Source organism: Gossypium hirsutum, chromosome A05 (genome assembly GCF_007990345.1).
Source record: "Gossypium hirsutum isolate 1008001.06 chromosome A05, Gossypium_hirsutum_v2.1, whole genome shotgun sequence".
Taxonomy (NCBI): Eukaryota; Viridiplantae; Streptophyta; class Magnoliopsida; order Malvales; family Malvaceae; genus Gossypium; species Gossypium hirsutum.
Window position 1 is genome coordinate 107,732,938 of NC_053428.1, and position 72,089 is coordinate 107,805,026.

Genomic DNA, 72,089 nt, shown 5'->3' on the forward strand with positions numbered 1-72,089 from the left:
TCTTCGTGGGAACGATATCTGTACTCACCGTAGCTATACTATTAATTGATAGGTGCACTTGACTTTGTCGAATTTTTAGTTGGTTTATGACAACATCATAGTACGTAATATATTAATTATTATCATATATTATTGTTTATTATTATAATTGTTGAAATATGCTCTATGTCCCTATACTTTTTCTTATATTTGAAAGTTAGTCCTCCTATTATATTATATAATGCTATATCATATCATACAATATATTAATAATTTATATATATGCATCAATGATTGAATATTATAATATCATGTAAAACTATATCTATTATTATAATATATATTGTAATATATATATATAATAGTAGTAAATTACATATTATTATTTATTATTATACTAGTTGAATAAAGAACTATAAAAGCTCAAAACCTAAGCACAACTTCAGCCTTTTCTTTTTTTTTTTCACGTCCTTGACGGCCAACCACCTGCCGTCAGTGGTTGGTCGTCCTTCTCCCTGTTTTTGCTCTATTTTTTATGCCATTCTCTCGGTTTAATAACCTCTTTTGGGGCCTTGTTTGAGCTCTTTTCTCTTCTCCGGAGCAGAACTTTGTTGAGGAAAGTCCCGTGTGATGTTCCGACGTCGGTGGTCGATGAGAGTTTTGTTGTAGCTCTTGGTTGGTAGATGGGTCTATTTTCTTTTTCTTTTTATTATAATGAGTCTAAAGATCATGGTAATTCTTGAATATTATTTAAATAAATAGTGAAAGCCTCGTTAACTTGTGTCTCAAAATAAATAAAGGGGTGTTTATTTTTGAAGGTGGTATTTTGTGGGCAATTATTAAAGCCATCAATTTATTGTAGTAATTGTACAAGATAACAGTAGGATACAAGCTTATTTCAAACAAAATTTACATGTTTGCTTTTTCTATTCTATTCTTCAGTTAAGGATTCCAGAAACCGTCTAATCTTAATCCGTTCTTCTTTGGTAAGATCAGGATCGTCACTAGTCAACCTCTTCCGAACTTCTCCATTTGCGCTGTTTGGGTCACCGTTCACAACCTGCACCCATCACAAATATTAACTTCCACCTCACAAATTTATTCACAACTGATTCAGCTTTGTGAACAATCTTCTTTCAAACTATCTAATAATGGTCCATTGGAGGTACCTCTGGAACTAATTTACACAATGTTGGGGCAGTTAAGTGTGCTCCATGTGGCTCTGACTCTTTATTTATCTCCAAATATCCATGTCTAACATTATGTCTAACACATGGGTAAATAAATCCATGATATATATGTTACTCCTAATTCTTTTTCTGGAAGTACCCTTGTCTGACATTCCTGTCTGGCAAATGGGTAACCTCCAAGAAAACTTAAAAAATCGTACTCGTACTCATACCCATACCCAATACTCACTCCCAAGTCTGATTAACATAAATGGTACATACATAATGGATAATACAAGATTGAGCTCCTCACTTGACAACCAAACTAGAAAGTAGAAACTTACATGAAGAAAATTGTTGACATGGCCATCTTTGTTAGGGGTTGTTACCAGTTCAAACTCATTGTAGGTCCATTCACCATCAACTATATATTTGTACTCATAGCGTCCTTCCTGTGAAAGAAACAAAAAACGAACCATTATCTTGTAATGTAGTCTACATATGTTATTGCTAAGAAAAACTATACTAATAATTTAGACCTGTACCAATCGTTTCGTTCCTAACACTAAAGTGAGAGTAAGAATTCTATGATATTTTCTATGAGCGTTAGACGCATGAATGAATGAAGCATTTAAATAGCTTAAATAAGAACTAGGATAGAAGTTCTGGTCCTGAAGACAAATGCATGCAAATTGGGAGACTTGATATAACTGAAACATAAATGCACAGGGATCTTAATCTTAAATCCATGAGTGGTCACTAGGCGAAATTTTTGTCCCAATAGGATACTCAGAATGAACATGGATAAGAGAAACATTAAAAGAAAACAGGGCAAGAAAGCAATAAGTTGTAACAGGGAAAATGTAAGATACTGAATATATTTTTCAGCATCGAACAAATTAAAGACAAATTAAACACAGTCCAGCGAACAAAATATGATTACCGGAAGTTCTCTCTGAAGTGTCCATGAACCATTCTCTTTGTCAAACTTCAAAGGCATTCTCTGGATAAATAAGACAATATAGGTAGAATAATAAAAAAGCAGAAAGTGAATGAATTAATTAGTATTTCATCTTAACAAGAATGAATAATCCATTGAAATCTTCTCAAAACTTATTTCAACTTTGCATGTAAAGGGAATAAAAGCAAAAGAATTAACCACAATCTGCCTCATATGTAGAACACACTTCTGAATCCAATATAGAGGAAACAAAGAACTCTCTATATGCACAAAATCAGTTGGATATGACATGCAAGATTTAGGTTCAAAGCTACCATGAGGAATAGAGGCCTCACTTTGGATACCACATAATCCACTTGCTCTTTAAGAAAAGAGTGCTTGATTCAACTTATCTTGCCTACTGTAAACGAAGCTAACTATTTGTATCCTTTAGAAAAGAAAATCAACCAATCTTACTTTCTATAAATATAATAAGGTTATCTTTTTCAACATATAAAATAGCAACTATCTTGTAGTTATGCTATCCTTCATCATAACTGAAAGGAACAACTGTCTAGATTTAGAGAGAATACTATCCCTAAAAGCATATGATACATCTATTTAGAAAACAGCTGGAATATGCAAAGAGTGGTGAATATGTTTTCCTGGAGTCAATATTATTCAACTGAGAACTGTAAAAATATTTGTTTCCAACAGTCAAGTATCTTCACAGCTATGTTACTTGGGCTCGGGTGGCAGTGTTGGATATAAATGTCACCGACACGGTTATGTTCAGATTTTTCCGAATTTTTCTATGTATTTGAAGGATTGGCATTTTTTGCATCCTTGAACGAAGTCCGTGGCTTCTATAATTCTCAAGAACTAGAGTAGCTCAAATGTGCTAATAATGAATAGTGGATCATTACCTGGCCCCAACCTATATCAAGTCCAGAAACTTCCACTGTAGAGCACTTTCTGTCTTCCCATGACAAAGTGACAAGCTCCTTCTTGAGATCAGTGAGCTGTACATTGAGAAAATATGATAAATGAGTTTGTAAAAACTTCTCATTCAATATATAATGCTTGTCTAGGAAATTTTAAATATAATAATAACAACATCATGAAGCTTGTCTTCCAGTGACTACTGCAATGAACATTATATATATTACACACCAAATAATAAATAAATGTTTTTCAATGACTGCATGAGCTTATTCTTTAGAGAATGCTGCAATAAACATATTGTATTGAACACCAAAAGAGAGAATGCTTTACAATTTCATGAACTCAATGAAGCAGATAATAGAATAGCTTTTCTACATTTCTAACCTTCATATTAATCAATAACAATGCTGCTAAAGGGGAGAGAGAGAGAGAGGGAAGGGGAAAGATAAACCGAGAAAGTGCAATGCAAGTCCCATGGATTTATAGTTACCTCATTAGTTTTATTTGTCACTATCTTTAGCATGTACAGAGAAACAAAACAAATAAAATCATCAAGAATTCAATTACCCTTATAATCCTTAGATATATTTATTTCAACTGAAGTCACCAAAAAAATGCTCCATTGAAGAGCTAAGGCAAGAAAAATATTATATAGAAGCCAATCATTTGCAACCATATTCAATTTCAAGAATATGAATGACTTAAACCATACAAGAAAGCAAACGGATTAATGCCAAACAAGGACAAGAATTCTAACCAAATATTCAGGAGAAGGGCTTGCATGCTTCACATATTAAATATATATTAGCACTACCAAAATAAAAAGGAAACTAAAAATGTTTTCTGCACAATCAAGCAGCATTTATATGAAACTTGTAGCAAATAACAAGATCTACTCTTCATACAATAAACAAACAAATTCAAACATCCAAAATGAAAATAAAAACTTTTGGGTTCATGAATGATTATGCCTATCGTAATAGAAGGAAAACAACTCACAATATCAGCAGTAGCACTTTTGATGGCCTCCAATTTAGGGAAGCATGAGCGTTTGCTCTGAAAGAGGAGAAATGAAAAAATATATCAGAGATGTTATAAGATAACCTGCACACAGTTGCACACTATAACAATGCAAAACCCTCTTTAATCTTTAACAAAGAAAAAGAGAGAGGGAAAAAAGGAATAAGTCTAGAGGGGAAAAAAGGAATAAGTCTAGAGGTTACTATCCCACCAGTTTAATGTCTTCCAAAATTATTTCCAGAATTGACATAAACTAACTTCTAACCTGAAATTACTTCTATGATAGGGATCAGATTGGTGCCTGTTTCTTTGAAAGGAGGGACAAAAAATGAAGGGAGTGCTTATTGTTATAACGGTAAAGCAAGCTGTTCAGACACCAAAACTTAGATCCTAGAATCTAGATTGGTGCCACTTAAATCAAGGAACTCTCAACCAAATGGCTGCCATTGCAAAAACAATCACAGTAATCACTGAATGTACTAGTTGATTGAGAAGCATCATTCTTATGAATATTTATTCAAGGATAAAGTCAACCCTAAAATGGTAGAAACAAATCCAGGCACCCAAAATTGAATTGACCCGAAAAGAAAAGCATGGAAACAAAGGCAAAGATACCAGCAGTTCTCTGTGAGCTTCGCTAAGTTTATAGCCTTGAACCCAGAACATGTATGCCAACTGTAATTAGTAACAACAAAAATGTACAGATCAGTATTAAGATAAATTAGAGGAACAAAAACACAGCTCATTTCATCAAGGTTTAGCTATAAAATCTGTATGGAAAGACATTTCAGACAAATAAAAATAAGTTCAATACCGCAACAGCAGGAGCTCTTCCAAGTCCAGCGGTACAATGGATATATGTTACACCTCCATTCCGATTTACGGCCTTATGCAATATACTAACCACAGCCGGAAGCCTCATCCGTAAATCAAATGCATCGAAGTCCCTGCTTCATCCAATATCAACCCAACTAGATTAACAACAAAAAGGACTCCAAATCACTCGTTAATGTATTAGTGACACATAAAAATTGCTATGAAAACAAAATACTAATCACTAGTTTCACAAATAACTTTACAGATGTTGTTCACAGTGAAAACTTAATATAGTGTATCAGTCAATTTTGATGTCTGACCTTATTTGAGCACGTATGTGTTCAATATCACCACATTTCTTGGCATAATCTCGAATGGTGCCAATATCGACCCCAAAATATCTGGAAATTCTAGTAAAGGAAATACAGCACTTAATTCCTCAACCTTCTTGTCAATTACATGTTCAAATGTTACCAACAAATAATCATGCATGTGAAAATATGTAAGAGAAATTAGTTACTTTTGTTCTTCAAATCATAAATTTAGATAGAACTTCAATGACAATAGTGTCTAGGATACTCCAAATCTGGGTCTTGCTGCAAGCAAAATATCGTTTTAACTCCGATCTTTCGTAACTTGTCAACGTCTTCAGGAGTCTGTTGATTTAAAGAGAAAGAAAAATTTTAACTTTGGGTGACCATTTAAGGGGAAATTTTCTACTATTATTCACTTAGAAATGAGAATTACCTGCAGACATGAGCCCACAATTAGGTCTGGACGGATAAAGTTGTAGTTCATTCCCAATTCATGCCTATAGGTCAAAACTGCAGAAAACCACATGAAGAAATGATTAAAAATGACTAAACAAAGAAAGCAACCAAACTATATAATACAGTGACCACCAAAGCAAGAATACCACTACACCAGAATATTGAGTTTTCATGTTGAGACTTCATATGAAGATCTGCCTGCTATTATGAGACATTACAGTAAGGTTTAGCTTATTTTTTGAATCTCGCATCAAAAGACATGAGTCTGAGCCCTGGACACGAAAAATGCACCTAAAAGCCATCCTCAAACTTAAAGCAAAAGCAACACACAAGTGAACTTACCAGCGCCCATAGCTTCTGTCATATCATGACTATATGTCTCAGATTTTTTCCCCTCTGAGTCAGAGTTACTCGTTTTCTCACTTGATGTGGAACCAGGAATTGCCTGTCAAAAAATAAATTAGCCAACAAATCTAGGTTCAAAGTCAATCAAGCAGCATGTTAAGCCGCATGCAGAGACACCTTTTTCATCATAATACCAATAATTCAATCATGTATGAACTACCAAAAAGTTATTGAACTTCCTGGTACATTTCGGTGCAACTGTCAAATGCTATACATGTTTTTAGAAAGAGTGTAGATCATTTTGGTTTAACGTGGTATATGATAAATGCAAATAAAAATTACTACATCCCCTGGTTTAAAATTTAATGCAGGTCAGTCTCAAGTTGCAACATTGGCATCGACATTTTATCATTTATGATTATGATTATGAAAAGAATCTCAAACATATACAGCAGCTTAATCAATTATTTTTACTTAAAAAGATCTTTCCGTAAACTTCGTATTTCCTACCATAAAAAGTTTCTAATAATGACTTGTAAGTGAAACATGTTATTTACCTTGTTCCAATGGAAGAATACCATCCATCCATCCATCCACAAATACTAAAGAGTAAAGTATCAAAACGCAAAAAACACATAATATCTTAATCCAAGAAGAAAAGTTAAGGAACTGTCTCTTTAGAAAACTACAACAAATAGAGCAAAACAACGAAAAGAAATATTAGAATCTACCGCAAAACAACAAATCCCTGATGCTAATACTAAAATTCTAACGAAAGCCCAGGAAACGAATCCGAAATTCACAGATAATTAAGTTACCTTAACTACCATACTCCGCGGTACATTACTCGAGTTCATCCCACCCTACATTAAATCACAAAATTCAACAAGCAAAGAACGAAAAGATAAATCCAGTGGATATCGCTAATATGGAATGATAAAACTATACAACAAATTCAGGGATAAAGAGGTAAAACCTGGAAATGTACCATCATGTTAAGGGAACAAGAAAGTAGTTTTCTTGGATTGCACTTGAAACCTTGAAATGGCAAGGCATAGGATCTGAAACTATTCCAAACAACAAACTTTTAGCAAGCTTTTTAGATTAGATTCTGAGACAAATAAAGATTGGATATTAAAAAGAATTGAAAAGAAAAGATTTTGATCAGACCTCGGAAGATTCTGAAGACAATTCATTGTGATGATCAGACGAGAAGAAAAAAGATCTTTGGAGATGACACCAAGAAAAAAATCTTAGTTACAGTTGTGATTTAGTTTTATTCAATTATTCATTTATTTTTGGTGGCTTTTATAGACAGTTTGTTGGTTTGGGAAATTTTAAAAAGAGTAATGATTTTTTAAAGAATCTCAAGTATGCCATTCGGACCGATCGGTCGGGTCCACATTCCTAGAATCGTAGATCTCCATCATTTATTTATGTGATAATGATTTGTTTTTTAATTTTTATAAAAAAAAATATTTTAATTTTTCATTTAATTTTTTATCTTTTTAAAATTTTTTTAATTTGTATTTTTTTGTCAAATCACTCAAAATGGAGAAAAAAATTTACGTTTTTTTAACTTTGTTGATGTGACATATAAGTGAATTATTAGGTGGATGACATGTTAATATTTAATTAATTTTAAAAATTAATTAAATTTTGGTGTGACAGTCCACGTGTCTTCTATGTCAGTAAAGTTAACTTTTCTATCTATTTTAAGGTAATTTAACATAATAAAAAAAACACAAATGGAAGGCTAAAATGACTTTTGTAAAGTTTGAGGGCCAAAAACTCTCATTATGCCTTTATTTATTATTGAGTTAAAGACGTTGCAATTTCATCCTCTAAGGTTACAAGTTTAGATAAAACGGGTTTGGTTCGATTTGAGTTAAGTTATGTTCCATACAGTCAAGTCTTTTCTATAAGAGTCGCAATATAGCTAAGTTTATTGTAAAATTCAGTTTTTTTTTAAAAATATTTTTCGTAGCCTTTCTATAAGATTCAGTATATGAAGACTTTGTTAAGTAAGTCTATATCTATTAACCGCAGTGTTGTCTAAAGGGGTTTGTCGAGGCTAAAAACACGATCCCTGATATGAATATTGAAAGAAAAGCCATGACCATTCCACCCTCTGAAGAGGAACTAAAGGAAGGTTATTACCCAGTGGGGTTCCCTGCATGTCCCACGATGATGATGGGCAAACCTCACATAACGTAAGTTAGGCAAATCTATATCGTAAACATGTTATGAAAGAAAAGCCTTTGTGGCGTAATATGAAAAAAAAAGTCTTTATGGCATTGTAATAGTCCAAATCTACCCGGGCCTTAAAACCAAAAAAATAATAAATGAATAAATAAATATTTATTTTAAAAGTCCATTAAATAGTCCGTGTACAAAAAAAACACTTAACCCCATAACCCATTATAGAGCCCAAACAGTTGCGGCCCAAACATTTAAGCTTCAAACCCGACAACCCATTACACCCAAGCCCAGATTTAAACACTCAGACCCATCTACGCCGGATGATCCAATATCCTTGACCTAAGGATACACGGGGCCCAAAAGGCCCAAAGCAGTAAACGGATCAGGAAACCCTAGGGTTTCCTGAGAAGTTAGGCGCCGCAAAGGGGGATTCTAGATGCTTTGAGGTTCCAAATGTCACGACTTTTCAGGTCCAATGGCCCAATCGTCGCCTTCATCAGTGCGCTGTGACTCCTCGACTTCGCCACCATGCATCGCGCCACCATCGGCGCCCGAATCACGCCAGAATTGTCATGCGCTACAATCCAACACTGGCCCCATCAGCGCGCAGTCATTGGTGCTCGAACGAAATCCTTGCGATTCGCCTGCAAGAAAAGGAAAGAAAATCACAACAGACATGCGAAGCGAATACGGAAAGAAATCAGAGATTTCTTTCCAAAACTTGTAGTGGTTTATCGAGGCTACAAAGCCTTCTTTTCAATCTGTAGAAAGGACTTACACAAGAAAAACTTACACACGCATAGAGAAAAAAAACACCAGAGAGATATACCAAAAATACTGTACACAGAATATTTTTGCAATAATACACCAGAGATTTTTACAGGAAACGAAGGTGATATATATATTTTTTATTTCTGTTTCATTCTCTTTATCACAAGTTCATGCATATAATACATTGAAAAATAGAGGAGAAAGATGTACCTTTAGATTCGTCGCAAAAAGCGAAGCTTTTCGGATCCCGACCACCGTGTGTGGCGGAGTTGGTGATGCGCATGGGGCTGAACACGGAGGTCCGATGAACGAAGCGGATCGGCCCAGGGCCGGAGCTCAGAGGTCTGGGAAATTTCAGAGGGTTTTTTTTGCTTTTTTACAGGGGGTTAAAATGATTTTTTTGAAGTTGAAGTTCGGATCATATAGGAGAAGGATGCGACGTCGTTTTGGGGTGACCGTTCAGTGACCAAAACGGTGTCGTTTCAATGCCTAAGATCCGCGCGTTGAACCGTGACCCGGGAAGGATCCGCGTGTTTCTGACAAAAGGGTTATTTGTGCAATTGATCCCTTCGTATTTTCAACATTTGCAATTTCATTTTATCGTATTTATAATTTGCTCCTAATATTTTATGCTTGTTTCAATTTATTCCTAAGAGCTTCTTTAAGGTTTATCCCAGGAACGACGTCGTTTTAAATAGGATGGTTTAATTACCCTATGAGTCCCTCACATTTTGCGTGCGTTTCTTTGGGGTCCCTAATTTATTTTATTTTTTTAAATTTTGCCCCTGTAGATTCTAAAAAATTTAAAATTAGCCCTATGTTTTATTTTTATAATGATTTATTTTATTTTCTTATATTATATGTTATAATTATTTTATTACATGTTATTTATTTTATATATTATTATTACATATTATGTATTATACATTTTATATATTTTTTTTATTATTTTATATTATTATTTATATACATATATTATTATCCTTAACTATTATATTTTATTAATTAATTACTTATATACTATATATTGTAATTTTAAACCTATATACTTTTATATTATATATTATATAATTATTTTATTTACTATGTATATTATTTATTTTATATATTTTTTAAAAATATTATATTTGTATTATATGTTTATTATATTATTAATTACTTATTTTTTATGCATTATTTTATTCTAAATTATTTTTTAAAATTACTTTATTATATATTAATTCTTTTATATTTTTTATTATTTAAATACCAAAGGTTGATTTAAAATTATTATTAAGTGACGTTTTTATTTTAGAGTTGATATATACATATTGCTATTATTACTATTTTTTTATCATGATTTTTGTATGTACGTTTATATATTAAATTGTATATCATGCATCATTTTTGTTCAATAAATTTGTTTAAATATATGTTGAATCACCATTTTGTATGATTATTTTGCTTATTTATTTTTCATGCAAATTATATATTTTTGTATATATGTTTTATGTTTAAGATTTGCCATGTCTATTAATTAATATATGATTCATGTATATCATTATGTTGTGTGTGTTTATGCTCTTATTTGCCTATTATTTGCTTTAGCTTAATTATTTTATTACATGCATAATTATTATGTTATTTATTCTTCTTCTTATATATTGTTCATGTTAAGCATGGAAATGTTAGATTTTTTTTTTGCATATTGCCTTAGTATTAATGTTCCATAATATTAAATATGACATGTCATCCTCATACATCGATTTAAAACAATATTCAAAAGTTTTATAAAAATAAAGGCAATACTTGATGTTCGGAAGCTTCGAGAAAGGTAGTGCCCTAACTTACTGGGTTGCGACTTTTCTCGTTGAGTTCAAATAGTCAAGCAACCTCCTAAGTGTTTTTTGAAGTTTTCAAAATACAAACAACTATTTTGGGATTTCAAAGCGTTGTGTCCTAACTTACTAGATATAACGTTTTGTTGATTCAAGATAGAAATTTCCGAAAGACGTAGTTTCGAAGGTTTTAAAATGTTGTGTTCTAACTTATTGGATGTGACGTTTTAACTCGTTTGAAATAAGTGAGCCTTAATTTTCAAAATTAAGACATTCTAATTAAAAGAGGATTACATCTTAAAACTTTCTAATTTCCGACATTTAAGACACTTGATAATCAATTAGGTACCAATTTTTGGGCGTTACGAGGGTGCTAACCCTTTCTCGTACGTAACCGACTCCGAACCCGTTTTTTTTAACTTTCGTAGACCAAAATTAATGTTTTTAAAACAAAACATTTTATAAGGTGATCCAATCACACCTAAAAAGATTGGTGGCGACTCCCGTTTTCGTTTTTCTTAAAGTCGATTCCCATTTTCCAACACCCCGATTTAAAAAAAGGGTTTCGACAGGCATAATATAAAGAAAGAAAGCCTAAAGAAAAGCATTTGTGGCTTAATAAGAAAGAAAAGTCATTGCGACGTAATATGAAAGAAAGCCTTTGTGGCGTAATATGAAAGAAAGCCTTTGTGGCGTAATATGAAAGAATGTCATTGTGGCAAACTTCGTAAGGAACGCCTTCGTGCTGCACTCTTAAGAACCGCCTTTGTGGCAAATAATGAATTAATAGCCTGTGTGGTAGTTCTGACATGAAAGCTTTTGTGGAGAAAACCTGAAAGAACGACGTACATGGAGAAATTTGAAAGCATGCCCTTGTGACGTATCCTAATAAGGCTCGTAATGGCATAACATAAAGGAATGATTCTTGGCGAGTTCTGTATTAAATTGCTTTGGAGCATTCAGCATGGCTTGTAAATGTGATTAGAAAGATTAGTAAGGCACAATGTCTCTATAGACTACGGTAAAGTGTTTTATGAGACCATGATTCAACTGTGAATAATGAAGTGATGGGATATAAAAAAGATGTTGGGTAAACATAAAATAAACGTATTCTGAATAAGGATTTTTCTAACTAAATATCAGAAGGAATGTACCTATTATCTATATATGTGATCAAACATAGATTGTGGAATGATGGCTTAAAGTTACATATACAAGAGTAACAATGTTTCGGTCTTATGGACCTCTGTAAAAGAAATGGGTAAAGAATTATGAAAGATCAAATTGAGAGAGGTAAGTGTCATATCGAAGATGTCGATGGGTAAGAAATGAGCTTTGAGTAAGGTATGGTATCTGACATGTAAATGAGAATAGAAATTAAGAGAGTATTCGCCGATGACTGAATTGAAGGTTCAAAATGATATGATCATCTAAATAAGTTACTTGTTGAGTTGTGTAGAAATGACATAGGTAAACGATGTTTTCCTCACTAAGTTCTTATGAACTTATATGGGTGTGTGTTTTGTTACAGGCGAATTGATATGATTTTGCTTCAAGAGGATGATGCTAGGGCTACGCCTAAGGAGTGGCATATTAGGCTATTATGCATATAGAGTAAGTTGGCGGCATATTAGGATCTAACATCCTTGATCCAAGGGATTTGTTACAATCAATTCTGTAACACCCATCGCCCGACCCGATTGTTGGGTCCGAGCTATAAGTTACTACATTTGCTGTCGGAGCAACTACAATCAATCAAACATCGAACAATCATTTATAAATGCAATCTAACTCCAAACACATTCAATTCATGTTAACCAATCAAATCTGAGACTTAATCGAGCTTAAAAAAGTTTTTTTTTCAACTCGAGCACGAAATAGGACCAAATTGTAAAGTTAAAACTTCAAGGGCAATGTTGTGACATCATCTCTTCCATGTCGTGACATCGCCAAACAATTTATCACGTTACGACATCAAGCCACTCAACATCACGACGTCACATATTGTTGGCTAGCGTTACAATGAGGAAAAATTATCGTCGAGACAAGAACTCTGCTTTTGGAAAAAATGAACCATTTGGTACCAATTTCAATGCTCCAACAATAACCATTCAAGGATCAATTACATACCATTTCCAAATGACTTAAAACTACCCTAAAACATATCAAATAGGTTCAAACATACCATTTCAACTCATATTATCATTTCATCAATTATGTTTAAACATTTCAATATCATAAACCAAAACCAAGAAAATCATTCTAATACCTATCTTTACCTATGATATGCCATATTGAATCATACCATTTCACCTTAGTTTCAAACACATATGTTCATTTTACAACTTAATGGCTTTTAGGCTTTGAACATGAATGAAATTAACCAATACATATCTCAAACATATAGTCAAACTTACCATTTTAACTAGGCATCATTTTAGCCATTCAACTTACCTCATCTTACCAATGTAACATACTAAGTTAAATTATGTTCATATTCCAACTACTCTCGTGTATCAAACATTGGCAAATCATGCTCTAACCAACTCACTTACCATGTACAACATCTGAATCATTACGTGCCAATTTTATTACCATATTCAACTCATCGAGACTTTTAAACATTAAAATATGTACCAAGCCACCTATATACATGTCACAACCCTAGGTTCAAAATGATAAAACATCTACCAATTCAATGATAGAATAGTGTGAGCTTCGAGTCGATCCAACTTGACGCATTCCGCAAGGTAACGATCTACAAGGGAAAGGGAAAACAAATAGGGTAAACATATAGCATGCTTAGTAAGTTCATGAGCATTAAATAAAAAATTTACCTTAGCTTTCAGTTAAATACATTAGGCTACCACAATGTTGGCATAGTTTAGCTAAACATGACAATTCACAACATTAACAAAGTGAGTATTATACCACAATCAAACCATATGATGCTATAAGTGATTAATATGCTAGTTCATGACATATTAGATAACAATTTCAAATTTATACTTATTCAGGGGATAATTCCATCACATACATTTCAACTTTTATTTTTCTAATTGACATTATGTTCTTTTATTCTCAATTCAATTTCTCGTCTCGTATACTCTGTTTCGCCCAATGAACCTTAGTAAACGGACTCGGATACACAAGTATCTACATCACACTAGTTGCACGTCTAAGCTAAGTACGTTCGTGTCAGGTTACTCGTTCAGGCTAAAACTTTAAAAAGACACTTCCAATTGCTTGTCCAAGCTGAGTATATATACATATAAGGTTACTCATCTAGACTAAACATTAAAAATGACAGTAGATTACTTGTTTGAGCTAAATTTGTGTCACATGTATCTTTGAGTCCGCAACAAATGTTGGACCTCAGTAATCATCTGTGATCAAACTCGTACTAGTGCGCACAAAACCTATTGACATGTCAATCATATCCTAACCTTTACTAAGTTCAAAGGGGCTTCTATTACACAAATTAACATTTCTTTACAATTTAGTCCAAATATCACCTTTGAATCAATTCACAATTAATCATATATAATTACAAACCAAGTATACAACTATCTATATAAGTAAATATTATATGAACTTAACTTGTCAAAACAACAAACAAGTTGAATCTTCAAGGACTAATCGATAATTTTGGCTTTTCTTTGATTATCTCTGATTTGATCCAATTCTCAATCTATACAATTATTTTAAACAATTCATCAATACCAAACATTTTCATTTTATGCCATGATATGTATGAACCCATATAATTTTTTTGATACCGCTAATTTTTTACATTTTATTCAATTTAGTCACTAAAATTGAAATAGTCAAAACTTTTAGTTTTGAGCTTCGATTTGAAAATCGGCCTTAATTAAAATCATTATAGACCCTTTAATATTTGTTTTTACTAAAATTTCTCCTCAATTTCACAATTTATACATTTTAGTCCTTATGTTTAAAACTAACAATTAAACTTTACAATCTAGTCCTTTTTCATAATCTAAGCTTAAAATCTATCAATTTAACACCAATTTCTTTAAGAAATCAACAATGGAACTTTCAAAAACTTTAAAAATTTTACAAATTGGTACATGTGCTAGCTAAATCAAGCTCTCATGACCTCAAAAACATAAAAATCACAAGAAAAGGACTTGATTGGGCTTACCAATTTGAGGACCAATTGAAAAACTTCAAAAAGGGTTTTTCTTTCTTTAACATATGACATGAAGAAAGAATGAAAGAAGAAAGATGACAAAAATCCACTAATTCAACCTTTTATACTTTAATTAAAACTTAATTAACCTTAATCAAAATTATTCAAAATTAGTGGATTTTAACATCATTCCCCACTAATTGATGAAACAAAATGGTTTATTTACCATTTTGAACCTTTAGATATTTAAAAATCTATAGTGATAAGATTTTTACAATTTAGTCCCTGGACCTAAATTAAGCAATTAATAGACAAAATTGAAAGGCCAAACTTTAATATATTTAATATTTACGGACCCGGTTTACAAAAATGGGGTTCCGAAACCACCTTTTCTATCACCACTAAAATCAAGCTATTATAGATTCGATCTGATCCAATCCTTAAGTTATGTTTCTCCAAGTGAATTGATCTTCTTTGATTGGCTTAAATCATTCGACTATATCAATAAGGCTCAAATATTTATTTCAATAAATTATCAATCTTTCAAATAAGACAAATTGCTCTCTATTGTAGTGATGACGAAAGTGAGAACTTTCGTTCGCACGTTACATTTGCCTCAATATTGCAAAAAAGGGGAATCATGTCTTCTGATAATGTGCATTTGAGATAAATGGTCCATATCTAGTATCCATATGCATTGTACTAGGCAAGTGCTATGTTATTAGCATTTATCCAAACTCGATGAGTATAAGACAAGCTTGTTTTTATCTTTTTTAAAAATATATTTGGTGGATTATACATTTCTATCGTATAAAAATATTTTAACCTTTAGGAACTTGGATATTTTGAAAAAAAAAAGTTAAATGGAGGAGTTTAGCACTAAACTTTAGTTGGGAATTGAAATGTGTTTGATTAATCTTTGTTATTTCAATTTTTATTATGCTTCAATTTAATTTTGAATTTTGTTACTTTTGTTTGGTTACATTTGTCACTAAAAACTGTTTTTAATTGAATATTTCCAATTAATTTTTATTTTGAAAATTTTGAAATAAAATTGAATTTTATTTTTGAAGTTATAATAATTCCAAGTGTTAATATGTAATTTGTCCTTTAAACTTGTTCAGAATTATTTAATTAGCACCTAAACTTATATTCCGTCACCAAAGTTGGTACCTAGCACTAACACCATTAGTTTGTACTAACGTGACACTAATGACCAATTAAATGGTAACACATAACAGCATCTCAATGTGACACATGTCAAACATAAAATTAAAAATTAAAAAATCTTTTAAAATGTATAAATTAATAAAAAAAGTATATTTCTTATTCACATCAAGAATGGTCCTAGACATATGTTGTCCAAATACATTTGAATCTAGACATCCTTTTGTCCTTATTAATTCTAGAATTATTTTTAGTAAGTTTCTATTTTTTTATAAATAAAATATAAGTTTTAGGTTATTTTTATTTTCAAATATATAAAATATAAAATATATACAATTAAAAATATATAGAAAACAAATAATATTTTAAAAATATAAAAAATTACGAAATATAATATATATAAATAAAAAAATCTAAAATTTTATAAATCTATAAAAATGTATAAATATATAAAAGAACTAAAAATTTATAAATTTATAAAAAAATATATAAATATATAAAATAACTAAAAAATACATCTATAATGCATCTAGACAATGGTTGTCTAGATGCATTTGATTTTGGACAACCATCTAACTAGGTTCATTTTTTTATGTAAAAGCTTTTTTATTTTTTTATTAATATATATTTTTAAATTTGAAAACAACAACATTGATATTTTATAATAAAAAAAACTTATAAACTTACTAAAAATACATCTAGAATGAATCTAGACACATGGGTGTCCAAATTAAAATACATTTTTAAAGTGGAAAAATATTTTTTATTAATTTATATATTTTAAAGGTTTTTATTTTATTTTATTTATATCCGCAACATATCATATTAAGGGGCTACCATGTGCCACCATCAGATTGGCCATCATTGCCATATCAGCACAAACTAACAATGTTAGCGTGAAGGTATCAACTTGGATGACAAAATACAAATTCAAGTACCAACTAAGTCAAAAAAAAATACCAATTAGGTACTTTTGGACAAGTTCATGGATCAAGCTAATATTAACTTTAACTTTAGTAGGTTAATTGTTACAAAGATTGAATTAAATAATTAATTCAATTCAAATTATTAACTCATACATTTATATTGGGTGAGACTCAAACTCAGGTTCTCAAAGTTAACATCTCATTGATTTCAAAGATCTAGTTTTAATAATTAAAAAAAATTAATCTACTACATAAAATATTAAAAACTAATAATAAAGTAATACGAGCAACCCAACCCAATTCAAAGTCTATGAGGGAGATGGGCTTAGTTTCCCAAGGTCCAATCATGAGATCCAAATCCAAGCAGTTGAAGTCAAAACTCAACTTATTCCATCAAGACTTTATCATGAAGAAATTTCGAGAATAAGAGTTGAAACTTCAAGGTGATGGACTTCGGAGTTTAATACAGAGAGAGGATGAATTAGGAGAGAACAATTTTATTTGTGGGCTGAAAATCTCAATCCATGATGACAAGCCCATTTGGAAGATGTTAACAAGCTTAGGTGTTACACTTGAAGGACCCTAATCAAGCCCACTCGCCTAGCCATGTTACAATCAGTCAACTTGCAGTGCATTTTTGGAAGGGATGTAGACGTTTTTGAGTTGAGATGTCTTCATAGCGTTCGAAGATCTATCTCTTAGCTTTGAAACATATTTTGAATCACTCAATTTCGAGGTCGGGAGCTTACGTTAGGATTGTTTTAGTGAAGACTATGCAAGAAGAATTTTTGGACGGGATTGTTACGGAAATTACAAATTTCGGACTTTTCATTCGAGTTTAAATCATATTGGATTCGATTTTTAAACTTAATTTATATTACATATGATCTAGATATTGTATTTATTAGGTATTATTATTTAATTATTCTTTTCAAGTTAAATCCGAATCTTCCTTTTTCGAGTTAAATAACTTAAATACGATCTAATATTTTGATTATTTATGTCATCATGATATTAGGTTGTGTTTGTTCTAGGGAAATTGGTAAGAGTGGTTTTATGTTTTCACAAGTTGTGTTTGTTCTAGGGAAATTGGTAAGAGTGGTTTTATGTTTTCACAAGTTTAAAGAGTAGTTAGATGTGATTTCTGGTGTAGGCAGGCTGTTGGATTTTAAGTGTGATGTTGCCGCTGTTGGGGAATTAGGGTGTTTGTGTCGGTTTATAGGTTGATGGAACCATCTACAGCAAATATAAAATTAAGCGCATAAATGATGCAACCATTTGAAGACTCCGTTAAACTCGCCATGATATTACTTTATAGTACGCGTCTGTTTCTTTCCCACCAAATAAGCCATGTGTTCCTTCATATTCTCCAACCCTCTGTTTTATTTCACCAAATATCAACACACTTTGGATTCCACAATAATGTTTCTTAATTATTACCAAATGGAATAGCAAAGCGTCAAACATTTGAAAGTCAACATATCTAGGCTTTTTTTAATAATTTCAATATAGACCCTGTCTTTTTTCGACATATTACTAAAAATTATTTATAGAAAAATAATACGTTTCAATATACTTAAACTTATGCATTCTTATAATACTCATATCAATTATACTAAAATTTAATCAACAAATAAATAAACTTATCTAGTTGTTAAACATGAAAATGGAAGAATTTAATAACGTGGAAGGAAGTAAACTTTTATAGAAGTCAAAACTATAAAGGTTCGCGTACCCCGTTTCCCTTTGGCTTTTTTTTGTTTAGTCAAACAAAATGGCAATGGAGTAGGTGGCTAATACGTAGTGCTAATTAGAATCTTCAAATCCATACCACACCTTCTTTGAATTCCAGTCCTTCCCCCAAAAAAAAGTAATTAAATCAAATCAAACAACACATTTAAAAAAAAAATCACATAAATCAAATATCCTAAACTTTGCTCAACTGGTAACATATTTCTTCATTAATGACTTAGTTACCATAGGTTATAGAGTCGAGTGGAGTTAAGCCATGTACAAACTCTTTCGTTTGTTCGGACATTATACGGTACTCTCACTCTATAAATCGAACAACGCGGAAACCATCGTCCAACTCCGAGTTGTGATCATGTCTGGCAGATGGTGACAGGCACAGTTGGCTTCTGATCATCGTCGGAAACAGAAGAGCGTTTGATGAATTCCAAGCAATCTGAAATGGCCTCGGAATAAAAAGAATTAGAGTGGCCCAACGATGATCTCAAGCTGCAGCTGTTGGTCAAAGGTACATGGTTGGTCCTGCTACGCCAGCTGCGGCTGCTGTTATTTTTGATAGCCATGATATCGCCACCCATTTTCTTAATTATGGATCGCAAAGCTCGGCCGTATGATGATCTCCATCTACTTATTTGGTTGAACAAATAAAGGAATCTTGCCCTTAGACCTTGAACCGAGAATCTTCTAAGCCTCAAACCTTTGCTTCTCTTCCCAACCCTGGTGTAGCCCATATGACGAAAGCTCATGTTTCTGATCAAGCTATTTAGAACTATTTACACCAACAAAAAATCGAAACCCCTTTAGTGGGGAAGCTTTATATAGAATGTAAAGGTGGGCAGAAGAAGAGGTAGTGTTTTCCAAGGGAAAACAATGGTAGCTTTAGACTTTTAGAGCTTTGGGGGTATTACAATTATATCATGAGGAACATTTGTTTTGTAATTGAAAAGTAATTGGGTAGGTAAGTAGGGTCGTTTAGAAGAAAATAGAATTAAAAACCAAAAGAAAAGAATGCATTACAGGTGTCTGTCATTGAATTGGCCATTTGCATTTAATTTATATATATGTTAAGCTTATTATTCCCTGGCGAAAACTGAAAAACAAAATGAGCATTAGACTTTTCATGGTGAGGACAAGAGAAATTTCTGTACACAAATCAGCTACACCTCAATGCCCTTTTCTTTACCATATCTCATCCTACTCTTCATAGGTTTTTTAAAAATTTCTATCTCCATCAACCACCGCCTTCCATTTTGGATGCCTCACTTCCTCAATCTCCTAGGTTTATGCTAAACCCACTTTCCAGTGCTTCACTATTTCATGGGTCAAATTCCATTTTTCATTAATGTTTATGGGTCAAAATCTCGAAGTTTATCATTTTTTGTTAAAAAATAGACCGAGGATCTTATAACACGTCTCTAGAGAGGATAATAATTATACTAACTGCTTAATTAAAATGACCTTTAAGAAAGAAGATCTACAAGCATACGAAATTCCTCCAAAGAGATTTCTCTTAGTTTAATTTAATCTTCCTATTTGTTTATTTCTAAAAAAAATACACCACAAAAATTTAATAAAATTACAAGTTCTCAATCACAAGAATTAATAAACAAACAAATAATAAAATTTCCCCAGGTCTAGTTCAAACTAAGTCCAAACAATTCACTAATCACTATATTTTTTCTTGCCAAAAACAAATCCCTATTATTTATAAAATATTAAAATAGTTCAAAGGTCGGTTTTAGACTAACATATATGCATTTTATAAGTAAATTCAAACAAACATATTTTTATTAAATAATAATTCGAAGTTGATATGCTTGTTGTTTGAATCATACTAGACCAGCTGAGATATTAGTTTCGAGAGAGTTATTACATCGGTTGACCCACAAACCGGTATAAACTAATTAAATAGGGTTAAAATTTTTAATAATTTATTTAATCAAATTATAAGCGGTTGAATTGACCAATCGATAGTTTTACCAATTCAACTGTTGGTCCAGTTCTGAAAACCTTGGTTTTCTTAACGTCTCATGTTGCAATGGAAACACACACTGCAATCACCCCAAGTTCTCAATTATTGTAAGAACAATAATTAATTGGATATTCTCCTATTCAATGGTTGGGGATGTTGGTACGTAGGGATAAAAAATAAACTTATGAGAAATTAACTAGTTTTTGAGAATCATAATGCTAAAGTGTTAAAAGTCCCTTCACTAGTTGTGAAAGATTTTTATTTATAGATTTTAGAAAATGGGAATTAAAAAACTAAAGATGGGTTTTGGATAGGCGGTAGGGTACGGTACAGTGCGTTTAGCTTACTTTTTGTCTCACATTACAATATAGCTACAGTATCTAATCTCACAGTTATCGCTATTTTCACACTAACAACAAGTAAACACACTGTGCATCCAAACCCACCCTAAGTAGTTAATGTGAGTAATAAAATTAATTTTTGTTACAATGACATTAGAAGTTAAATTTTTAGTAAAAGGATTTGTTTGTTAATGGTGAATAGTGAAGAAGAATTCACTATGTTTTTCAAAGAAGAGGAAAACACTCAATGTTACTGTAACACCCTCACCTGGTCCGGTTGTCGAACCTGAGTTATCGGATGTTACTACTGTTATCGAAGTAAAACATATAAAATTCATAACCAGTAATTCATTTAAACTCCAATTCACTTATAATTCCATACATAATATGATTTGTAAACAAAACCAAAACTTAATTGAGCTTACGAAAGCTCTAAAATTGACCCGAGTATGAAAAATGATCAAAATGCAAAGTTTTCAAAGTCTAAGTAAAGGTATTGATACTAAGATTCAGAATTGATACCATCTTGGCATTCTGTCAATTTTCAAAATCTAAAACAATTCACTTATTATCAATACCATTATAAAATTATCGATACCCATCCTCAAGGATCAATACTTTATACTGGTATTGATACCAAATTTACATTTTGTCATTTTAAAATACTATTCATTTGGTCATGTACTGATACTTTTATTCTAGGTATCGATACTTTATGCCAAAAAGGTCAAAATCATCACATTTTAGTACTTATTTATGCTCAAACCAAATGATGCCTAAAATGGTGTCTTAGACACAATCAAACATGAATAAAATCATTTATAACATAATACATATACTCATCAAATTATCCTAAATTCGACTAACCAATATGTCATCATTTGGCACCATTTCACAACAATATTTCAAGCAAATCATTCAACCAAATCATACCATTTATACCATTCATATGACTTGATAATTTATAAGCATATACATATAGCATAATACTAATTATAAACATGATCAAGTTGTCATTACTAAAGGTGCTCAGCAACGAGTGAATTTCCAAAACAAACTAGATGTTTCCAAGTAATATGATAAACTCTAGTTACATGCCACATAAAACGATTGAAAATCTACAAATCTGAGTTGAATAGTGTGAGCTTCTTGAAGATCTGATTGGCACGTTTCGAAAATCAAAATCTAAAGGAAAGGAAAACATTGAGTAAGCATTGCGGAACGCTTAGTAAGCTCATGTGTAAATAACAATTAACTTACCTTAATTAACAAGTATGTATGTAAAACTAATATGAATATTCAAGTTTACCTAATTCATCAAAACATAATACAACAAGGTGAGTTATACTCATATTCAAACTAATCCCAAATCATACTTAAGTATACATATAATCAAAATTGTCAAATGATCTTTCACCACGGTATCTTTAAGCATAAACACAATACATCTCATTATGTTTCACTTTTCATATTACTGTATTACCCAATGAAACTCAATAAACAACTCGATTACACAAGTATTAATTCCATCAGAGGTTTAACTGAGCTAAGTATACAATCGTGTCAAGTTACCCGTCCAGGCTAAATCTTTTTATCGACATATCAAATAGCTTGACTAGAGCATGCAAGGTTACCAATCTAGGCTAAACTTTTAAAACAACAATAGATTACCAATATAGGCTAAATTTGTGTCACATGTATCTTCAAGTCCGCAAAAAAAAAAAATTGGAGCTCGGTATAATCGGAAATCAAACAATAGTCATGTGTAAGATACATTTACGAAGTTTCATCAAGGTAATTTCCATCACTCAAGATCATAGATTTTCCATTTTCTATTGATTCCAAGTCTCACCCCTTTTGTACTAAATAGTAAATAAATCAAAGTTCATTAATATAATAGATATTCACATTAAAATATGAAAAAAGGTTCAAAACATAAATATATCATATGAACCTACCTGTAAAAATTGCTAACGAGTTGAAGTGTAGGGACTAATCAATAATTTGAGTCAAATCCCAATCTATATAGTAATTAATTTCAAACTATTAATTCTAAACATTCCAAAAAAACATACTATTATCATATATCAGTTCAATTTCATTTATCGAATATTCCTTCAATTTTTACATTTTATTCATTTTAGCCCCTAAAACCAAAAATGTCATAACTTTCAAAATTGAGCTTGAATTTTGAAATTGATCTTAATTTCATCCTTCTACGGCCTTCTAATATCTAAAATTTCATGTCAAATTCAAAATTATTACACTTTAGTCCCTAGGTTCAAAACTAATAATTTTCACTTTACAAATAAGTCATTTTTCATACTTAAGCTCGAAATCTATCAATTTAACACCAAAAGCTTCAAGATTCACTAATGGCAACTTTTGTAAACTTTAACAATTTTATAAACTAATCCCTAGGCTAGTTAAATCAAGCTCTCGAAATCTCAAATACATAAAAATCACAAAAAAAAAACCTTAAACTTTCAGGATCAAAATGTTGAAATCCTAAAACTTTTCTTCCTCCTCGTGGAGCTTATGAATTTTCGGTGAAAGAAAGTTTAAGAAGATGCTGCTTTTTTCTTTCTCTCCACTTCCAAATATTGATTTATATTTTATACCTTAATTTTAAATTTTAACTTTAATTTACTTAAACTTTTGACAACATTAATATATAATTCACATGTTTACCGTCCACTATACAACCAAATGGTATTTTTCCCATTTTGGTCCTTTAACAATTTAAAAATCTATATTAATAAATTTTTATCACTTTTATTATTTAGTCCTTATACCAAAATTAACTATCTAATTAACAAAATTAAAGGACAAAGTTCTAATTAAACTTTATATTGACCTCATAAACATTGAATAATACTACTTACGAATTAACTCGTCAGAAATGGAGTTCTGAAATCACCGTTTTCGACACCAATGAAAAACGAGTTATTACAATTTACATGAAAATGTTAAGAGGAAACATCCCAAAAGTAACCCAAGAATCTTGTCATATTTCGAGGTTACTTCCACTTCTATTTTAGTGAAATTATACCATGTGAAATATATTTTGCGAAACATCTCTTAAAATGCAAAGTGAGAGTTGATCCTGAATAAGAATTGTTCGTTTTTTCTTTGCTTGACCAAAATAAAAACTTTAATAAACCCCCAAATGAGAGACTAACCGAAAGGTTAGTAAAACAGAAGCCAATAGCCTGAAGCCTCAACTACACTGCTGCAAAACACAATCACACACCTTACAAAACTAAAGACAACATAAACGAAAGAGAGACACCCAAACCAAGAAACACCCTAATAGTTCCTCTCGAAAACCCAAAGCAATCGACAATAAAACATAGAAAAGGAAATTTTCAGCAAAAAAAACTCCTAAAAAACCAACATTAGACCAATGCAAAAAAAATGCGAACTCGCACACTATAAATATACATGCTCCACCATAACCAGTAAATGCAAAGATCTTCTGCCATTTAGCCTCAACTACATGAAGAGCACAATTCTCAATTGCATCAAAGGAGGCTTCCATAATTCCTTGTTTCCATTCCAACAACATATATGACACCTAACAATTAGAAACCACCAACAAGCGTTCAACACATATGAGTCTTGCATAACCTTGTCCTCACTGCCAAAACTAAACCAAACACCATCATTAGATATCCATAATCTCAAATTATCCAAAAAAAAAAAAATCATCATCTAAAGTTAAATCCATAACATATACCACAAACAAAATTTTAAGAGTCAAAAGAACTTCATCCATCACCTAATCCAAAACCATCATCACCTTACAAGCAAATAATGCAAAAACAAAAATAATAACACCTTTCATGTCGTGACTTCCACCATGAGAAAACTTTCAAATCATTAGCCACTTTAGAGGATCAAAATAATTTCCATGAATACTATGAGCTTTTATAACGTGAGAGTTGTTCTATCTTATTTCAAACAGAAGTTGCTCTCAATGTAGAAGTGTTCTAATTATAAATTGTTTTGTAGTGATGCTTTTGTTGTAAGAGCTTGTTTTAAGTAATGACTCTTCGTAAAAACACAATTGTTCTAAATAGAAATTATTCCAAACAATGATTATCTTGAATATAACTATTCTAAATAAAATTTGTTTCGAATTTTAACTATTTTCAACAGTAATTATTCTCAAATGGCAATGATTATTTTGTTACCTTGCATGAAAAATTCTTTGACAAAAAAACATTTTATGTACAAAATCTAGTGCATATAAAAACATATTAGTTTTCTCATATATATAATAAAATATAATAGAGCAGCAGGAGATTACTTTCTCAAGAATAAAAAGAAAGGAAAAGGTTTTAAAAAAACAAGATATTAAAGGGTAATTTTGTCCCTCAACTCATATTTTTACCCAAAATTTTAAAAATGACTCAAAAAAGCTTTTTCATTATTTCCAAACATCCCAAAAATTATTAATTCTATCAAAACTGAAATTTTCTCATCGGATATACGAATAAAATTATCAAAAAAGTCCTGTAAAGAGAACTAAAAATTTTTGAGGCTATATATCTTAAATGCCTACTAAATTTTCTAAATTAACTCATTCTACTCATATTGATTAAATACTAATTTTAATTACATTACATTATTAAACATTCATAAAAAAAATGATTTTGCATTATAAAATAACACATCATATTCTTTTATAGTTCAAGTAGACGATATCGGTACGAAAGCCCTTCCACTATTTTATGTTGGTTACTAATTTGCTGGTATCGGTACATAGGCAGTCCCAAAACAGGTCTTACTCACTCTTAAGACTTTCCATTTTAAACAATTTTTAAACAGCAAAAGAGGGTATTAACCAAAGATTGACTCGGCAAGGTAATGAAGCAACCGATGGCAAATTCAAGAGTAGAAGGTAGCAGCTCTAAAGGGCTGCAAATGATCTTCAAAATCATAACATCAGCCTTTCTAATGGTAACTAATGAAGCAGCTGCCTTGATAACCAAGTAGCTTGAACAGTCGATGACAATAGCAAGTCCAACTAAATATGAATTCAGAGCTGATCCAACCTTGACTTAATTTCATACCCTTACTCTTACATAAATAAACAAGAAATTAATTTGAGTGTGCATAAGCATCTTTCTCATTTTGGTTTTAGTTAAACATTATTTTTAAAAAGTTTAATTTAAAATTTAAATATTTAATATTATTGTCAAATATACTTTTAAATAAAAAATAAGTTTTTAAAGCGGATGGAACTCGATTGGCATGTGCATTGTTACCAATGCAGGAGGAAGTGAGTTCATTATACTAAAACGTATTATTGGGTGGAGGAGGAGGAGCTACAAGTAATTATAACCATTATGTCAAAAAGAACAAAAATGATATCAATCTAAAATAACAGTGAATTAACTCGACTTCCATGGCATTCATACATCATAGACTTTGACATCTTATAACGGGGCATATTAGTTGTCCAAATTTGACTTCAACTCCCCAAGTAAAGAGTCACATCCCATGTTTCGTCCGTCACCAGCTTTGATCCTTCCTTCAATCTGTTATTACAATAATATCTTTTAGTAGTGTACCCTTCAACCTTGATACTCCGTTAGGAAAGACGAATGGCAACTGCTGATCCAAACTTCATCCACTTATCCTCACCTCAAAAGGAAAATGGTGTCTCAGAGTCTCCAGGACAGCTTGATGCAGGAGCTCTTTTCGTCCTCAAATCACGAGGTCACTTTTTACTTTATTACCCTGAATTTCGATTCCCATGCTCATCTAAAACATCATGTTTTGGTTGTAGGTTCTTGGTTGCACTCTGGGTATCACTTGACCACCTCAATTGTTGGCCCTGTTATTTTTAGTTTCCCCTTTGCTCTGTCCTTACTAGGCTGGGCACCTGGACTTCTCATCACTACTCTTCAAGCTCTCATCACTTTTTACTCCTACAACCTTCTCTCTGTGATATTGGACCATCATGCTCAGCTTGGGAAGCGACAACTTCGTTTTAGGGACATGACCAGAGACATTCTTGGTGAGTCGTCTTTGACTGAATTCAAGATTAAATGGTACCAGTTTCGTGATAAGGACCCCTATATGTAGCATGTCCTCGATTCAGATCTGGCAAGGCACACCTAGTGACAAAGCCTTGAGGGGTCAGTAGGTACCCCAACCCCAAGAAAATAATATCCATGAAAATATAGAGTATCTTGCATTGCCGCTCGTCTGGTGGAGGGATTAAATCTCTTCTTCTATATTATTACTTGAAAAACCAGATTTTTTCCTGCTGCTTTGCATGCACAGATACACCATGTTGCCTAGGCGTGTCTTTTTCTGAACCTTCTGTCTGGGGCAATATATATATGTATATAATGGTTTTAGTAGCTATACGTTTAGTGCCCTCGGCAACACCGGGACAAACCGTTGTTATTAACCAATTGAGTGAGTTGGCAGGACCTAGATGGGGCAAATACTTTGTTGGTCCACTTCAAATTGCAATATGCTATGGTGCTGTTATTGGTTGTATTCTTCTTGGAGGACAAAGTCTTAAAGTCAGTTTCTCCATTCTGCCTCACTAACCATTAATTTGTGCCTTATCACTTATGTATTCTAGTGTGATATCTGCAGTTCATTTACTTGCTCTACAATCCAAGTGGGAAAATGCAGCTATACCAGTTTATAACTATCTTTGGAACCGTACCACTATTCTTGGCACAGATACCATCCTTTCATTCGCTAAGACATATCAACCTTGCCTCTCTACTCCTTGTTCTTGCTTACAGCGCATGCATCGTTGCTGGTTCAATACACATAGGTCAGAAATCCGTATAATTAATCGGATGCAATGAGTCTCCATCTAATCGATCTATTGTGTTTACAGTGGTCTATGTTGACAGGTAATTCCAGGAATGCACCTAACAAGGACTATTCAATAAAGGGATCAAAAGAAAACAGCATTCTTGGTGCCATCAATGGTATTTCAATCATCGCCACCACCTATGGTTGTGGAATTATCCCAGAAATACAGGTACTGTTCCATTCACTTTGCAAATTGTTATATATGCTTTATGTTGAGTTTTAATAATAAAATGTTTGTTGTAGGCAACTATAGCTCCCCCAGTGAAGGGGAAGATGTTCAAAGGTTTATGTGTGTGTTTTGGTGTGATAGTTAGCACATATTTCAGTGTGGCAATCTCTGGGTATTGGGCATTTGGCAATCAATCTCAACCATCAATTCTTTCAAATTTTATGGATGAAAACAGACCATTACTGCCTTCTTGGTTTCTATTGCTCACCAACATCTTCACTCTTATGCAACTGGTTACAATCACTGTGGTAAGAACTCTTCATTTGTGGAACTCTGGAATTGGTCTACTCAATACTTACTAAAATCATTCTAAGGATTTCATTTTGGTCTATTGGTAGAGTGTTTAGTTCTAATAGATGTCAAGGATCAAACTTTGACCTACTAAGAATCAAAGGATGCCTTTTAAGCTCTGAAATTCGTTGCCCATTTACAGATGGTTAAAAACCTTCCATCTATGAACCATGCCCCTCCCTCAATAATGTCCCAGTTTAACCAAGAAGAAATCATGTCCCAGGTCTATAGGCTGCCAGATTTGACTTAGCTTGAAGGAAAGAAATTTGAAGCCTGTTATTTTCCCCAACACCTTAATGATTAAAGTGTTTCTTTACTTGCCTCTTATTGCTTCTTTTTCCTCCTTGGAAAGTTGGATGTTGATCATTCCTCATTTTCCATATCTTCTGTTTCCTTATCGAAACTGCTGTGTGATGAGTGACCATGTCCTGTTCCCAGGAGTGGTTCTCGGTCAGGGAGGCACCGGAACATGTCCCTTGTTTAGTTTGGTTACATCAGCCTATTTGAACAAATATTCATGCATTTTCTTGACCATTGTCCATTGCAGATTTACTTGCAACCCACAAATGAAGTATTTGAAAAATGGTTTGCAAACCCAAAGATGGATCAGTTCTCTGCACGTAACGTGATGCCAAGATTGATTTTAAGATCGCTGTCAGTGATAATTGGCACTACATTGGCTGCAATGTTCCCTTTCTTTGGTGATATTATGGCATTGTTTGGAGCATTTGGGGTTATCCCTCTAGACTTTATTTTGCCCATGGTTTTATATAATCTCACTTTCAAGCCATCAAGACAGAGCATCGTATTCTGGGCAAACACATTGATAGCAGTAGCATCATCAGCATTAGTGGCAATGGGAGCTTTAGCTTCAGTTAGACAGATAATTCTTGATGCCAAGACATATAATTTGTTTGCTAACGTGTAACAATAGTAGATAATAAACTAGCCACATTACCTGCTACTACACCTTATATTGCTAAAAAACAAGAAGATCAATCTTGAAATCCCAAATGTATTTTTGATATGATGTGTAACGTGATGCCAAGTCCTTGCTTCTTGGCTGCTATTTGTGGGTATTTTGACCTTATCTTGGACCTCTTCTTCCATAGCCAAAGTCATGAATCTGAAATGTTCTTTGTATGCTAAGTGTCATGTATTGAGCATATCTCAGCAATCTTGAATGGTTTGTCCTTTGATTTTGAGTCTATTGCTGCACCCATATGATGTTGATACTATGGCATCCATGCTCATTGACATGGGAACAAGGCAAAAATCAGTGATGATGTCAAATGTAATCAATGATAATATGGCAGCCAAGTTATATGTTCCTGGTGGTCAGTCAGCCAATTTGATCATGCACAGCCATAATCAATTTTAGACAAGTGGAGGCTGAGGAGGATTTGGATCTAACATAAGACTACTGTAACATCCCCTGCTCGGTTTGGAGACTTGACCAGGTGGGGGATGCTACATTTGCTGGTGGAGAGCTACAGACAAATTAGAGAGTCAAACTAATCAAAACTGGGTCTCAAACTCTATCCGAATCCACCCGAAGCTTGAGAGTCAGCATAAGCCTATATCAAACATTTTCGACTCAAGTTTATACTTATAGGAACAACACATTTGGGTATCTAAGCTACATATAACGAGGCGTGTGATGTTGGTGCTCTTAAGCCTGCGGTCAGATCGGGTGTCCAATGAGTTCCACCAGTAGGTAACAACGTTAAATTCAGTGTTGACGGATCGGCTCAGGGTAAACCGGGTCCAGCAGGTTGTGTAGGAGTCCTAAGAGATGCTAAGGGCCATGTCAAAGGTGTTTTTTCAGGATCAGCCGGTATTGGTTGCTTTTTGCTTCTTCTCAATGGCTGCATTCTATTTTGCTGGTGATTGAATGAGATTCAATCAGAGTTGTAAACAAATATGATACACACACTAAACATATTATATTAATCTTGGTATTCATGTTCAAAGGTATCAATTTTTATCAATACAATAACTAGAATTTATGTCATAAAATCTGGGTAGCCAACATAATGATATTCAAGTAAAAAGACACCCTGTATTTATTGATGATATAAATAAGAAAACATGTTTATGAGATAGATTATGGAGGTGGAAGGTGGGAAAGATCAGCAAAGCCGGAGACAATCGTCTTTTTGATACCAACATTGCTTTTTGGGGTCGCCCAAGCAGCACCAACAGGCAACATTGGGGGTGCATTCAGGGTGCAGGATACATGGTCCTAGCTTTATGCCCGTTTCAACCATACTACGGCCTGTGTTTTAAACACCAATATTAATAATTAAATAGAATAAATCATGGTAAAGATTGGTTTAGTTGACTTACATTCATGTACAACTACCAAGGAAGTAAATAAAATGAAAATAAGAGCCATGAACTTGAGATTTCTCGTCATATTTTTTTCAATATACAACTACAAGGAAGGATCAATTCATTTATAGTGATATGGACTAGAATGGTAAGATTACAAAATCCCATAAATATGTGCAAAAAATCCTTTATTACCATAATTCACACTCACTACCACATACTTGTTAATAAATTGGATTATATCATCAAATCAAGGTGATTGTTTCTAGGTTGGTTTAGTTTTTGAAATTTTTAAATTGATTTTTTATTTTTTTGAAAAAAAAGTTATTGAAAAAAAATATATTTTGCATTTATATGAGTTTGAAACAAAGTCAATTATTTTAAGATTTAAAATTTCTTGTCGATTGAGACTTAACTCGATTAACATGGATATTGTTGTCGATGCAAGAGAACGTGGGCTTGAGTACACTAAAGCATATTATTCTCCTATTTATGAGTTAAGGAGGGGCTATAGATAATTTAAGCATTATGTTAAAAAGAGTAGATACGATCAAAATTTCCTTTTTTTTATTACAATTATCTAATATAGTAATCTTTTTTGTTATTTGTATATTTATGGTCCCAAAGTATAATATCTTGAGTTGCGCATATATTGGATTGGACCGAGTTAAGTTAAAAAAGGGTTAAACTATTTCAAAAACAAAAACTAGTCAATGATAACCCTCCATGAATTCACCTATATAAGCCGCAACTAAAGTTGCAAAAATAAGAGCTTGAATCCCACTTGTAAATAATCCAAGCAACACGACAGGTATAGAGACGATTGAAGGTACTAAAGAAACAATAACAACAACTGCTAATTCGTCAGCTAATATATTCTTGAAAAGCCGAAAACTAAATGATAAGGGTTTTGTGAAATCCTCTAAAATGTTAATAGGTAAAAGAATTGAAGTGGGTTGAATTTATAACGAAATTGTTCAAAAAAAATTATTTAAAAACTCTTATTTTCAACTTTTCCGATCACGTATTTTTATTTTTCAAAAATCATTTTCGTGACTTTTGTTTCATGAAACCAAACGAATACATTTACTTTCTAGACATATTATTTCCTTTATTTTTTTAATTGTTTTTACTTTGGTAGCAAAGCTTACATTGATCTCGCTAATTTTAACAAGGGATAAAGTTTTTTTTTTTTTAAAAAAGAAAGATATATATCAACTTTAGTTAATTTGTAATTTGATATATAGATTATATTTTTGGTGTAATTATACATATATATATATGAAATTTTAATTTTGATTTAATTATACACATTTTAAAAAAAATGAATGCATGCATTTATTTTCATGTTGGATTAATATAATTGTTTGTGTATACAATACATCAACGTAAAATGATATTAACTCAATAATTTTGTTAGTGATTTGTGAAAATTGAATCAAAATCATAATTTCATGTATAAAATGATACAAAATCAAAGTTCATATATGACATTACATATTAAATCAAAATTCATGTATAGTTTTTATATTTATCTATTTTTAACCCTTAATATTTTTTCCAAGTTAACACCTTGTGTTTTTTTTTTGTCCGAATTAATATTTGAACTTGTTTTCTATTTCACAAATATATCCAAAAACATTAACTTGATTTATATTTTAATGAGACCGCCACTAACCTCTTATAAATTGACATATGTCTTATTTATTATATTAAAAATAAGAATTCATTAAATATAAAAAAATGTAAAAAATATTTTATAATACAAGAAGAAATGATAAAATTACACTATTTTTCTCCTTAAACCTCATCTCTTGTAAAAAAAAAAAAGCCAAAACCCTTTGATCAATAGCTCTCATATGCTACAATTTAAAAAGTATATATAGAGAATTCGGTGTCAGGGTATTTATCACCTCAAATGTGATTTGAGTTCAAGTTGTCTTAATCGCGTTGCTGTTAAAACTTTACATTCTTATTATAATTGAATCAAAAAAAATATATAAGGAGACCTATAAGTCCCTTAGTTTGAAACCCTCAAAAATCAACTAATTAGTTTATGATGGTAATTAGAGGGTTGGTGAAACAGAATCCATAACTAGTGTCGACTAAATTTGAGGTTTTACAAAAGTGAAGAAGTAGAAAAAAAAATCTAATAAAAATTTTAATTTTCTTTTTAGTCCTTCAATTCTAGATATGATCATGGGTTGAGTTAAGTTTGGGTTAGGTCACTGTAAAATTTTACATCTATTTTTTAGGTTTAGTTTAAAAAATAAGCCTAAAATTTTGCCTAAGTCTAGGTCAGATTAAAAATGCTAAACCTAAGTCTGACCCAGCTTGTCCATATTAAATTTTTTAGATTATTATTTTTTATATAAAAACTAATTTAATATATATAATATATCAAGTATACTAAAATATTAAAATAAATGTTTCTAAAAATTTTAAAATACATTAAAAAATTTATACTTAAATAACATTAATATAATTGCAATAGTAACAAAATTAACAATAAAGTAAGAGTTATATAATATTCAAACAATAACAATAAAAAAAAGTAGCAATATAATAGCCAAATGACATATAAACAACTGATTTAGGCTAGGCCAAGCCCAAGCCAAAAAAATCTTACCCGACGCTCGGTCTGTTTTGAAAATGAGCATTATTTTTTATCCAAACTCATTTTTTCAGCTTATAATTTTGCTCAAACCCTCTTACTTTTCAGGCAGACTAGTTCTTAAAAAAATTTAAAAATCAATTGAGCCCTTAAAGAAAAATTGTATCCAAATTGAGCTCTTATTACACACAATAGAGAAATCAATTAAGTCCTTCTATTAACAGTTTTTGTTGTTGACTAATTTGATCGTTAACGGATGTAACATGGTTGACGGAAGCGACGAGAAACTAATATGTGACATCCATGTGGACAAGTGTGTTGACGTGACATACCATCTCAACATATATTTAAAAATAAAAAATCTAAAAAATAAATATAAATTTACCCTCATTTATATTAACTATAAATTAAAATTTACAAATAATTTATATTAATTATTTAAAAAATATTTAAATTTTATATTCTATATATCATAATATTTTTTTTTATTATATGTGTACTATAATAAGTTGTACTATAATAAGTTGAATATTTGGTAATACCAAAATAACAATAGCATGACATAATAATAATAATAATAATAATAATAATAATAATAACTAGAAATTTTATCACATGCATATGGGTATGGAAACTATAGATTTAAAACACATATGTGTGTTTAAAAATAACATACAATAAATAATAAGCAGTCAGGTTTGAAACTAATTAATCATAATAGCACATGAAATATTTATAATATTAAAATAAAAAATTAAATTGTGAGTTAAACAAAATTTAAACACATAAATACATCATATTAATAATACTAAATGTATTACAATTCTTTATAAAGTATATTAAATAAAAGTTTTAGTTTAGTAGTAAATTAAATATTTTCTCAATCCAATTTACACGGGTTCAAAATTTCACCATATGCATATTTTTATTTATTTTTATTAAAATAAAAAATTAAAATACCATCGAATAATATAACTTATTTTAATTACGAAAAGACATTTCCATAATTTTTCTAAATGAATTGGTGACCCGATTGAGGGTGACACTAACTCAGTAAAACACTTAATAATAATAATAATAATAATAATAACGACACGACTACATGTGAAAATAAAGATTGTGAAAATAAAAATACTTTACATCTAGTCCTATAATTTTTACTATAATTTATGTTTATGTACTTTTTACTCGGTAAACTACTTTAATTTTATAAAAATATATGAAATGGTGCAAAGTTACTTTCATTTTACATCACTACAAGTAAATTCTCTCCACATTTTTTTTATATATTATAATATAAGACTTTGAGTTTATATATTCCATAAATTGCATAATATTAATTACTTAATAATTCAATTTTAATATTTTGAGTTTAAATACATTATTAAAAATCATTAAAAAATAAAACTTATAAAATCTAATTCAACCCTCAACTCAAATCGATTTTTTATCCCAATTCAAAGTGGTTCACAATGTAACCAGTTCAACCCATTTGTCCAAACTAACGGACCAATCGATTCTTGAACCAATTGATCGATTTGATTCGATCCAATTCTAGCATTTATGCTTTTAAGAAACAAGATTTGGTTTACAGTTCAATTGATTCAACCCTTTTATTCATACTAACAACCCTTTTATTCATGCTAACATACCAATCGATTCCCGGTGTAATTGATTGATCTGGTACAATCCGGTTCAAGATTCAAATTACTCCCCAAATTTCCAAACAAAACATGAGAAAATCTAGACAAGATAGGGGGAAATCCGAAATCAGAAATGGTAGATGAAAGACATTTATCCAACTATATATAGGATTGATTTGACACAGTATCAAATATAAACCCCCTAAACAAAATACCATTCAACAAAAAGCAAAACCCAGGCTGCTTAGGGACAATCCAAATTAAGAGTGCCAAATCCAAATTTAAATTTATTCGCAACGATCCAAAATGAAGCTAAGTTTCTAAAAACCATGTTTACGTTTTATCATCAAGCTTGAAAGAGTCAGAGAAGTGAAGGATTATAACCCCCACCAGAAACAACAAATTTAACTTAATATATCCTTAGGGCTATAAGTTTTAAGAAACCTCCATTTTGGCCGCCGGAGATTCTGCACCGGACGTAGAAGCTTCCCTTGCAGAAGGACTAGTAAACCTCCACAGCACAATCTGGAAAACATTCAATACAAATTGTTAATAACTAAATGTTTAATATAGTAATTCCAACAACTTTTATAAGTATGAGTCTTAGTTCAATTGGTATGAGCATTATTGTCAATACAAGAGGATGTAGGTTTAAGTACGCTAAAATATATTATCCTCTTATTTATAGGTTGAGGAAGGATTATAAATAGTTCCAGGCATTATGTCAAAAAAAGAGTAGATATAATCAGAATGTATAATGAGATTATTCAAATATATATATATATAAAACTTAGATTATGTATTACACTTTCATCATTAATACTTCTCAACAATCAAGACTTCACTCCAACTTTACAGCAATCGTCTATGTTCACATTTGTACAATATTATATTAAGGATTTAGGATTGAAGGTATTTTTAATAATAGAAATAAAATAAATAATATTCTTACATCTATATGAATTTGAACTAGGGTAACAAATTTACTATTTAAAACTTTTTTTTTCAATTTTACAAAATATTTTTAGTGAAAACAATGAATTTTTTTCATTGTTTTTTAAATTGTCACATATTTTCATTTTCTAAAAAATCATTTTTAAAATTTTTAACTATACGCTCTTTTTCAATATTTTCCATTTTCTAAAAAAATGTAAACCAAATGGAACCTAAAATTTCCTCTGAAGGGAACAAAATTTCTCTTTGGACGTAATAAAAGCTCATATTGGACAACCTAACATATAATGCTACACTAAATAAAGAGGATTTTCTTTTTTCCTTCTGTTATGCTTAAACTACAATAATGTTACTAAATTTCTATATTAACCAAATTAATCCTTCTCAAAAAAAAATTGAAGCAATTTAATCTCTACCTATTTAAAAAATGAGCAACTAAAGACAACTAATCAAGACAGTTAATGTTTTCAGTCAAATGTACATAAATTTAATTGATATAATAAAAACTAAGCTCTAAATACTTGCATATTTAGTCAATTTGATCCTAATCTAAAAAAATTATCTGAAAAAATTGTATAAAATTTTTAAAAATATAAAAATTTTAAAAAGAATATATAAAAAAATTTAGCTTCAAGAACATATAAGATATACAAAATGAGTAAACTTTTAGAGCTAAATTTATTATTATAGCAATCAAAACTATGTGAAATTTGACTAAAAACATTAATCATGTGATTAGTTGTCCTTGTATGCTCAATTTTGAAATTGTCAAAGATTAAATTACTATATTTTTTAAAGTAACCAATTTGCTCAATATCGAAATTGGAATGGATCAGAGAGATTTTTTTACCAATAATCTAAGATCTACTTAAACTTAGGCAACATTTATAAATTTTGTCAATTTAACCCTTATTCTTTTTTTAGCTAAATTTAACCATTAACCTTTAAAGAAAGAGTCAAATCACTTCACTTTAATAGAAAAGTTGATTAAACATTAATTTTTTACCATGTTGGTATGACAACCCATATGAAAGTCCACGCGTATTTCATGTTGACATGACACCATTTATCTCGTATGCCCAACAATTAAAAAGTCTAAATGTCCAATACATATATATAAAGTTCATAAAAGTTCAAAAAAAATAATATAAAGTACAAGTAGATTATCATGCAGGTTGTCATGTTTAAAAATTTAACCTTTTAGTATATAAATCTATTAAAAAACAGCAATTTAACTCTTTTTAAAACGTTGGTTAAATTTTGACTCTTTTTAAAAGGTTGATGGCTTAATTTAGCTAAAAATAATAATAAATAGCCAATTTGACAAAAAGATATAAACATTGAATTCTAAATTTATCACTATACCTTAAATTTATTCACACAAGACTGAATTTCCTACGGCTGATATAATAAACCGACAGGGAAATCAAGTCCTTACTTGAACATTAGTTTTTGCTATCAAAGGGCCAGAAACATAGCCCCCGAACACAGAATCATTTTTGGATGCCAAAGTGATCAGAATTCCATAACCATTACTGCGACCAAGGTTTAAGGGCATGGAGACATGCCCTGTCAGGGATACTATTTCATATGATCCCTGCAAGGGAAATGAAGAAATTGTCAGCGCCAGCAGTCATCAGATAAGCGACACGGTGCTTTGAGGGAGAAAGCAAAACTGTGAGTATGAGAATTTAGAAGCCTCGCTATCTCCAACAAAGATTGTGTAAGCAAGTCTAGAAGATGATAAAGATTAAAACAGAACTGAAAAAAATAAATAAAGAAGTGGAATCATATCTATCATTTCTCTCATAATCTGTAACATTAGTTCAAAAAAGGCCATGAAAATAATAGGAAGTAATTTGGTCTATGAAAAGGAAAAGGAAAAAAAAAAAAAGAGGAAACAGTTAAATTAAAACATTTTCCTATGAAGAGTAAGAAAGACAAAGATGAAGTGCAAGAATAAAGGCCTACTTAAATACCACTGCCAACTAATGTGCAGTTACATTATGTTTGTTAGCGAGAAGCATTAGTATTAATACTGGTAGAAGCCATTGCATTGTATCATTTACCGGAGAAAATGACATATGACAAGTGGATCCTGAACTAGTTATCAGCAAAAAAATACACACAACTTAGCTCTTTCCAGACCAAGAAAGACAAGCAATTTCTCATGTCTCAAGTTTAATGCTATGCCACTGCAAGTCAACTGCATTGTTCTGGCTGACTAGTCTAAAGGAGTATTACAAGTGCATCATGATAAAAAGAAATCCTGGGTACTCGTTAAAAATAAGATAATCCAATGTGCTAGCCAATCACTTGTTATATCAAGAACACTTGCAAACATAAAGATACAACATTTTATCACAAAATGCTCTGCTAGAAGCATGGTCTAAGCACCATAAAATAAGGCAGGCCAACAGAACGCCTATAGTAAACAAACGGTAACTCGATTGACAAATATCACTTTCTATAATTTCTTCTCACACCCTTCCCGCATACATTAATTTTTTTTTTCTTTACTCCATTTGTCAGCTAGATATAATTGGCTTCAGTAGAAAGAAGAAATTTTGAAATATTTCTAATATTGGTTTTAAATAGTGTTGCCTTCATCATGGCATATAAAAATGTAAGAAGCTGCAGTCGCAAAAAACAATTCAAAATGTGCAAGGATTTTGAAGTGAATAGGCAACATTCTCAAAAGCAGTTAAATGCACAAAACTTGTAGTGAAACATAGCTCATTTTTAGGGCTTGTTTAAACAAAAAAATTATTACATAAATATCACAAAGAGACAGAAAACAAAATGCCAGATATGACTCACACAAGAAGATAGTTCAAATAATACCCTATTAAACCCTTAAAAATGCCTTAATGTGCTTAGTATTAGGGTTACCCTTAGCCAGGCTAGTGGCACCAAATAAACACACTTATGAACAGTTTAAAATAAAATACCTCACTTTAAAAAAAAAAAAAAACTCACCAATAATACTACTTTAATAACAGCATAAGTTTGAAATCAAGTGTTTCGAATCTAGGCTACATTCCTTACATTATTCTTTCTACCCCTCCCTATTACAATGTTAGGTTTTCCTTTCTCTCTCCCCATTCAATATGACTAGAGAGCATCTATGAATTCTTATATGCAGGTGTTTCCCTATAAGAGAGAAAAAATAGCACTTTGTAATGCCTAACATACTACATGCCCTGTCATGAAATCAAGCAAAAGATGGAGTTAAAACAGTGTAGAAACATTACAAATGTTACAATATCTGAACCACAAAATCCAATCAAGACTAGTTGATGGTTTCTAATTAGCCCTCATCAATATTAAACTAGATGGGAAGGTGCCAGTGAGCTTAGTTCCTAAATTCTTTGGTGGCTTACCAAAGAACTGAAATTGAATCCTGCTTTATCAGCGATAGATAGGTTTCCTAAAATGTATAGCCCAACAATTGTACCAAACGAACATTACAACTGGCATGGGAACCCCAAATACACGTGCACTAACCATAGGGCTTTAGGCTTGATGGTCAATCACCCAGCCCAAAAGGAGTGGGCAGCTGCAAATTTAGACTCAATGCACCTTCCTTAGATGATGCATAGCATCGAAAAGAGAGAAAAATTAAATTAAATAAGAGGAAGAAAAAAAGTAACAGAAATTTGTATTGAAATACCAGTCAAATTAAAAATAGAGAGCAAGGGAAAAAGAAAAGGTTGAAAAATTATAGGAAAATAGTTTTAAACATACAAAACTTTTGGTTATGGTGAAGCGAGTAAACAAGATGGGGGTAGAACAGCAAAACCAAGTTGGTGAGCAACTCTTTTTTTTTTTTGGGGGGGGGGGAGACTAACTAGTTAGCAAGAAAATTATTGAAATCCTGCAAGTAATCCAAACCGGCATCAATCTAATACTTTGCCTCAATAGACTAGCATAGACACAAATCACCATCCAATTATCTTAAGTTTAAAACAATAACATAATTGAAACTTATCGCCAAGGAAAGCCTATTGATTAATTCAATCAAACAATAAATACACAAACAAAAAATTTACTTGGCCGGAATTCATTCATTTACACCTCCACTTACCACTAACTAGTGATACACATAAAAGAAGACAACTACAGTATCGCATAAGAAAAATATAAAGCACTTGATGAAAGACCTTGGCGAAAGAAATTAGTTGTTAATGTGCATAAACTCAAATGCATATATACAGTACTAGTACGAGAATCTACAGTGAAATGGTATGATTTGAGATCTCACCTCATGTGTAGAAGCCGTACCACATTCAAGAATGCTAGCACGAGCAACACATCCGGCAGCAGAAGCAATGTAACAGTTACAAGAACAACTCTCAACAAATGAAGTTATTTTTGAGATTATGTCCTGCAAGCATAAAAAATTGTCATCATTTTCGTAAATAACCTTGATCTAATAGAAAATTACATACAAAATTACCATAAATCTTAATAAGTAAAAAAATTTCTTAATATGATAGCGTTAAAAGTAAAGTAGCCTTATACATGACTTACCTCCCAAGAACAGACAATCAATGAACAAGGAACAAAATCTCCCCCAATTTTGTTCAGATCGAAACACTCTGCAAATATGATAATCCATGTGTGAAAATAACAATTAGACCATGTTAATCGTAACTTAAAAAGTCAAAATTAACAATATGTATGCCAGTAATTCTAACATCTGAATCTTTTTATTTTCTTAGTATAGTCCAAGAAATGGATTAAATTTGTAGTGGTTCATGTTAATCCTTATCTAAATAAATATGCTTAGTCTAAGCCAGAATCTAATTTACCTTCATTTGAAAAGTATTCAGTGGGGCTGCGATGGAAAGATTCAGAGGTTGATAACTTTTCATTACAAAGAACAAGTTTCCTCGGGATTCCCTTTCTCTTCCTTTTCCTAGAAATCAACCTCTCTTGCTCCTTTTCCCTTTGGTCCTCATCCATGCCAAAAAGTGCAGCCAACATACTCTCCCTATCCTCCATAAAAATCTATGCTTCTGTAATACACAGATAAACTATATGGTTAAGAGAAAAGAAAAGAAAGAACAAACAGAAGACAAAAAAGTTATCACATTTACCAATAAAGAAAACCAGAGAATATCTTAAACACCTGATTCTTTTAGGTTAAAATACTTGTGAATGTACTTATAGGTGGGCGTATCCAATAGCACCACTACAGTCAGACATACAGAAATGGCATATCTGGCAATGCTTGTTTCCGAAAAACCAGTAACATTCCAGATTGCATTTTTATTGAACATCTACTGATGTATAAGACAGTGAAATTAGAAATTTCTGTTTCTGATATGTCTCATTATTTAAAATACAAAAGGACTTATTAAGCATATCTTACCTATAATGTCAAGATAAGCATGTAATCTATCTTGAATTTTTCAATTGGAAAATGTCTTAATGTTTTTTTTTCTGCATCAACTTTATTCATTTTAAATTCGATAAACTGAAAATAATCATAGAAATAAAACTTGAACATGTTCACGGAAGACATAATAACTCAGCAACAGCAAATATATGGTAACATATTGAGATAAAAGGTTTAAAAGGGAGAATTCTTTACCAGCCCCATATCCGTTACGTTTTGGATTCAGGTGCTTTATAGTTAGCAAAAACAACTATTCGTCCAATCAGTGTCAAGAAAGGCATTACAAATCAATGTGCAAACTTTCCACCATTCATATTGCTCAACGTGGACAAGTTGAGTAATTACAGTGTCACCTAAATTAGGTAAAATGTTAGCAAATGAGTCAGTGCCAATCAGACATCTTAATGGTAAACAAAATCTGCAATTGCGACTTATATCTCTGCATACGTAGTGATAAATATTCTGATACCTTCCAATATAGGAAGAAAAATAAAATGATTAAAAAATATATTAAGCTACACAACAAGAAAAGAAATGGAAGGGCAAGATACAAAACTATTTAGTACTGTTTATGCAGATGGATGTTCTTTTCCTGCAAATTTTACCTTGGAATTAGGACTTCACTATCAATTTTCTAAATTTTGATGTCAGGAGTCCTATTGGACATTGTTAAATAGAGTCAAGGGGCAGAGACAAAACTTCACAAAAGTAAACTGGCATAATTTAACATTACTAACCAAATCAACTCAACTAAGCTCAACCTAACATGAATCCTTTCCATTCACTCCATCCCGGATTCTCTAAAAGGTATTGAGAAATTCAGTCCTTCCTAGTTACATAATACCATGTACTATGCTCTTCTTCCCTTCAAAATGTATCAAATAATCCTCCATCCAAACCATCTTTTAACATTTTCACCCCAAATGTCCATATGTTAACTTCTTCATTTTTGCTTTGCTGCCCCCTCCCCCCCGACACCAACACCATCAGCATCACCACTACCATGTGTCCACATGTGCATGCATATAGAAGCACAAAAATGCATTTGAATAATGGCACAAAATGTTTAAATTTCTTTTCTAGTCTCTCACTATTTACTCCATAAAATGCTTCAATTTCACTACAAAAGGAGAAGCATTTTAGTTTGAGTTTCTGATATCCCAAATTCCACTGAACTGTCATTTTAATTGTATCCCCAATTGAAAATATCTTTAAATAGCTAGAAATAATCAAAAAATGATGAGGTCGGAAGAACGGTTGATTAAATCCAAGTCCCAGCAGTGTTCATACCTTGAAGTAATCCACCAGGATAATTTTGTAGGACTATAGGAATAAAATTTCCCATTTCATGATAATTCAAATTAGAAGTTATGAATAGGAACTGCACTTAGTTCATTTTTCCCCTTGTCTATAGCTACACAATTATCACTACAATAAATAAGACAATTACACACATTGCGGTACAAATGTCACCATAATTACCTATTTGCCTATCGTAGTCATGAAGAAGTAATGAAGATACTATCAGAGAACACTCACATTCTGAATTGAAAATATTCAATTAGAGAACTTAGGGCTTAGTCTAAATGGTTCACCAACATCCTTTAGGAGATGGACTCAGTAAGTCAGAAGTTCGATCCCTGGCATTTACAAATTCCCCTTTCCTAGTTCCTCCTAGGCCTTGGCATCCTTTTGTGCCAAAAGAAAATATGTGGATTTTAACCAAACATAATCAGCATTTCTAACAAATGGGTAGAAGATAACTAAAATAACAATATACTATATGATTTTCTTTATAGAAATGCACATTCAATTGTGAAAATAGGTTTCTACCTGCTTTTGTAATTGACAGCAAGCTCACTATAATCAGAATCTATTGCCCTCCAATATACTTATATAACCATTCATATGTCCAAAATTTATGACTTTGGGTTCCATGACTGCGAATTATAGAGATAAAGGTTGTGCAGAAAAGTAATAGTAAAACTACACACACACACACACACAAAGCTTGCAAGCAGCTTTTTCTTTTTCTTTTTTTTTTTAAACATTCAATGGAATTTACAAGTTCATAAGAAGTATTCTTCTTCAAATAATAGGTTTGAAGAAAAGTAAATTAATAGTGCCCAATTTTTAACTATTATTTTTCTTTTAAGTAACTTTTGCCACAAAGTTGGTAGGCATTTAAAAGCAATTCAGCAGCATCTTTCTTCGTTATATTAGCACAAATGATCGAAATTCAAAGAGAAAAGAAAACCTAAGATTAAAAAAAAAAAACGTAATTCCTGACTAACAGTTTCAATGAGAATTCAAGCTGGCATTTTAAAAGAAAAACTAATATATTTATTTCGAAGTGAATTACCGTAAAAATGCAGAGAAAAATGGGAGATTCAGACTGGAATCCTTCATTTTAACTGAGCAGAAAAGATTTTTGTTTTTCTTGCTCTTTTTGCCCCAGTTGTACCAGGAATATATTTACGCTTAAATAAACTACTCTTATGCACGCCATTAATAAAAAACTAAGGCTAAACACTTTTATTAAGTATTGATTACCATTAAGGATATTACGTTAAACACGAGTCACAAGTTAATTCATTATTTTAAATGAAAATTTTAAGTTAAATTATACAATTGATTTTTATTTTTTTATTTTGAGTAATTTAAATTTTTTTTATGTTCTTTTAACCTAAATTATCTTAAATTTTTTAATATTACAACATGTTAATGTAAGTGATTAAAATATAATATAAAAAAAAAACAAAATTCATCATTTTAATAATTTATCCAATAACTAATTATGCCACACAAAAGTTCAAAATGAACCTTAGCCAAGAATTTGACACAAAAAAAAACTCTCCAAACTTTTTTGAAATTGAATAAGTTTAAATGATTTAAAGAAAATATTTTTTTAAGTATATATATTAAAATATAAAATAAGTCAACCAATTTTACATCTCCTGACAATTATTTAATTCGATATAGATAATATTAATTTAAATGGGTAAATTACCAATAAAAGTCCCTTTTTTTTTAAATTTACCGAAATGGGCCAGGTCAGAAATTATTTACCGGAATGGGCTAGTTTTTACAAAACGCGTCCACGTCAGCGCGTTGTCAGGGGAAAAAGCAGGAAAACGCTTCCTCAAGGAAGCGCTTTGCCTACGTGGACAGAAAACGCTTCCTTGAGGGCGCGCTTTCTGTCCACGTAGGCAAAATGCTTCCTTGAGGAAGCGTTTTCCCCGATGGCTACTTTTTTGACCGTTGATAACCCCCCAACGGTCCAAAAAAAACTATAAAACCCCCCACCCTTTTCATTTTTTTCACACTTAAATCCTTTCAATCTTCAATCTTTCAATATTCTCTCAATTTCTCTCAAATCTCTCAAATTTCTCTTAAATTCCTCTCAAAACTTTCGTTAATTTTTTCAAAAAAGCTCTAATTTTATTTTTTCTAAATTTATTTTTTAAAATAAAAAAAATTTGATCGTGTTAGTAATGGCCGGAGAATTAATTCGCTTCGATGATAAACACATATCCGTCGAACAAATACAAATGGTAAGTGTTAAATTTAATATTTAAATATTATTTAAGATTTCTGTCATTTATGCAAATTTAAATAATTTTTATTTTATTATTTCTTATAAAAGTCTGTAGATCGGATATTGCAATGCTATATTCGTAACATGACTGGTCTTCCATCACCGTTGATAGAGGATTACCTAAGGGAAGCGGGTTTTTGGCACGTGGCGATGATAGGCCAGGGGTGCAAGTTGGACCCGAAACTTATTAGTGCGTTGATAGAAAGGTGGAGACCCGAGACGCACGCATTTCATCTTCCATGTGGAGAATGCACTATCACTTTGGAATATGTGCATTTGCAATTAGGATTGCCGGTGGACGGGGACGCAGTCACTGGGTCCATTCATTCTGCTGATTGGGGAACGGTATGCTACGAGCTTTTGGGTGCTATTCCGGATAATATTAACTGAGGTCGGATCGAGATGGGCTGGTTACGAGACACATTTCTGGAGCTGGATAATGATTCTACCAAACTAGAAAAAATTCGATATGCTCAAGCATACATTCTTCAGATAATTGGAGGTTATCTGATGCCGGACTTGTCACGAAACCTTGTACATCTGAGATGGCTGCTGAAACTTGTTGATTTTAGAGCAGCTGGTGAATTTAGTTGGGGGTTTGCCGTGTTGGCAACACTGTACCGGGAGATGTGCGGGGCTACGCGACCGAATAAAGCGAAAATCAGAGGTTGCCTATCACTACTGCAATCATGGGCACAGTTTCGCTTTCCATTTTTACGTCCTCGAGTGGACCACCCATATGCATTCCCACTCATAACGAGGTAAATTTTATATTAGATTTTACAATTATTACGTAGATTTAAAATATAATCGTATGCTAAAAATTTATTTAATTAGGTGAAACCATTCGGCAAGTTATGTTCGATTACCTACCTGTCTTGAAGATATACGGCTTCTATTAGAGCAACGGTCGGAAGCACAAGTAAGTATTAAAAATATATATATACATACATAATAAAATAGTGGATTCGTATTTAGTATTTTTTATTTTTTATTTAATTAATATTTCCATCATTTTTATATAGTTTCAATTCCACATGCTTCCTGTCGCGCAATTGTGGCTAGTATTCTGGTGCCCCGATCTGATATGACACAGATATTAGGTTGGGGGCAAACATGCCTCCTTAGCCTAGAAAGAAAGAAATCTCAGTCATCAGCTGACTCCCCTGGTGTTATTGCAAACGCAATTGGAAGGATTCTCCCACTGCCATCATGTGCCACAGCTAGCAATAGCCGATGGGTATATCTACCGTACATAAATGTATCGCCAATTTGTACCAATGGCTTACAATATGCAAATGCGTCTCGGTATTGCTTAAAGCTCCAGAAAAGACGCTTAAATACTTGGCATCCACGGAGCAATCGGTCGTTGTAGTATGCAGGTTCTGTTTGAAGGTCTGTTATGTAACCTGGGACGTATCTCTCTAGCACTTGACACCACTACCATATTTCATTATATGAAGCGTCTCACCCACTATGCATCTTCTCCAAAGCCTTCTGTTTAGCTATCCAAGCCTTGCGGTAAGAGGGAGTGTACCCCATTTGGTTACGAATATTGGCAATTAAGACTGGCACTGAAGTCCTAGGATCTACCTTCACCGTGGGTAGTATTAAGTTATCTAACATAGCTGAATCCATCTTGGGATGATCTTGTGAAATACCTGTCAACGAAGTACGTTAAATAATTTAACATTACATAATAACAGTATTATTCAAAAACCTTAAATACTGTACTTGCAGCACATGTATGTGGACCTTTATACTTTTTTATCTCCCATAACCTTGTCCTTTTCCTCAACGAGGCGTAAATTTTCCATGAACAACTTCCGTCTTGCACTGCACACTTCGCCACAAACTTATTGGATTTAGATTTAACCACATGGTAGTTAACACCGTTATTGATGCTATGTTGTTTCAATGCACCAAGAAAACTATCATTATTGGAAAACTCCTTACCAACTTCAAATTCACTCGAATCCAATAACGAACTTGTATGATCATGCGTTCTGTGTGGTAGATCTGGAAACTCCAATGCATCATCTCCAGATAGATCAACATTATGCATGTGGGCTGGAGGCGAGTATGCCCTGAATCATGGATCTTCTTTTTCATCTGAACCCCCTTCAACATCTTCAGGTTTAGTTGGAATAGGCTCCATTTCAGAAAATAATACAACTTCTGTACCATCACGGCCGGGCTCTCGAGGTGGATCCACATCGGACTCATCATCTAACCCACCATCATCTGCGACGTATGAGGTCCCCTCACCGGTGGACGTCATGGGGAGTACATCATCCCTTCTTCTGGGCGTTTCATAACATCCCCAATTGGATGTAGATTGCCAAGCACTATAAGTTGATGTTGTTCCCCAGTATGTATTTCCAGCATTAAACATCGACCCATCTAGGTGCATGTCTCATCCACTAACAGAGTGTCGTGCAGGGGTTGTGTATTCGATACCACTACCAAAAACCGGTGGTTCCGTGTTATGTAACCCACTAACGGAGTGTCGGGCAGAGGTGGTGTATTCCTCTCGAACACCAGCCGCAAATGTATCATTTAGCGATGCAAATTGTACATATAACTCAATATATGGTGCTCCACTAGCAAGATGAGTCTGCACCATTGCCTCCAAGCTACGAGCACCTTTGATGTCAAACGAGTCATATGTTACTGGATCGATAGAAGCACAAAATCGATACCTAATAGACAACACTTTCATTGGCGTCGTTCCGAATATTTTACGCCTAATCCTTTTACGAAGTTCTGTCAAATCTATGTTCTGTTTAAAAACCAGTCGTATTGTATTCTCCAAAAAAAAACAACACCGTTCTCGGTGTGACGAACCTCACCATCATAGTAAATAACAGCACTAATGCGTTCACTCATCTTTAATTTTTATCCTTCTTAGCCTCTTTATTTTTTTTTTTTGTAAGTTATGCAACCTGAGAACAAAATTTGGCTCATTTATAGCCCAAGTTATTTCAGAAACCACTGTAGCAAAAGAGCGTCCACGTGGGAGCTTTTTTCAGTACTTTTGCTGAAAATGCATCCTGCTTGAAGCGTTTTTGACACTATTTATGCAGACACGTCTTCTCAAAATTATTTTTTCAGAGACCACTGTAGCAAAAGAGCATCCGCGTGGGAGCTTCTTCCAGTAATTTTGCTAAAAATGCATCCTACTTGAAGCGTTTTTACCATTATTTGCGCAGACACGTCTTCTCAAAATTATTTTTTCAGAGACTACTGTAGCAAAATAGTGTCCACGTGGGAGCTTCTTTCAGTACTTTTGCTGACAATACATCCTGCTTGAAGCGTTTTTTACACTATTTGCACAGACACATCTTCTCAAAATTATTTTTTCAGATACTACTGTAGCAAAAGAGGGTCCACGTGGGAGCTTCTTTTGGTACTTTTGCTGACAATGCATCCTGCTTGAAGCGTTTTTGACACTATTTATGCAGACACGTCTTCTCAAATTTATTTTATCAGAGACTACCGTAGCAAAAGAGCGTCCACGTAGAAGCTTTTTTAGATTAACAAATAATTTAATTAAGTTACCCTAAACCCCAAACCCTAATTTATTTGATTCTTTTTCTTAAATACCCTAAAACCCTAAACCCTAAAATCCTAATCTAATTTTTTTAAAATTTATAATTAATTTACTCAAGTAACCCTAAACCTTAATTTATTTGATTTTTTCCTTAAAAACCATAAACACTAAACTATAATCTAATTTTTTAAAATTAGTAATTAATTTAATTAACAAACACTAAACCCTAATTTATTTAATTTTTTTCCTTAAAACCCTAAAATTTAAAAATCCAAAATTCCTAAAACCCTAACCCTAATTGAAGAAAACCCTAATAAAAACACTGGGAAAACGCTTCCTCAAGGAAGCGTTTTGGCTACGTAGACAGAAAGCGCGCCCTCAAGGAAGCGTTTTCTGTCCACGTAGGCAAAGCGCTTCCTTGAGGAAGCGTTTTCCTGCTTTTTCTCCTGACAACGCGCTGACGTGGACGCGTTTTGTAAAAATTGGCCCATTCCGGTAAATAATTTCTAACCTGGCCCATTTCGATAAATTTAAAAAAAAAGTTTTATTGGTAATTTGCCCAATTTAAACATGATTTCATTAAAATATAAAAAAATATTTTTTATAAATGCTTTAATTAGTTTTTAATAAATTAACTATATATAATAAAAGAGTAATTATTTGATTTTTAAGGAAGCCAAAATCTATAAGGTTTAAACTTTTAGGTTATTGGTTATGTCTTCAAATATTAATATATGAAAATATCATGTTTTTTGGAATTTAAAATAATATATTTTTAAATTACATTTTGGTGCAAATATTTTTAAATTATTATTTTTGAGCCCAATTTCTGCCCGGGCCCAATCAAACTAGCCCAAATTAAACACCCTATTAAACCGACCACTAACTCCATCACCTACTAAACCATCCACTACCTCCATCACCCCCACACCCTACTAAACCATCCACTACCTTCATCACCCCTACTAACTCCATCACCCTACTTGTTATAAGTTGTAAAATTTGACTATAAAAGCCATGGAAAAACCATTGTAAGGGGAGGAATTTTTTAGAGAATACACATACGAAATCAAAGAGAATACAAATCAGACTTTTAAGGTAACTTTTTATAATATTCAATTTTGTTTACTTTAGCGTTCACATTTTTTCTTTACACAAACGAAAGAAGGGAAAAGAAAGGGAATTTACCTCTGATTTTATTTCCTTTCTGATTTGGCCCCAAAGTTTTCATTTTTAATTCAATTTAACCCCTTTTTTTATTTTTGTTATTTTACTGTTAAATTAATCAATTTGAGCTTTATTCTCATTATTTTTATATTTGTTTTTTATTATTTTCTATTAATTTAATTAATTTGAGTTATGTTTCATATTATTATATTATTTATTATTATATATTTATTATGTAAATATATATATATTTTAAGCGAAGTTAATTATTTTAAATATTAATTTCTATTATACATAGACTTACTATATTATTTTTTTCTACCATTGTTTATTATCGGTTACCATTTTTATATCAAATTATTATTATTTACTATTTCTCACTATTACTAATTTAACATTGTTATTCCAATTTTTTTTTACTATTATCCCCCATATTTAATGTTATCGTCAACATATTTTTTGTTATTATCATCATGTTTTTAATATTATTATTAATACTATTAGCACAATGTTTATTACATTATTGTATTTATTATTACTGTTTTTTTATTAATTATTTCTATTAATTACTATTATTATTGTAATACCCCGAAAACTTTTACAGTAAGATATTATCCTTGATATAGTAAAATAAGGAAATAAAGTGACAAAAAGGGAAATTTTGAGTTATGTCAAAATTGAGAAGTATATTATGATATATTAATTCAAGAAAGGACTAAATTGTAAAAGTGAGAAAAGTTTTGTTGCACAAGAGTAAATACTCAAAACTTGAGGGGTTAAAGTGTAAATATGAAAAAGTTGAAGGACCAATAGTGTAAATATTTTAAGAGTGGAATGATCTAGAAACTAAGAAAAATTGATGAATTAGGACCAAATTGAATAGGTGAAGAACTATGAGTGACTAAATTGCAATTTTACCAAATTAAATGATGACTCAAGGATGGAATTTTAAAAGATAATAAAGGGTAAAATGGTCAATTGGAAGAGAGAGAAATCTAGAAAGCAATGATGATGTTGGAGATATTTTAGATTAAATAAATAAATAATAGTTTATTAATATTTTAATTTAATTTTTAAATGATATTTTATTATTTTATTATTATTTTATTTAGTATATATAAGGAAAGAAAGATGAAGAATCATCATCTTTTTCCCATGCACCCAACGTATGAAGAGAAAAGGAAGAAAGAAACTTTCTTTTCTTTACAATTTGGTCCTTCTACCAAAAATTCACTATTTTCACCCAAAAATCAAAAGAATTTCCTTAGCTACTAAGAGAGAAAAATGTTAACGAGGCTATGGGAAGTTAAAATATCAAGTTGGATTCAAGAAATGGAGGCTGATGGAGAGAGAAAATCAAGATGAAGGTTGGAATCAATAGAACAAGGTAAGAACATCATGATTTCAATATATTTTTAAGTTTGATATTATTGAAAAAGCTTGGGATTGATGTTAATGTAGAGTTTCCTTACATATGGTCCTATGTTCTTGATATGTTAATGAAGAGAAAATAAGAGAAAGTGAAGAGAAATAGTGTAGAAAAAGAAAATAAGGGTGTTATTAACATGGTAATTAATATATTGCACTAAAACAGTTCTAGACAGCAGCAGTATTCTAACTTAGAAAAATCACCATAAATTGTATAAATTGAATTAGAAGATTAAAAAAATATGGAATTAAAGCTTATTGAGTCTAGGTTCTCATAGAAGAAACAGTATAAGAAATGGATTTGTAAATTTTGAGATATAATGAATTTTGTGAGACAAGGTCAGAATGAATTCGGGTTCCCCTATTCAGACTTTGAAAAATCATAAAAAAATGAATAAAAATAATTAGGGTATTAAATTTATATGTATAGAATCCTGAATGAGTCTAGGTTTATTACAAACAAACTAGAACATCATTTTAATTCTGTACAAGGAGATAATTAATTTTTAGTGAAGAAGGGTCAGAACTGTCAGACAGCAGAACAGGGGTGACTTTAATGAATAAACTGTACTAATTGGATAAACCAAAAATTATGAAAATTTTATGGTAAGAATATATGTGAGTCTAGTTTCAGATAAAATTTACATATCTTAATTTTGACTTCTGTAACTCAAGAAATAAATAATTTAGTGACTATGACTCAAATGGACAGCTTTGAATATACATATAAGTAAATAGTGAAATTATTGATAATGTTACTTATAAGCATATTATATAAATTTAAGGATGTGGAATGGAGAAGAGGAGGAGGAAAATATATATGAATATTCAGCAAGCATGACTAATTTGCATGTTTTAGGCTTAAGGACTAAATTGAATAAAAGTAAAACTTTATGGGTAATTTTGTAAAAATGTCAAAAAATGACCAAATTGCATGAAATGGATTAATTTTATTATTTAAATTACAAAATTGAATGAAATTATTAATTTAGTTCAAGATAGGGGGAAAACATGTTTTAGGGATTAAATTGAAAAGTGTTGAAATTATGGAAAAATTCTGATATTTTATAGAATTCATGGATTGTTATCAATATGTATGAGAATAATAGCTGGAAATAAGGATTAAATTGCAAGAATTTTATTTTCCTGCCCCTAAGAATGAAATCGTCATTAATTAAAAGTTTAGGGGCAAAATGGTAACTTTTCCTAGAGCATTAATTAAATGCATTAGAATATGAAATGAATGAAAATGATGATCAAATTTATTTATAAAGATTCAAACGACTCAAATATGAGACTTGATCGTGGAAAAGAAAAGATATCGGATTAATGAAATTATAAACACAAACAAGCAATGAGGTAAGTTTGTGTAACTTGAATTATATTCTGAAATGCTTGAGATTGTATGTTATTGATGTGAATATGATTTCAGTGTTCATTGTATGAAAATTAATGAAACATTGATATATTTGATAAAATGGGAAGAAATCCCGGTTGAATGAAAGGAAAATTCGATGGATCTCTGAAAAAGAATTGACGATAAAAAGGATCTAGCCCGAACGGGTGATCCTATCTTGATATAGCCCTCCTGAAGAATATGTGTAAAATGGATTTAGCCCGGACGGGTAATCCGAATTAGGGTTTGAATTTAGCCTGGACTGGTAATTCAGATCCAAGCTCATTAGAGTAATTGTCGTTGTAGGAGATTTAGCCTGAACTGGTAATCCCGACAATACTCTATGAGTTTATATTACAGGGGATTTAGTCTGGACTGGTAATCCCACTGTAAGGATGAGGTTCGCGGGAGTGTGCTCTCTGATATGAAATGTGTAAGACCATGGTTGAAAGATATCATGGCAACCTGATATGAAATGTGTAAGACCATGGTTGAAAGATACCATGGCAACGTGATATGAAACGAATAAGACCATGGTTGAAAGATACCATGGCAACATGACGGGAAATGAATAAGACCATGGTTGAAAGATACCATGGCAACGTGACATGAAAAGAATAAGACCATGGTTGAAAGATACCATGGAAACATGACAGAAAATGAGTAAGACCATAGTTGAAAGACACTATGGCATCATGTCAAAGATAAATAAGACCGTGGATGGGAGACGCTATGATATCTATTGAACGATTGATATTCAGGTAATACGTATTAGATGACGAATGGTTACATGAAATGGTTGTGTGAAATGTTTACAAGAACTGGTCATATGGAAATATATGTACAAAATAGTTGTATGAAATAATTATGAAGATAGATAAACAAAATAAGAATAAGTACATGGAATATAATTTATGTTAAGTTTGATATAAACTTTACCGGAATAAATATACTTAAAATATATGGAAATGATGAAACATGAAATATTGATATAATGAAACGATTGATATATACTTATAAAGAAACGGTAATAGAATTAATATGTTTCATGACATGTACATATATGATTATCTTTGATACGTTGATACAAGGAAATTATGTAAGTAAAGACAATTATTAAAGTCAAATGTGACATGTCGAGAAAATAAGTATACCAATGTTGAATTTATATGAAATATATGCAAGTATACTAACAATGATGTGGCTTGACACTTAGACAAAGGACAAGCTATTGATTGAATGGTAATATGTTTAATTACAAGAAGCATTGAAATGGTAAGTACTTAGATAAAAATAAAATTTAAGATTTTGCGAATTTTTTTTTATAATCTCGATTTAATTCCATTTGGTTTCTAGTGTATGTTTGGGGCTTTGAGGGCCCAATAGAGAGACGTTATGATTATTTTAAAAATCTGAATAATAAATGACTCAGAATTATCTGAAAATGCTCAGTAAACTCCGGTAATGCCTCGTACCCTATTCTGGCAATGGATACGGGTAGGGGGTGTTACAATTATTATTTTTTATTATTTATATATGGCTAGCATTATTCTCATATTATTATTTTCATGTTGTCTATATCATCATTTTTAAAAAAAATCTATGTCTTTAATTCATTTATCCATTGATCTTCTCTCAAAATTTTTCAAAATAAAGGCAATGTTCGGTATTAAAAGAATTCGAAGAATCGTGCCCTAATGTACTGGGTTTCGCTTTCTTTGTTTGTCTTGAATATTCGAATATCCTCTTACCAGTTCACTCTCAAAAATTTTCAAAATAAAGGCAATGTTCGATATTTAAAGAATTCGAAAAATCGTGCCCTAACGTACTGGGTTTCGGTTTCTTTGTTTGTTTTGAATATTTGAATATCCTCTTAAGGCTAAAACGCACGTTTTAAAGGCAAGCTTACAATTGAAGGTTAAAAATGATGTATCTTAACGTACTGGATGTAATGTTTTACCTTGAGGTGAGATGGTCTTTAATACACATTTAACTTACCTAAATGTTTTAAATGCCAATAAAAGGAGGATCGCGTTTTAAACTCTGTCCAAATCTTTAATTTTCGACATTAAGACACTAAATAATCAATCAAGTACCAATTTTAGGCGTGTCGAGGGTGCTAATACTTCCTCGTACGTAACTGACTCCCGAATTGGTTTTCTATTTTCGCAGACCAAAATCGTCGTTTTGAAAATTTTATTTATTTATTAAAAACGGTCGTGTTTTGAGGTGATCCAATCACACCCTATTAAAAACGATTGGTGGCGACTCCCAACTTTTCGTTTTCAAAAGTTGATTTCCCGTTTTCAAAAAAATGGTTTCGACAGCTTAGCGACTCCACTAGGGACATCAGAGAGTCAAGCTATAAATTGATTATTTTCTGTCTTCTTGTCAAAAATTGGAAATTTGGTTTTTAAATCTACGATCCTCTCATTGCATTTTCTGTGTCTTTGTTGGTTTTTATCATGTGGGTTTTACTTTATTTTTCGAGTCTTTCGATATATTCTTGCATCATATTGCATGACCGTTGTGGTCGCACCTTTTACGTGGGAGTGAGGAACTATGCCTTCGTGAGGTTTTCACCTCCGCATGGGCTAGGGGATCGCTTTCGAGATACATCTGTACCTATGTCTTCGTGAGGTTTTCACCTCTGCATGGCCATAGGGAAATGTATCTCCCTGAACCGAACTTGGTCCATATGAGCCTATAATGGGTGAAGATTGAGGAATCTGCTGGTTCAGGTACCCCTTTCTTTAGAACTGAACCACATATAGTAAACCCTAGGAGCCTACCCTAGTTAGGGCTACTCCAAACCTTAGTGGTTACCCAGATAGGTGTTCTAGGTTGTTTATTTCTCCAATACTAATGTGTTTCAGTTTGTTTATGTTTGCATCACATTGCATAGCATTTTCATCATAAAAAGGAGGTGTCGATTCACGGTTCAGTTAGTAATAGAAAGTTTTGCCATGGATAGCGAATTCCTTGATAAAGTGGAGGATAATGTGGTTATCCAGAAATGGTCAGAGAGCACACGATCAGAAAAGGACGGCAGAGTTGGAGAAGGCACTACACCAGCATCGTAGCCACAACTCGGTAATGAAATTTAGCGCCAAGCCGTATATGTAATCCACTTTATGTAAAAGATTTTGTTTTCCAATAAAGTTTTCTAAATGGAATTGAATTAGAGTCGACGTCTTCTTTTACATTCATCCCATGCATTTGCATTACATCACATCATGTGCATTAATTCAAAAAAGAACCCTATTAATTAGAGGTTATTTCTAGTTACCCTAGAACATCGCTATTACACTCGAAGAAAGACAATAGCCATGGATCAGAGGTTGGAAAAATTAGAACAGATGCAAAAGGAAATGCAAGAGCAGCTGCATTTACAGATGCAGGAACAGTTGGCCAGGATCCAACAAGAGATAAGGGATAAGATGCTGGAATCCCAGAGAAGCATGCTAGAATCCCAGAACAACATGATAAGTCAGCTGACACAGCTGTTTAGGGGAGGGTCTGACAAAGGAAAAGGCCCAATGGTTGATATTGGGAATGACAACGAAGACTCTGTTTGTCCTACAAGTTTTGCCCCAATGAACATGCAAGCACAGCCACCAAGGGTGTCTGTTAACGGTAAAACCCTATATCAAACCGGTACTTCAGCACTGGTAAATTTCCCAATAGGTTCAAGTTCATACCTTGAAGACCATCCTGTAATCCTCGATGTCCCCGACTTCGATGATGCAGCAGAAGAGGAAAAAGCAAAAGCTGAGCTCCCAAAATAGTTCGAAGATCGATGCAAATGGTTGGAGGAGAAGTTCAAAGCATTGGAAAGCACTGATTACCAATGCGGTGTAGATGCTAAGGAGTTAAGTTTGGTCCCAGATTTGGTACTCCCTCCAAAATTCAAGATGCTAGAGTTCGAAAGATACAACGGGATCAGCTGCCTCTAGGCCTATATTACAATGTTCTGTTGAAGAATGACGGGATATGTCAACAATGACCAATTGTTGATTCACTATTTTCAAGATAGTTTGACTGGGGCCGCGGCTAAATGGTACAATCAGTTGAGTCGGGCTCAAGTCAAATCATGGAAGGACTTAGCACAGGCCTTCATGAAGCAGTATGGTCATGTAACGGATGTAGCGCCCTACAGGATTACACTCTAGAATATGGAGAAGAAGTCAAGCGAAAGTTTTCGGTAGTACGCTCAGAGGTGGAGGGAGGTTGCTACACAAGTCCAACCACCGTTGCTAGAAAAAAAAACCATGCTCTTCATCAATACCTTGAAGGCACCTGTCATCAATCACATGTTGGGGAGCGCAACTAAGAGCTTCGCAGATATAGTGATGTCTGGTGAAATGATTGAGAATGCAATAAGGTGAGGGAAAATAGAAGCTGAAGAAAGTACGAGGGGGTCAGCTCCGAAGAAGAGAGAAAACGAAGTGAGTAATGTGAGCTCAGGATATTCAAAGCCTTTCATTGTTAACCAATCGAGAACGGTAGTCACAGGCCAACAAGTTGCACCAAGGCAGGAGCCCAGCACAAAGAGAAATACGGAGATGGTACAGTTTACCCCTATCCTAGTGATATATAAGGAGCTATACAAAAGATTATTTGATGCACATGTTGTAGCACCGTTCTACTCAAAACCCGTGCAACCTCCATACCCTAAGTGGTACAATGAAAACGCCCAATGCGAATACCATGCGAGAATCACAGGGCAGTCGATAGAAAATTGCATCCCTTTTAAGAAGTTAGTCGAAAGGCTCGTTGAAATGGGTATTGTGAAGTTCGACAACAGGTCTGGCGTAGAAAATTTGTTACCCAACCATGCTGATGATGGGTAAACGTAATAATCAATGATGCGGAGAAAAGAATTTGAAAGGCATACACCTTTGCATACTTGGGAGTGTTTTAAACGATGGGACGGTGGAAGAGATCCCTGTATTTTTTAGGGCTAATCTAGAGTCATATTCAAAACACACTTGTTGCTTTAAGCCTAGAGACAATAAAAATCCTTTTGTGAAATAGGCTTATGTCTAGCGTCTTTATTTCAATGAAATACATTCTTTTGTTTCTTATTTCAAACATCTGTTCTTTACCATTTCATTCATGATCATACCACACGAGTAAATATTCTTGGTTTCTCTTGTTCTTCAAATTTTCTTTCATCCTTATAACAGGTCTCCAGATATCAATGATATGAGTGACACTGTTGTTAACTTAGAATCTCCTTTTGAACGAGATATGTGTTTAGTGGGACCTCAAGACTTTGAAGATGACTAAGATTGTAGCTTATCTCATGATCTATTGATGACGGTGAACAAGATGAGAAGCAAACCTCATGTTGCAAAGAATCAGTGAAACCCATAATCTTCTTCTATATGGGGCATGTGTGCCGTCAGGTTGATTTCACCAAAAGCCTCTGACGAGTATCGATTCTTTTTGTGGTCGTCGATTATGTTGCCAAGTGGACAGAAGCTGCCTCATATGTCAATGATGCGAGGTCAATAGCCAGTATTTTCTATGTTAGTATAGAGTACCGAAAGGGACCATATCTGACGATGTACTAAATTTAAATAGCAGTACGGTATCTGAAGCATCCGGGCTGTTCACTATTAAATACCATATCGCCCGAAAATGAACGGTGCAAAAAAAAAGGATCATGGGAGCCTCTATCAGAACCTCCACCGGGGCAACATTTTTCGTTGATTTATGGAATGAATACAATTTTGGCAAGGTCTCTTCTTCACAAGTTTCGTCACAGTTGAGTAAATCCAATTCCGATGATCAAGTGAACCTGATTGAAAAATAAGGTCGAAAATTATCCGTTACGGTCAAATGATATGAAGTGATGATGGAAAGATCATTCCAGAAAATTTCATCAAAGAAACTTAATTTTGAGAAGGATCCTTCCCATACAAAAGGATCTCAGTGAAAATGGATGTCAAATTGGGAATGACCTTATCCCTGGTGGGGGCATTGATTTTGATTAAGATAAATAGCAAGAACTTGCCTGACTCTGTGAACTTGGATTTAATCGAAGAATATTTCACTTTCAAAAAAAAAGAGAAAAAGGAAAGAGAAAAAAGGAAAAGGAAAAAGAAGAGAAAAACAAAAAAGAGAAAGAAAAGAAAAGCAAATGAGAGGCCAAGGCGAAAACCCGCGAAGGGCGTTTTGAGACCAAATGGGATTTGAGTTGAAAACCCGAAAAGGGCAGCTTAAATTTGAATTGAAAGTGGGGCATGTAGTAGTCTTACTATGCCTGAGTTAACAATGAGGAAGTATGCTACATCTTGGGGCATTGACAAAGTACTTCGGATCACCTAAACACATGTTGAGCTCAAATGGTCATCAAGAAGTTTATGCAGAGAAGCTCAGGCTGCGATATCTGGGGTACTTAATTTTCTATCTTACCCATGTTTTCTATCCTTGGTTGCCTTATTCTTTTCGAGATACGCCCCAATCATTTTTATTTTATTACCTTAGATATCTCCGATTACTTTAATTGTTGCGAGTTATGCTCTTAATTAATTTCATTCTTATCCCTTGCCATGATCTCTTTCAAGCATTTCACATTGAAATATAGATTAAAATATTTCCACAAAGGAGATTCTGCTTATGACTCTAGAAGTTTCTAAATAATACGGGAACCTGAAACAGGACTGTTGTTTAGAATTTACCGAGCCTAAGGGTTGGAATTGTCTGAGGGACTACCCTTTAAGATTTTCTGTCAAATATATCAGAGACAAATATTGCATCGAAGGTACAATCTTGACGAATAGCAAGGAATGTCAACCCAAGCTTTAAAAGGGGATCATTCTCGAGAGAAAGATGGTATTTTGTACCCATGCAAATATTAAGCATATACATCTGGTCATGACACCCAAGGAATGGTGTAGCAGACCAAATTGATGGAAGAAGAGTCAAATCTTGTACCCTTAAAATTGCGGGGGGGATGAATTGAAGAGGAATCAGATTATATTCCCCCGAGTTGCAGTAGGAGAGTTTGAAGATGGTGCAAGCCTTATATCCCATGAAGTATAGTGGACTGGACCTTGAAATTATAGTGGGGAAAACTAGTTGAACAAAATGGATTATTTCTATGAGTTTTCTGTTGGAAAGTAGCAGCTGAACAAGAAAGACTCATGTTAATGAAGCGATAGCCTTAACAGACAGCGAGTAATGGTAGCCCAAGCATTAAAATGGGATTATTTTCATGACATTCTGCATTCGTACAAATGTCATTCATAATACATTTAGTTAGGGGCATTTGATTCATGTTGATCATAGCATCCTAATAATTTAGAATAAGTATAAACCCACAGGAAATCACTTCTACAGATGGATTCCCCAGTGGACAGTGTAGCAAGATTGATTAAAATTACAGATTTCGGCAAGCCTTATCCCACTGAGCAGGAGTGGAACAGGCTAAATATAGCAGATCTCATCCCACTGGCAGGAGTGGAATAGATCAAATTTCGACAGATCTTATCTTCGCTGAGCAGGAGTGGAGCAGATTAAATTTTGGCAAATCTTACCTCCATGTATCGGCAATGGAGCAGATTTCAGCCACCAGCCTTATCTTCACTGAGCAGGAGTGAAGCAGGCTAAATATAGCAGATCTCATCCCATTGGCTGGAGTGGAACAGATCAAATTTCGACAGATCTTATCTTCGCTGAGCAGGAGTGGAGCAGATCAAATTTTGGCGAATCTTATCTCCATGTATCGGCTCTGGAGCAGATTTCAGCCAGAAACCTTATCCCACTGAGCAGGAGTGGAACAGATTACAAATAGCAGATCTCATCCCACTGGCAGGAGTGGAACAGATCAAATTTCAACGGATCTTGTCTCCATGTATCGGCAATGGAGCAGATTTCAGCCACCAGTCTTATCTTCACTGAGCAGGAGTGGAGCAGGCTAAACTCTAGATCTTATCTTCGTTGAGCAGGAGTGGAGCAGATCAAAATTTGACGAATCTTATCTCTATGTATTGGCAATGGAGCAGATTCAAACCATCAGTGTTATCCCACTGAGCAGGAGTGGAACAGGCTAAATATAGCAGATCTCATCCCACTGGCAGGAGTGGAACAGATCAAATTTCAGCCGATCTTATCTCCATGTATTGGCAATGGAACAGATTCAAACCACCAGTCTTAACCCCCTAAGCAGTAGGGTAACAGGCTAAAAACTACAGATCTTGTCTCCTTAAGCAGTAGTGGAGCAGATCGAAGACAGTGAGCCTTAATTCCCTAAGCAGTAGGGTAACAGGCTAAAAATTACAGCAAATCTTATCTTCACGGAGCAAGAGCAGAGCAGAGCCACTAAAACATATCAAAATACCTATTCCTTACTCTGAAGGACGCAATGGATTGGAATAAGGCTACTCGAAGAAGATGAGCGTCAAGGGTCAAGATTCAGCAAGACCGGGCAAAATTGGCCTTTGTAATCTTTGCTTCGTTCCCATTACATGACAACGAGCAAAGAGGGGCAATTGTTGAGCCCAATTTCTACCCGAGCCCAATCAAACCAGCCCAAATTAAACATCCCACTAAACCAACCACTAACTCCATCACCCTACTAAACCATCCACTACCTTCATCACCCCCACACCCTACTAAACCATCCACTACCTCCATCACCCCCACTAACTCCATCACCCTACTTGTTATAAGTTGTAAAATTTGGCTATAAAAGCCATGGAAAAACCATTGTAAGGGGAGGAATTTTTTAGAGAATACACATACGAAATCAAAGAGAATACAAATCAGATTTTTAAGGTAACTTTTTATATTATTCAATTTTGTTTACTTTAGCGTTCACATTTTTTCTTTACACAAACGAAAGAAGGGAAAAGAAAGGGAATTTACCTCTGATTTTATTTCCTTTCTGATTTGGCCCCAAAGTTTTCATTTTTAATTCAATTTAACCCATTTTTTTATTTTTGTTATTTTACTGTTAAATTAATCAATTTGAGCTTTATTCTCATTATTTTTATATTTGTTTTTTTATTATTTTCTATTAATTTAATTAATTTGAGTTATGTTTCATATTATTATATTATTTATTTATTATTATATATTTATTATGTAAATATATATATTTTAAGCGAAGTTAATTATTTTAAATATTAATTTCTATCATACATAGACTTATTATATTATTTTTTTTCTATCATTGTTTATTATCGGTTACCATTTTTATATCAAATTATTATTATTTACTATTTCTCACTATTACTAATTTAACATTGTTATTCCAATTTTTTTTACTATTATCCCCCATATTTAATGTTATCGTCAACATATTTTTTGTTATTATCATCATATTTTTAATATTATTATTAATACTATTAGCACAATGTTTATTACATTATTGTATTTATTATTACTGTTTTTTATTAATTATTTCTATTAATTACTATTATTATTTTTATTATTTATATATGGTTAGCATTATTCTCATATTATTATTTTCATGTTGTCTATTATCATCATTTTTAAAAAAATCTATGTCATTAATTCATTTATCCATTGATCTTCTCTCAAAATTTTTCAAAATAAAGGCAATGTTCGGTATTTAAAGAATTCGAAGAATTGTGCCCTAACGTACTGGGTTTCACTTTCTTTGTTTGTCTTGAATATTCGAATATCCTCTTACCAGTTCACTCTCAAAAATTTTCAAAATAAAGGCAATGTTCGGTATTTAAAGAATTCGAAGATTCGTGCCCTAACGTACTGGGTTTCGCTTTCTTTGTTTGTTTTGAAAATTCGAATATCCTCTTAAGGCTAAAACGCACGTTTTAAAGGCAAGCTCACAATTGAGGGTCAAAAATGTTATGTCCTAACGTACTGGATGTAATGTTTTACCTTGAGGTGAGATGGTCTTTAATACACATTTGACTTACCTAATGTTTTAAAAGCCAATAAAAGGAGGATCGCGTTTTGAACTCTGTCCAAATCTTTAATTTTCGACATTAAGACACTAAATAATCAATCAAGTACCAATTTTGGGCGTGTCAAGGGTGCTAATCCTTCCTCGTACGTAACTGACTCCCGAACCGATTTTCTATTTTCGCAGACCAAAATTGTCGTTTTGAAAAATTTATTTATTTATTAAAAACGACCGTGTTTTGAGGTGATCCAATCACACCCTATTAAAAAAGATTGGTGGCGACTCCCAACTTTTCGTTTTCAAAAGTCGATTTCCTGTTTTCAAAAAAATGGTTTCGACAATTATGTTTTATTATTTAGTATTATATTTTATCAAAATTTCATGTTACTTCAAAATAGACTTGCTATGTATCAGGTTGGGCAAATGCATAATTTTAGGCTCAAAAAATTGGGCTTAAATTTTACCTAAATTTGGCCTAGATAAAATATAATAAATTCGAGATTGATCTGACTCAGCCCACTCATATTAAAAATAATTTATATAAAATAAATTTAAAAAATATACTACATCGTCTACACTAAAAACATTAAAATAAATGTTTCTCAACAAATTAAAAATATATATTATTTTTAAATCTTTATATTTAAATAGCACTAAAATAGTTGCAACTTAACAAGTAAATGTCTCTAGAATAGTAGCAAAATTAATAATAAAATAAGAGTTCTACAATATACAAACAATAATAACAAAATGGTAGCAATATAATAACAAACAATAGTAAACAATAGGTAAATTTGGGTCGAGCAACAAACCTTATTCTTTGTTTAAACCCATTTTTTAACTCTATATTTTTTTAAACCCTTTCACTTTTCAGACAAACTTTCGAGTTTAGACTAATGATCTGACTCATAATCAAGTCTCCTTTAAAGTATAATGATTCTACTAATAAAAATTGAATGTAAGTTATATTTTTTTTCATAAACATAGAATTTTTCCATTATTCAAAAATGTATAGTTGTTTCATTTGATATAAGTTTCTTATTTTATAGTGCATAATTATATAAATGTATAATGACAAAAAAGGCTCTTAGCATTTTCACTTTTGAGCAAACCTACTTTAAGCAATTTTGTTTCAATTTTGAAACAATCTGCTCTTCGATGACAATTTTTTGTCTCGATCATATATGCTAGTCCAACTGTCGTTTCTTCCTTAACTTTGCCAACTCTAGACTGGCTTCTCGGATGGTTTCTTCCAACATCTTTATCTTTGTTTCAACTTTTAATTTTTTATGAGATTTTCTCAATTTTTCCTTCAGCCACGAGAGTTCTAGACCGATGAACTCTGCATCTTTCACCTTCAGTAGCATATCATCTATCTTGGTTAGCTCAAGCTCATAGAGATTACTTTCAAATTTCTGATGAATTTCAGCAACTATATTCATAAAGTTGCTCTGAAACTCTGGATAGTTCAGTAAAAAATTTTCAACAAAATGAGGATAATTTTGAAAAATCTTATTCAATGCCACAACATTCTGTGGATGAACCTCGTTTCCATTATTGACGGCTGTTGTGAGTAGCTTGCAACCATTACTTGGGTATTCTATGGTTGCAGGTGTGAAATTTTTACGGGTAGTCGAAATGAAATTTTAATTTGGCCCGATCGGAATGGCCATTACTTGAAAAGATTTAAGGTCCATCTACAAGTTTGACTCATATGGAAATATAATCTTCAATGATATGCAATCTTAGATGTGATATGCAATCTTAGATATGATACAATCTTAGATATGATTGCAATCTTAGATATAATACAATCCTAGATATGATTGCAATCTTAGATATGATATACAATCTTAAAAGATATGATTTTGTAATTTTGGAGATTTAATTTGTAGATATCCTTTAATCTTAACCGTTGATGTAATTGATCTGTACCGTTAGATTTGGGGAGGCTCAACTATAAATAGAGCCCTCTCCCCTCATTGTAAAACAAATTGACTACACTTGAGTTTTGGGAAGCAATAAGAATTCTTGAGAGCATTCACTCAAATTTCTGTCCCTCTTGCATTCTTATTTTCTACGGTTTGTTCTTATTTCTTCTTTTTTCATCTTCGTTTTCAACCTTTTTTATTTAATCCCTATCTCCTTGATTTTTTAATTCACTTTTATATTTTATTTTTTAATAATTTTAGTATTATATCAAATTATTTTTTTATTAAATTCTATATTAGTCAATGTTTTTAAAAAAATATATTTCATTTAATTGAAAAAGTTTTTTCTTAAATAAGGCAATGTTTGGTGTTTAGAAATTTGGAAAATAGTGCCCTAACAAGCTGGGTTACGATTTTTTCGTTTGACTAAATAACCAAATATCCTTTTAATAAATTTTCAAAATCATGAGATAATTTTAGTTACGAGGATTTAAAACATCGTGTCCTAACATGCTGGATGTGATGTTTGTATACTTTCGGAACAAAGGAATCTTAAGTTTCAACTTTAAATTGTTCAAGTTTTAAAATCTTTTCAAATTTTCTGACATTAAGACAAAAAATTATTCAATTTGGTACCAATTTTGGGAGTTACGAGGGTGCTAATCCTTCCTCGTACGTAACCGACTCCCGAACCTATTTTTCTCATAATTTCGTAAACCAAAATTAATGTTTTAAAACAAAACATTTTATAAGGTGATCCAATCACACCTAAAAAGATTGGTAGCGACTCCCGTTTTCGTGTTTCAAAAGCCGATCCCCGTTTTTCAAACCTCCCTTTAAAAAATGGTTTCGACAGCTTGGCAACTCCGCTGGGGACCTATAAGAGAGTCAAGCCGAAAATTGATTATTTTTTGTCTTAATGTCGGAAATTTGGAAAATTTTTAAAATATGTCATTTTTACATGTGTTAGTTGCATATGTTTGTTATTGTTTACGCACACATTGCATTTGCATGACCGTTGTGGTTACACCCTTAAGTGGGAGTGAGAAGCTATGCTTTCGTGAGGTTTTCACCTTCGCATGGGCTAGTGGATTGATTTCAGGATACATCCGTACCTATGTCTTCGTGAGATTTTCATCTTCGCATGGCCATTGGGAAATGTGTCCCCCTGAACCGAACTTGGTCCATATAAGCCTATAATTGGTGAAGATCGAGGAATCTGCTGGTTCAGGTACCCTTGCTTTAGAACCGAACTACATATAGTGAACTTAAAGTGCTTGCCCCAGGTAGTATGATGATGACCTTTAGTGCCTACCTTTATAAGTTCTTATTTATTATATTTTTTTATATATGTGACACTGACTTGTTTTTCTTATTTTGCTATCATTGCATGTCATTTATCATTAAAAGGTGTCGATTCAAGGTTTGATTTCTGAGTTAGAAAGTTTTGTAATGGGGAACGAATATCTTAATAAAGTGGAGGACAACTCTTTCGTTTGTGCTTGGTCAGAGAAAACCCAGATAGAAAAAGGAAATAGTGTCATCGAAGGATACACATCAGAATTATGGACTACACTCTCATTAGTGTGATGCAAAATAACCTCCAAGAGTTAAAGGAAATATGGGATTAATGGAGTAATGAAGCTAAGTAGTTGTTCTACAACAGTTATGGGGAATTGCAGTATTTGCTTGACATGAAGATAGATGAACAATTCAAGGTGAGCGTGGGGAGTATTGATGAACACTTCTACCATTACAGATGAAGATAGTCACCTCGTGGATAGGAAGGGTTTAAGACTTACAAATTTGAATTGGATGGAAAGAATTTTACTTATGATGATAGAAAGGCTCACTTACTATAGGACCGCTACCAAACAACAAGCTGGAATTTACTGTGGTACTTTAGGATGTTGTACTTATCAAAAATAATGGAAATGCAAGCCCTGATGGCCGGGACAGCCCAAATGAGCATGAAAGAAAGAGATTAAAGAAGATCGTATCGTTTAAAGACCTTTAAAGTGGAGATTAGCTATGCTGCGAAGATACCCATGCAAGCAATTCGAAATGTTCTGTGGAGGCAGAAATTTAAAGACTCTCAAGAAGTACCGAGGATGTTTGATATCATTTTAAGGCAGTATGCTGCGAAGCTGGAATGCCTACTTGTTCACCAATCTTTCTTTCAAGGTAATCAGAGCAACTTTACAGACATTGGAGAATGTGTCTTTGGCTGTAGAGCTTACTTCATAGGTGAAGCCGTAATTCAAATTCAAGAGATAGCTGATCATTTATAAATACTGGTAGAAAGGGCAAGCACGTTGAGCACCAATATGAGCTACAGTCAGATCGTGGTTGAAAGTTAGCTTTGTTATTAGATAGGGTTAAGACTCTAGGCCTACGGGTGAAAGCGTATTTGTAATTCGTTTTATGAAAAGATTTTTGTTCCTTAAATAACGTTTTCTAAAATGAAACTGAATTAGAATTGATATCCTTTTGCATTCATGCATTTGCATCTCATAGATTTCATCATATCATATGCATTCAAAGTTATAGAAAGACCCTAATTAGTTAAAGTTATTAAAAAGAGAAAGAAAAAGAGAGAGAAAGAATAGGGTCACCGCTGAGTGAAAAAAAAGTTGAGGGGGAATTAATGACGTTCCCTTACATATCCTCGAATTTTGTGTCAGGAGGGATAGCTTACCAGGAGAAGAGGGTGTTTGGAGATGAAAATTATCCCATCAATGTCATACACGAGGAAGGGACTAAGCAAAGAAACCTTGAGGGCATTCACCCTTACGAACCGGGAAGTTCTTTAAACAATTGGACTGCAGAAGAACTTCCTGTAATCTTTAGGAATTTTACAGAGTAATATTCAGAACACTTTTATTGCTCTAAAGCCTAGGAGTAATGGGATTTCTTTTGAGAAGTGGGCTCATGTTTAGACATTTTTATTTTCAATAAAACATACTTTTATTATTTATCCGAGTAAATACCCTCTCATTCTGATTCTTTTGACCTTTGACATTCTTTATAAATTTTCATTTCATGTAAATAGTCATTTTTGAATTCATTTATTCCTTGTATATTATTTTGTGTGCCTATCATAGATCCCTAGATATCAATGACACGAGCAACGATACTACAGATTCAGAGTTCCTTTTGAGTGCGATATGTGTTTAGAAGAATCTCAGTACTTTGAAGGTGATAGAAATTGTGACTTGTTTTTGTTGAAAATGGTTTTTACCCCATGAAGTGGTGGTAGGAAATATAGCCTTAGAGGAATGAAAGATTGTGAAATTGGAATTAGCTGAGGAGACAAGACAAGACCTTGTTGAGACTATTATGGGAATTCAAAAATGTGGTCCAAAAACGCATGCAGGAGGATTTGCAATTGCCAGAATAAACATGAGGTTTTGGGGCACTGTTGGTCCACCATGGAAAGGGATCGCATCAGTTGTACAATGAATGCCAAATTTAAAGGAGTCAAGACTTATGGGGCATGTATGTTATGGGCCTGAGCTCGTCAAAAGTTTCAAGCTGACAATGACTCACCTTTGTGGACGTCAACTACTCCATTAAGAGGGGGAGATAGCTTCATATGCCAATATTACCAAGTCAAAAGTCATCCATTTCAAAAAAAAAAAAGAAGAGAGATTATATATAACTGCACAATGCCAAAAGTTTGCAGTCTGTTCAAAGATAATGCACCATACCACAGTACAACAAAGGTTGCCAAAAGAAAAGAAAAAGAAGGAAAAAGCAAATTACAGAAGATGATCGAGACTGGTAAAAATTGGAATACGCCTACTCTCTATACTTACGCCGGGGCAAACACCTTCAATTCCAGTTGTTTCAAAGGTTCCAACCATCATCCTTGGAATGGGTGCATTGTTTGGCTTTCCTGAGTAGTCTGATGTACCGTCAATAGCTGCGATGGTTAGCTCCAGACGGTGGCCATTGATTTCTAGCTATGGAGCATCTGGCCGTACACAGTCTCTGAAGCTTAAAATGATAGATTCTTTCTTCAAAATCAGTTTCTAACAAAGTGGATGACGGTATCATGAAGGAAGCTCTCTAGACTTCTATACAAGTTCAGGGAAGAGGAAACTTGATCAAATCATTATTTTCAGGGATGGGGTTAGTGAGTCTCAATTAAATCAAGTTTTGATCAAGTTATTGAGGCTTCCAAGTTTCTTGACGAGAAGTGGAACCCTAAAGATTGTTGTTATTGTTGTACGAAAAACCATCATACCAAGTTTTTTCAGCAGGGATCTCCTGACAATGTGGTACATGGTACTGTCATTGACAACAAAGTATGCCATCCAAAGAACAATGATTTTTACCTTGGTACCCATGCTGGAATGATTGGAATCACGAGGCAGACCCACTATCATGTTCTCTTAGATCGGGCTGGGTTTTCGACTGATGATCTACAAGAGTTTATTCATTCTCTATCCTATATGTATCAAAGGAGCACCACAGCCATATTTTTTGTGGCTCCTATTTGCTAGGCTCATTTGGCAGCTTCACAGTTGGGGGCAATTTATGAAGATTAGGGATGCTTCAGAAACATCATCGAGTCATGGTGGGATGTATGCTTTGGGAGTAATCTCTGTACCTCAGCTTTCCAGGTTGAAGGATAAAGTCAACAACTTCATTCTTGTTTGCTGAGAATCATTAAACCATCTTTTTGTAGGGTTTGACAAACAACAGCCAGGACTGCTGCTGGGGCAATCCCCTTCATGGGTTTATGAATCAAGATTTTTCCTCCAAGCTTTGATGAAGTCAAGAATTGAATACCTCTAGTAAACTTAACTTGAAAGTATTCATTCTAAGCAAATGTACCAAGAATGGATGACATAGACTTATGACAAAGAAGGTTCGTCCAAGAGAATTTCATAAAGGAAACCTTGTGCTGAAAGAGATCCTTCCCATGCAAAAGGATGCTGAATTGGGAATGGTCATATGTTACGAAGAGGGCTTTCTCTAGAGGTGAACTGATTTTGACAAGAAATGGATAGGAAGAATTTATCTGATCTAGTGAATTCGGACTCGGTCAAGGAGTACTTTGTATGAAGGAGAAGGGAAGCCAAGGTGAAAACCCGCAAAGGGCACTTTGAGACTTTTATTTCAAAAAAAAAGGCAAAAAAATAAAAGAAAAAGAGAAAAAAATAAAAAGAAAAAAGAGAAAAAAAGAAAAAAGAAAAAAAGGAGAGGCCAAGGTGAAAACCCGCAAAGGGCGCCTTGAGACCAAAGGGGTTTTGAGTTGAAAACCCGAAAAGGCAGCTCAAATTTGGAAAGTCATGCAGTGACCTTGCTATACTAGATTCGACAAGAAGTGAAGTATGTTAAATATCGAGGCATCAACGAATTACTTTGGATCTTTTAAACACATGTTGAACTCAAAAAAAGTATTCATGGAGCTGGTGTATAGACGCTCAAACGGCGATATCTAGGGCATCTGATTTCTGTCCTATTTACTATCTTTGAATTCTTTTTCTTTGCAAAGATATGTTCTCAGGTTAATCTTTTCGAATTCCTTCCAATAATTTGTCCAAATCTAATTATCCTTAGGATCCATTTATTTGTCTCCCATTATTCATAAAGCATGTTGCATTGAAATAATGATAGATGAACTAAAATATCTTCACAAATGAAGTTTTGCATATTACTCTGGAAATTTCTAAATAATACAAGAAACTGAAACAAGACAATTGTTTAAGGAATTCTCATATGTATGGGTTGGAGATACTCGAGAGATTTTCTTCTTCAGTCTAAAATGTGGTTGGACGTTTTAAGCAATATTGATCTTAAGAAAGAATCATTTCATAAACATCTTCAGTGGGTCGTAACATTCGGGGAATGGTACGGTAGACCAAATTAATGGAGAAGATTCGAGGCATACGAGCAGAGTATGATTGATATGTCGAGAAGAACGAGGTGGAAAGCTCGATAGATGAATAAGTGATGACGTCTGAAATAGGAGTTATTTTCATAAACATTTTGCATCATAATATGTCTAATTAGGAGCATTTGACTCATTTCGATCATGGCATCTTAATTATTTGGCATAAGCATAAATTCCAGGAAATTAATTCTACAAGTCGATTCCCCAGTGGTGGAGCAGATCGAAGACTCGCCTTAATCCCCTAAGCAATAGGGTAACAGGTTCACAGATCTTATCTCCCTAAGCAGTAGCGGAGCAAATCAACGACGACTCGCCTTAACCCCCTAAGCAGTAGGGTAGCAAGCTAAAATTACAGATCTTATCTCCCTAAGCAGTAGCGGAATAGATCAACGACAACTCGCCTTAATCCCCTAAGCAGTAGGGTAACAGGTCAAAATTGCGGATCTTATCTCCCTAAGCAGTAGTGGAGTAGATCGAAGATGCGCCTTAACCCCCTAAGTAGTAGGGTAACAGGTTAAAGTATAACAGATCTGGCCTTCAGGTGTTCATGCTGAAGCAGATCCAAGGTGATTTGGCGTTTCTGTATTGTCAGAGAACAAATCGAAGAAACAGATTTGGCATCTCCATATTCAACGGAGAGCAGATCGAAGACATAACTGATTTGGCTTTCACGTGCTTATGATGAAGCAAATCTAAGATGATTTTGCATCTCTGTATTGTCAGAGAACAAATCGAAGTTTGGCATCTCCATATTCGACGGAGGGCAGACACATAGCAGATCTGGCCTTCAGATGTTTATACTGAAGTAAGATCCAAGATGGTTTGGCATCTTTGTACTTGCAAGGAGCAAGTCAAAGACATAACTGATTTGGCTTTCACATGTTTACGTTGAAGCAAGTCTAAGATGATTTGGCATCTCTGTATTGTCAGAGAACAAATCGAAGTTTGGCGTCTCCATATTCGACGGAGGGCAGACACATAGCAGATCTGGCCTTCAGATGTTTATACTGAAGCAAGATCTAAGATGGTTTGGCATCCTTGTGCTTACAAGGAACAAATCGAAGACATAGCTGATTTGGCTTTCACGTGTTTACATTGAAGCAAGTCTAAGATGATTTGGCATATCTGTATTGTCAGAGAACAAATCGAAGTTTGGTGTCTCCATATTCGACGGAGGGCAGACACATAGCAGATCTAACCTTCAGATGTTTATACTGAAGCAAGATCCAAGATGGTTTGGCATCCTTGTGCTTACAAGGAACAAATCGAAGACATAGCTGATTTGGCTTTCACGTGTTTACATTGAAGCAAGTCTAAGATGATTTGGCATCTCTGTATTTTCAGAGAACAAATCGAAGTGTGGCGTCTCCATATTCGATGGAGGATAGACATATAGCAAATCTAACTTTCAGATGATTAGACTGAAGCAGATCCAAGATGGTTTGGTATCCTTGTGCTTACAAGGAGCAAATCGAAGACATAGCTGATATGGCTTTCGCGTGTTTACTCTGAAGCAAATCTAAGATGATTTGGCATCTCTGTATTGTCAGCGAACAAATTAAAGAAGCAGATTTGGTGTCTCTGTGTTCGATGGAGAGCAGATCGAAGATATCAACATGACAGTCATGAGTTTGCAAGAAGTAGATTGAAGCCGTTAAGTGGCCATTTAAAGAAGATCAAGAACTCAAGACTCGGCAAGGCTGGGCAAAATTGGTCTTTTTATAGTCTTTGCTCTATTCCTGTTACACAGTAATGAGCAAAGAGGGGCAGCTGTAGACACTTAATTTTGCCCGGGCCCAGAAATAAG

General features: G+C 32.9%; 3 protein-coding genes and 2 long non-coding RNA genes across 11 annotated transcripts; 1 reads left to right on the forward strand and 4 right to left on the reverse strand.

The window, feature by feature from the left end:
• Positions 1–803: 803 nt before the first annotated feature.
• LOC107959510 (phosphoglucan phosphatase DSP4, amyloplastic) lies at positions 804–7,308 on the reverse strand. 5 transcript variants are annotated; one of them, XM_016895581.2, is made up of 14 exons: positions 7,155–7,308; positions 6,961–7,045; positions 6,803–6,847; positions 5,982–6,084; positions 5,617–5,693; positions 5,449–5,525; positions 5,190–5,270; positions 4,868–5,000; positions 4,669–4,728; positions 4,033–4,089; positions 3,015–3,110; positions 2,092–2,151; positions 1,493–1,600; positions 804–1,039 (listed from the first exon to the last, which is right to left on the reverse strand). In XM_016895581.2, exons 1-14 carry the CDS (start codon positions 7,178–7,180, stop codon positions 911–913), a joined length of 1,137 nt encoding a protein of 378 aa, XP_016751070.1. In that variant the 5' UTR covers positions 7,181–7,308; the 3' UTR covers positions 804–910. The 5 variants fall into 5 exon arrangements, with proteins under 5 accessions (XP_016751070.1, XP_016751073.1, XP_016751071.1 ...); XM_016895584.2 differs by having other exon boundaries at positions 6,973–7,045; positions 7,155–7,294; XM_016895582.2 differs by having other exon boundaries at positions 6,973–7,051; positions 7,155–7,294.
• A 1,022-nt stretch (positions 7,309–8,330) lies between these two features.
• LOC107959511 (uncharacterized) lies at positions 8,331–9,350 on the reverse strand. Its single transcript, XR_001700830.2, has 2 exons — positions 9,168–9,350; positions 8,331–8,830 (listed from the first exon to the last, which is right to left on the reverse strand). It is a non-coding gene; the product is annotated as an uncharacterized lncRNA (long non-coding RNA).
• Positions 9,351–26,585: 17,235 nt separating this feature from the next.
• On the forward strand, positions 26,586–29,597 carry LOC107959513 (GABA transporter 1). The gene is made up of 7 exons (XM_016895587.2): positions 26,586–26,809; positions 26,880–27,110; positions 27,530–27,627; positions 27,704–27,890; positions 27,973–28,103; positions 28,178–28,411; positions 29,002–29,597. Exons 1-7 carry the CDS (start codon positions 26,695–26,697, stop codon positions 29,380–29,382), a joined length of 1,377 nt encoding a protein of 458 aa, XP_016751076.2. The 5' UTR covers positions 26,586–26,694; the 3' UTR covers positions 29,383–29,597.
• A 1,019-nt stretch (positions 29,598–30,616) lies between these two features.
• Positions 30,617–30,869, reverse strand: LOC107961420 (uncharacterized). The gene is made up of 2 exons (XR_001701289.1): positions 30,804–30,869; positions 30,617–30,732 (listed from the first exon to the last, which is right to left on the reverse strand). It is a non-coding gene; the product is annotated as an uncharacterized lncRNA (long non-coding RNA).
• A 4,440-nt stretch (positions 30,870–35,309) lies between these two features.
• On the reverse strand, positions 35,310–43,900 carry LOC107959514 (AT-hook motif nuclear-localized protein 14). Of its 3 annotated transcripts, XM_016895588.2 has the most exons (7): positions 43,766–43,895; positions 41,599–41,756; positions 40,814–41,020; positions 40,533–40,600; positions 40,264–40,386; positions 37,438–37,596; positions 35,310–35,570 (listed from the first exon to the last, which is right to left on the reverse strand). In XM_016895588.2, the coding sequence occupies exons 3-7, from the start codon at positions 41,004–41,006 to the stop codon at positions 35,481–35,483; spliced, it is 633 nt and encodes a 210-aa protein (XP_016751077.1). In that variant the 5' UTR covers positions 41,007–41,020; positions 41,599–41,756; positions 43,766–43,895; the 3' UTR covers positions 35,310–35,480. The 3 variants fall into 3 exon arrangements, with proteins under 3 accessions (XP_016751077.1, XP_016751078.1, XP_016751079.1); XM_016895589.2 differs by lacking the exon at positions 41,599–41,756 and having other exon boundaries at positions 43,766–43,900; XM_016895590.2 differs by lacking the exons at positions 41,599–41,756; positions 43,766–43,895 and adding an exon at positions 41,102–41,131.
• Positions 43,901–72,089: the final 28,189 nt, after the last annotated feature.

Excerpts from the sequence above, each read along its gene's own strand:
- LOC107959513 (XM_016895587.2), top strand. The coding sequence starts at position 26,695 with ATGGCAACTGCTGATCCAAACTTCATCCACTTATCCTCACCTCAAAAG. Across the intron at positions 27,111-27,529 it reads CATGACCAGAGACATTCTTG|GACCTAGATGGGGCAAATAC; the intron begins GTGAGTCGTCTT and ends GTGAGTTGGCAG. Across the intron at positions 27,628-27,703 it reads TTGGAGGACAAAGTCTTAAA|TTCATTTACTTGCTCTACAA; the intron begins GTCAGTTTCTCC and ends TGATATCTGCAG.
- LOC107959514 (XM_016895589.2), bottom strand. The coding sequence starts at position 41,006 with ATGGAGGATAGGGAGAGTATGTTGGCTGCACTTTTTGGCATGGATGAG. Across the intron at positions 40,387-40,532 it reads TGATTGTCTGTTCTTGGGAG|GACATAATCTCAAAAATAAC; the intron begins GTAAGTCATGTA and ends TTATGCTTGCAG. Across the intron at positions 35,571-37,437 it reads TAGCAAAAACTAATGTTCAA|ATTGTGCTGTGGAGGTTTAC; the intron begins GTAAGGACTTGA and ends AATGTTTTCCAG.
- LOC107959510 (XM_016895580.2), bottom strand. The coding sequence starts at position 7,180 with ATGAATTGTCTTCAGAATCTTCCGAG. Across the intron at positions 7,052-7,154 it reads TGTCTTCAGAATCTTCCGAG|TTTCAGATCCTATGCCTTGC; the intron begins GTCTGATCAAAA and ends TGTTTGGAATAG. Across the intron at positions 5,271-5,448 it reads CAGCAAGACCCAGATTTGGA|ATATTTTGGGGTCGATATTG; the intron begins GTATCCTAGACA and ends TAGAATTTCCAG.